General features: G+C 38.0%; 3 protein-coding genes across 6 annotated transcripts in view; 2 read left to right on the top strand and 1 right to left on the bottom strand.

Annotated features, from left to right (window-relative positions):
* Positions 1 to 6273: 6273 nt before the first annotated feature.
* LOC115918906 (serine/threonine-protein phosphatase 6 regulatory subunit 3-like) lies at positions 6274 to 55051 on the top strand. Of its 4 annotated transcripts, XM_030994032.1 has the most exons (24): positions 6274 to 6639; positions 11409 to 11512; positions 20050 to 20134; positions 22843 to 22922; positions 25426 to 25585; positions 26274 to 26525; positions 32481 to 32659; positions 33148 to 33261; positions 33814 to 33964; positions 35159 to 35311; positions 36352 to 36480; positions 38744 to 38924; positions 40534 to 40622; positions 41462 to 41551; positions 43712 to 43809; positions 47156 to 47213; positions 47835 to 47965; positions 48450 to 48625; positions 49587 to 49746; positions 50557 to 50708; positions 51645 to 51735; positions 52342 to 53151; positions 53704 to 53808; positions 54836 to 55051. In XM_030994032.1, exons 2-24 carry the CDS (start codon positions 11508 to 11510, stop codon positions 54897 to 54899), a joined length of 3513 nt encoding a protein of 1170 aa, XP_030849892.1. In that variant the 5' UTR covers positions 6274 to 6639; positions 11409 to 11507; the 3' UTR covers positions 54900 to 55051. The 4 variants fall into 4 exon arrangements, with proteins under 4 accessions (XP_030849892.1, XP_030849896.1, XP_030849903.1 ...); XM_030994036.1 differs by lacking the exon at positions 11409 to 11512; XM_030994043.1 differs by lacking the exons at positions 6274 to 6639; positions 11409 to 11512 and adding an exon at positions 18728 to 18762 and having other exon boundaries at positions 43763 to 43809.
* On the top strand, positions 28348 to 32134 carry LOC115927777. The gene is made up of 2 exons (XM_030994053.1): positions 28348 to 29068; positions 29572 to 32134. The coding sequence occupies exons 1-2, from the start codon at positions 28762 to 28764 to the stop codon at positions 31722 to 31724; spliced, it is 2460 nt and encodes an 819-aa protein (XP_030849913.1). The 5' UTR covers positions 28348 to 28761; the 3' UTR covers positions 31725 to 32134.
* Positions 55052 to 64367: 9316 nt separating the features above from the next.
* LOC583063 (cyclic AMP-responsive element-binding protein 3-like protein 1) overlaps positions 64368 to 65650 on the bottom strand; it is a 10796-nt gene continuing 9513 nt past the window's right edge. Inside the window, exon 8 of the mRNA XM_782990.5 lies at positions 64368 to 65650. This exon is cut by the window's right edge and continues 2250 nt beyond it. The gene's annotated coding sequence lies outside the window, so the exon portion shown is untranslated.

Below are 65650 nucleotides of genomic sequence, written 5' to 3'. Positions count from 1 at the left end.
GAGAGAGAGAGAGAGAGAGAGAGGGGGGGTGAGAGAGAGAGAAGAGAGAAGAGAGAGAGGGAGGGAGGAAGAGAGAGAGAGAGAGAGAGAGAGAGAGAGAGAGAGAAAGAGTGAAAGAGAAGAGAAGAGAAAGAGAGAGATGAAGGGAAAGAGGGAGACAGTGACGTTGGTATGAGCGCGGGTTTTTAAAAGAATCAACATGCAGCTTGTTGGTCATAATTATATTGTTTGAATATTATTCGAATTGATATAATTAGGCAGTACCACGGAATTCAACGGAATTGTAAACTAGCTCTACAAATGTAGGTCAAATGTGTTGCTTTACTAACGCCTACATTTCTTTTGTCTATTTGTCATGTGTTTTTTTCTTCTTCAACTTAATAAGGAAGTGGTATGATTGTTTTGTAATGAAACATCCCTTTCTAATCGCGGAAGCTTTTGTTGAGCAACTTCCGCATTCACTTATTTTGTATTTGTTCAGACAATGAAATTGGATAAAGACGAGTTAATGGCTTAAACAAATGATAGAAATACATTATAAGAACTATTGTCACAATCGTAACTATTTTCGATCGTATACCATGTTGACTTATGTCCCATAATGTCAGGTTCGGATCACGTGATACGTTTAATACGTCATGCTCGCACATTTCAATAGGTCGCACAGGCAGGTCTATATTTAAAATGCCATATAGGTTGATTTTTCGAAAGCTAGTTGCTATCATGTTTATCGTCCAAAACTTTAATTCAGTAAAGTTGCTTTTGATATTTTTTAAATTATTAATTGAAATGTACCATCTTGCTGACAAGCAGCTTTAGCTGATCATTATCTTTTTTTTTTTCTTCTTCTTCTTCTTCTTCTTCTTTTTCCTGTTCTTTCTTCGTCATGTAATTTGTTACGTCTTCTTGTTTACAGTCATTACGTGTTTTGATAAATGTTCTCTGTTGGCCACTATTCTTCTTTGATTGATTAAGTATTCCATATTTTTTTTACACTCATTAAAATTATCTGAGGGGTCCACAATTTACAAGCTCTGCTTTTCAGTGGACCTCTCCATTTCCTCAAAATATAAATGCAGTTAAATTTTAAAATTCATTTTTTGTCTTCCTAAAATGTATAAATTATTATTAAGATTTGTCTATTACAAATGTAACTATGTTTTATATACATTTTACATTGTATTCGTTATTATGTATTGTATTTTGTTGGAAATGAAAAAATAAATATGAATGAATGAAATGAATTATCAGGTTTCGGATCGATAAAATCGACTCCAACTTTGATATTTCAAAGAGCAACCCATGCAATCTTAGTAATAAGTTTAATTTTATGATAGCAGAAAAAAAGAGAAAATGAATGGCGACAGTTTGAAATAAATCAGAACAATGATAAGAGAATTGTGCATGTTTTAAATATTAGCTCTGGGTCCGGGGGGGGGGGGGGGTTCACAGATTTGGTTTGGACGGGGTGTGCCGCTGAAGCCTCGAAACCCCTTTCCCATTTATAAGGGGGAATGTTTAGGGATACTTTTGTTAAAAATGGGACCCATGTTTAGGACCTTTCTGAGAAAAAGTGACCGATTAGAGCGGCACACCCCGTATGTCTTGGTATGTGAGTACCCCCTGGGTGCGTAGTCATGGACAACTCGCCCGTTTGTCGTGTACAAAAACATTATTTATTTGTATTTTAAGTGCATGTTTGTATGTTTTCCCGTGGGGAACTACTTAAAATATAATTTGGATAGCATCTGGCAAAAATTGGATAGCATCTGTCCAAAAATAAAAAGTATGATAATTTTTTTTTGTTCAAGGGGGGGGGGGGGGGTGGATGTTGACGTTCACCCCCCACCCCCCCCCCAAAAAAAAAAAATAGTGCTCCCCCCTCCCCCTTTATTCGCCGGCTGGCTAATTCGGCACTAAATATTTTTTCACGAATCAAAAGTGGGAAAACAAAACATAGTGCGCTCCTAGGACCCATGTTTAGGACCTTTTTGAGAAAAAGTGACCCATTAGAGCGACACCCCCCGTATGTCTTATTATGTGAGTACCCCCTGGGTGAGTAGTCATGGACAACTCGCCCGTTTGTCGTGTGCAAAAACATTATTTATTTGTATTTTCTCATAAGTGCCTTCTCCCGTGGGGAACTACTTAAAATATATTTTTGCGTATCGAGGGGGGGGGGGGGGGTATTTTAGAATATTTAAAGACACCCTCTGGCAAAAAATAAAAAGTTTGATAATTTTTTTGCTCAAGGGAGGTGGGGGTGGATGTTGACGTTGAGCCCCCCCCCCCCAAAAAAAAAAAAAAAAAAAAATTAGTGCTACCCCCCCCCCCCCCCCCCCCTCACTTATTTGCCGCTAAATATTTTCTTACGAATCAAAAGTGGGAAAACAAAAATAGTTCGGTAAAATTTTGTATCACTGTGGTTATGGGTCCATAATTATGAAGATCAAGAATACATGGGGGTGGGGGGGGGGGGGGCGGAGAGCTTTAATTACGTATACGATTATGCCGTATTGAGATGTTGGCAGTTTGCAACGATACTCCCTTCACAAAATCGTGGATACGCCCCTGAATTCATAACTGCTCTTATTAATTTTTGGTGGATGAAATTTAAATAAACAAGGCCACTGATTAGCAGGAGGGGTGTGGTATGGTATAAGTTTGCAGCATGTTCTTTCGTGCACGTTCTTCTTCTCCTTCCTCCTTTCGCCCCCTCTCTCTCTATATCTCTCTTTTCCTCTATCGCTCTGTCTCTCGGGGGGTGGGGGGGGGGTGGGGTATGTAACAGGGTCACCGACGTAGCATATTGCCTTCTCCCGTGGGGAACTACTTAAAATATATTTTTGCGTATCGAGGGGGGGGGGGGGTATTTTAGAATATTTAAAGACACCCTCTGGCAAAAAATAAAAAGTTTGATAATTTTTTTGCTCAAGGGAGGTGGGGGTGGATGTTGACGTTGAGCCCCCCCCCCCCCAAAAAAAAAAAAAAAAAAATTAGTGCTACCCCCCCCCCCCCTCACTTATTTGCCGCTAAATATTTTCTTACGAATCAAAAGTGGGAAAACAAAAATAGTTCGGTAAAATTTTGTATCACTGTGGTTATGGGTCCATAATTATGAAGATCAAGAATACATGGGGGTGGGGGGGGGGGCGGAGAGCTTTAATTACGTATACGATTATGCCGTATTGAGATGTTGGCAGTTTGCAACGATACTCCCTTCACAAAATCGTGGATACGCCCCTGAATTCATAACTGCTCTTATTAATTTTTGGTGGATGAAATTTAAATAAACAAGGCCACTGATTAGCAGGAGGGGTGTGGTATGGTATAAGTTTGCAGCATGTTCTTTCGTGCACGTTCTTCTTCTCCTTCCTCCTTTCGCCCCCTCTCTCTCTATATCTCTCTTTTCCTCTATCGCTCTGTCTCTCGGGGGGTGGGGGGGGGGGGGGGGTGGGGTATGTAACAGGGTCACCGACGTAGCATATTCACGTCCCCGATCTTTCTCTCCCCTCTCTTTCCTGATATATCTCTGAATTCCCCCTTCTCTATCTCTCCGACCCTTTGTATTAGCGCGGGTGCGCCCCCCCCCCCCCCCACCCCGTACCTATACGCCACTTCGTAAAGGTAATGGTGGGGATGTTTCTCCCGTCCCATCGAAATGAATTTATCGTTGTTTCCAAGACGATTTGGTCCTGGCAGGGGCGGCGATTTCTTTTCATGACCGGGGGGGGGGGGGGAGGACGTAATGGGAGGGACGAGGGAGCAGTGGCGTATCATGAGCAAAACGCTTGGGGGGAGGGCAGAAAAAAATCTGCACCACCACCACTCTTACATGTTACATGCAGGTAGAGCAAAGCGAGCGGAGCAAGTAGAGCGTAAATTGGCGAGGGGTCCATGTGCAAAGCCCCGGCGGTGGGTGGGGGGGGGGGGGGGGGGTCAGGAGCGGTGCCCCATGAGGCTCAGGGGTTTAAGGCATTTAATTACGGTCAGATGAGCAACTAGGGGCCGCCTTAGGGCACCTGGTGGGGTCCAGGGAGCAGAGCCCCGGGAAGTTCAGGGGAAGTTTATGCCATTTCAACAACATTTGTAAATCACTGGTATCGAATTAGAAATAAACCACATTTGAATTTTTTTTTTTTTTTTTTTTTTGGGGGGGGGGGGGGGGGGGGGGGGGGAGGGGTGGGGTAACTTTCTCCCAAGCCCCATCCCATCAGAACGCCAGTGCGAGGGACCACAGTGAACGAGAGGGGTAAAGGAGTCGAAAGTCGGAAGTGACTACCCCCTCACGTGTTTGAAGTTTCATGTTGTATGAACAAATTGCATTCCTACGCAAAACTAGTATAAAAACAAGCAATGTAATTTGTACACACTTCACTGTTTTACAATATCTACTTGTACATCTTGAAGGATACGAGGGAGCGTAGCGTAGCTCCCGAGCGAGAAGATTTTTGCATTTTTGTTTGTCTAAACACTGCACCCTTTGAGCCATCCAGAGCCTAAAAGTGTGTTGCAGTCTTTAGTCAGTATTTGCTATACATTTTGTTTGCACTTTTTCAAATTTTTCAGGGGGGGGGGGGGGGGGGGGGGGTGGTGTAGTGAGCACATTTTTTTCTTTTTTTTTGCTCCCGAAAATTAGAAAATCGCGCCTGCCGAAAATTCGCTCAGTTAGGGGAGAGGGGGGAATGGGAGGGGGGGGGGGTATAAGTGAGCACATTTCTTTCTTTTTGGCCCTCGAAAATTTGAAAAATCGCACCCCTTCCCCCTTAAGCGGAAGGGGGGGATCTCCATAAGAAGGTAAAATTAGCGTGTTTTTACACGGTTTTTTTCTCGGGGGAGGGGGGGGGGCGGGGCCCCTCCTTTCATGTCGGACCTCTTTCATGAAATGATTGTGACAGTATGATTTATGTATGATTTATTCTTAAAAAAGTTTAGTTTTCATATCAATCTCTAGACTCTATGACTATTTGCAGTGATAAATAAAATCATGAAAAGATATAAAACCAAACTTTTCTATTGAAACAGTCATTTTATGAAAAGAGGTATAGAAACAAAAATGCGTTCTAGCTTTATGGGCAATAGTGGAGCGGCGTGCCCTTTCACACAAAGGCTGATTGTGTGATTAGGCATCATAATTATGCCTACTTAAAAAGTGGTATCTAGTCAGCCAACTGGCCTGAAATCATCTAAAAATGACAGTTTTCAATGATAAAGCAGAGAGTTAGACTCACAACTCCCTCGATAAAGAAAAACGACATCAAGCGCTCCGACTTTAAATAATTTTGTTCCTCGACAATTATTATTATCGATAATTTATTATAGGGGTATACAAAAAAGACGCAAAAGTAAATCGATAATTCTCAATTTAAAAAAAGTAATGGAACTCTCTAATCCAAACATACATGTAGAAAAAGTAACCGTTTGTGATTTCGGGTTTTGATTAAAAGCACAGGCCTATATTAATATTTGTTCATAAAGGAATATATGTAATTACATGTAGCATAGGTTCGAATGGCTTCATAGGTTTCTTTATGATTTGACTTATTCTTACCCTTTCAAATAATCAAATAGAACATCTTTGAGTTTTATTAAGGCACAATTGGAAAAAGCTGATGACCTATCAGTGTTTTTGTTGTCAGAACAGAGATATTATGGCATGCCTCTCTGGTCACTAGACTCGTCTCTGTTCATCATTATCATCATCATCAAAACCAGTACCATCATTATCATCACCAATACTTTGCACCACAACCATCATTAAAGATAAACTCCAGTACTGGTAAAAAAAAAAAAAAAAAATCTAGCAGCCAGTTTGTAAGTCCTATTTCTTTTGAATTTGTCTTCCTTTTTATTATGTTCTTATTAATTCTTTTGTCTCTGATTTTCTTTCTACCTTTCTCCTATTCATCTACTGGTAAGTAAGTTACTGTCAGGTAAAATATAGGATCACACCCCGAGGCGCCAGGTTGGGTTGACGGCGACTGTCCCTTGGGTCTTTGGTTCACCACAGGACGTGCGAGCTGGTAGTGGTAGTGTCTGTATAATATGTGATGTCTATTTTATACGAAATGCGAAATCAGATTATCTAAACCTGTTAAAATAATCACTGTGAAATTCAAAAACTTTATGATGTTTACAATCTGTACACAGAATATACTCGTAGTATGACGTCATTTTGGGAACGACCTTAGCCTCACACGTGATTGGAGCAGAGTATTATGGGATGCTACATACATTATCTCACCTATTCGCCATTTTGAACTTCGCGATCGTTGCAACTTTTGGCGCTTCACCGGTGCACTAAAATAGTGTCAACACCCATTCAACCTCAATTGATGAAGTCTGAGAGAGCATATTAACCCTGGATAAACTTCAATAATGAAATAATTTTTCTGAGTTAGTATCATATTTGAAATCATATGATAAGGTGTGCATTGTTGCTTCGAAGTGATCACTTCCGAACTGGAAAACTGAATTACCGAGTGTTGTTGCATGCATGCTGTAACGTTCGTAGATGTCCGTAAACGCGAGGATTCAATGGGGGAACCGTAAAAAGACGACGCAACACGCACTCCCTCACGTAAACATTGAGAAATCTTAACTTAGACCCTTCATTGATTCACGTTTTTCTTGTTTATTGTAAGTATAAATAGGCGGAATAAATTATCTTCATGTTATCGATGTTCTCATGTAGGAGTTGAATGCTTTCAAATGATTCCCAGTCTTGTGGGATATGAAATAAACTGTTGGGTCTGTTCTAAAAACATTTTGGCTACCGTTTGTGTTGTGGGTGTCATGTGCTGAGCGGGCGTGTTTGGTCACCGGTGCATGTCGTTCCACGGAGGCGGACCGGCCGAGTAAATATCGGCTGTCGTGTTGCACTGCCTTGACCAAGTTAAAAACGGGTCACTTTACTAGTTGTTACATGCTCTGGGCCGAGTTAAAAGTGTAGGGTTAAATGGGTTTGGATCTTTTGCAGGCATGTAGCGTATTCTTGATGTGGGGAGGAGTGGTTGAGTGCTACAAATTACGATGTAACAATTAGTAGACTACGAAGCGCTTGCGCAAATGATTGTGTGTTTGACTTTGACAAGAATCGAGATGACTTGGACAGTGGGAGGGAGGCACGATGAACTTTGCGCATTGAGCGCTGTACAGTGAGTTTAGGCGCTCTCATTCATTGGTCGATCCGCCCGAGGGGCTTCGAATTTAAGTGAGAGAGGACCTATTTAAGCGCAATTTTAGTTCAATGGCAATGTCAATACGTAATATTATTATTACGTCACACCACAGAGATTTTGACATGTCATGCTTTAAACAGGTGACGCAATTGACACATAACTGACGCAAACACAGCATTGCACACATAAAATAGAAAAATCAATGAACATCTCAGAATAAATTTCCAGTTTTGACCTTAAAAATATGACGAAAATGAGAATTGTTCAAACTTGAAAAATTGTTGCGTAGGCCTACAGTGGTTGCGTAAGACTTAAATTTAAGTAAAAAATCATAACAAATAGTAGAGGGTTGACTGAAATATCATAAGTTTGGTATAGAAAAAAAGAAAAATCACAAGCTTGCTCCTCGCACAAATATCTTATAGCATTGAGTAAATGGAAGACAGCGAAAGCCAAAAAGAAGGGCCCTTATCTGCGCCAGTTTAGTAAAATGAGGCTGTGATTTGCTGAGATCGGATGAACGATTTGCGCATGCGTTAAATGTAAGCTAATGTTCTACATGGGAGATGAAGCAATGTTTGCGCTGGTCTACTAGTAAGTAATATATCCAGAGGTGTGTCCGGACAATTGGTTTAATCATTTAAAATGACAATTTAAAGAAGTTTACAGGCAATATTTCATAAATCTTTTAAGTTATGTTGGACAATATTATTATTCCTGTTGCTATTTGATAAATATTTTCTGTTAAATCCGAAGGCAAATCAGAAGTCTTAGATTTTGTTTGGTAAGTGTCCGGACACCCAACCCACACATAGAACTTTATGCATTGAGCGCTGTACGGTGAGATAAAATCAAATAACGCGCTCTCGTTGGCCGATCGAGCAGTTTCGAATTTAAGCAAGAGAGGGCTCACTTTATAAGTAGAGAGCGCTATGACAGAGCCAATAGACCTCTATGTAATATGACACACTGACAGTGACATGTCGTGCTTTAATTAAACAGGTGACGCACTTCACACATAAGTGACACACTCTTAGCATAGGTACACACATTAAATAGAAAAATCAACAATTGTTTCAGTACAACTTGCCAGTTTGTACCTTAAAGATAAACTTGAGTTCTGGTTAAAAAAAAAGAAAAATCAATTCTCACAGAATCTAACAAAACTTACACTGAATGTTCAAGATTACAAATAAATGTCATGTGCCAAACAATTTTGGAAGAAAATGTATACTGGCTGAGTAATGAGCATACAAAGATAAGGAAATCAAGTAGTAATAGCCCCGACACCATTTGTGTTGTCCCATATACATTTTCTGTGTAGTGTGCTCGTTACTTTACCAAGACTGAGCCAAATTTGTTATGAATTTGATGACTCCAGAACCGTGCAGTACACACCAATACTTACATGCTACATAATCAACTTTTTCTGATGCATTCCACACCTTTTCTTTCACAAGGCAATGCGTTACCAGAACTCGCCTTTATCTTTAAATATGACGAAAATGAGAATTTTTCAAACTTAAGTAAGACTTAAACTTGAGAAAAACCTTAAACTTTAAAGGTACTACATGTATGTCCAATTTGTAGGTAAAAAAACGAAGAAAAGGTTAAATTCCATGGTGAATACATAATCATGTACATGTATAAATATAGGAAACGGTTCACACTCACAGCCTTCAGAAAGATGAAATGTTTAGTTCTTGTTCAATAAATGAAAAAAAGTTACAATAATGGTATCAACATTTCAGTCTATACATCATTTATATGTTGACAAATAGTAGGTTACATGTGATGTGTGTGTATCCTTTTCACTACTTTCATAACTGCTTTAAAAAATAAAAAAAAATGAGAAAATTGCTTTATGCGCCACATCATTCTAAAAGCCTTGATACCTAAATTGCTACCAGTACTGAACGTGTGCCAGCTGATTAAAGGAGGGAGTGGATGGTTTTCATGCATTTCTTTTGAAGTCCAAATTCATGAAAAAATTTTGTTTTAATTTCAAATTTCTGATTCCTTATTATACCCATGCAGATTCATATTGAAGTACAAGTAAAACAATGCTGTGTCCATCGCCCCTATCAAAAGTTTTGCCTTTCCATTCATTACCTACATGTAAGATCCATGCAGTGATTAGAATTACTCTCTACAGCTCCATCTAGTGGCAAGACTGTGTAAGGAACAGGTATAGTCTCATTCAAGGATTACCTCCTTGAATGAATGACTTGGTGTTTTCTTGAGCCAAAACTTAAAAATGTTCAATACCACTCATATTTCATACACACAGTCGTACCTTTCTTTTTTAGGGTGTTTTATATTTGTGGCTTATTTGAAAACCAGAAGTTTTTACAATTAATTACATTCTGTCGGACATTAATCAATATTTGCCACACTTGACCCAGGTTAGGTATATGGGTACCTGGTTAGATTATTCACGGAAATTCACTTGGCGTTGATTAGATTGCTGGGGCGAATACCAGGGTCATTTCAAAAGCTCTTTTGAAGTGCAATTGGATGTCACTGTTACAAATGTGCCGTCCAAGAAGGGATTATCATCATCTGTGATTCTATAGCAGATATTCTGACCTTTTCCCTTGAATTTGGATTTGGGTGCGGTGGTCTGAAAATGTGAGACTACTGAAAGAATGATGTCAAGGGAAGTCGCAAATTGGGCCTTCCCCTTCTGGAATTAAGAGTTGCACTTGCTTCGCAATCTTGGGGAATTTACGGTACAGGAGCCCTGCCAATATAATGGCGGGCTTAATGCAAGGGGGAACAGGTAGATGTAGAAAGTATGAATTACCTATGAACATGTCCATGTACCATTTAGTCGGCTGTATACATGTGCAGTGTAGTCTGTAGAACATCACATACAGTTAAAAGTGATGTGGTAAGGTTTTACAATGATGAAGGTCAATTTATATAGCGCAGCTACTATATGAATACACTACTGCGCTTAATACAAGGTATATTATTGCTGTGGCTGTAGCTGAGCTGCCACAATAAGGCGCTAAAGCATTCAAGGAGTGTGTTCTGACTGGGTAGTGGGTTACTTGACCTGGGTGGAGAGTGGCAAATGTAGATTAATGTCTTGCTAAAGGACAATAGTGTCACGGCGGGACAAGAATCGCAAACCGTGTGATCAACAGTCCGGTGACGTATTCACTATACTACGACACCTCTGAGTAACATGAATGTGAGGTTTAAAGAATGCCTGTTTGAATTATTCCCCTTTTTTCTCTTTGAGTCATAAATTTTTGGTCCGGAAATGGAGAGGGGGGAAAGGTGGAGAGAATTGTGATCGTTACGTGTAATGTGCAATGTAGTTCAGTGAATTCATGTTTTTCGTGTTCTCAAATGTTGCAAGTTACTTCTCATATAATGTATCACCATATACTACTACATTCAAATTTCAATGTTTACTTTTCTTCTGTGCCCCTATCCTGCTCTTAAAGATGTTCATGCGTGGGTATATAGTCATTTGTGAAGTAGGCAACCTGGCGATCACTCCCGATCACTACATAATACTGAGCAAATTAGTATTAATGTTCCTGTGCATATACCGTGTGCTGCCCTCTATATACCCACGCTTGAGCAACTTTAAGCATGTAGTAGATCATTTGGACTCTCCCAAGTATGCAAGCAATCTGTGGTGTTCACAATGGCTCTTTTACTATCCTATCCCTAGCACTAGCACATTCATATATCTTATGGTTGGATTTCCTATAGAGTACTGAAGCTTGTGACATCATAAAAATCTACTTTTAGAATTTCTCAACTTTTTCTTCATTTTCCAAAAAAGCATCAAAATAATGTCCAAATGTTGAAAACCAATTGAAAAAGGTTTCCTATAGGAGTTCAGTGTTATTTTGCTCTGGCTCGTAATGTTATGAACCAGAGCAAAATAACACAGCTATTTATTCAGATGGTAATATCTCAGGCAATACTTACATATTCAATTGGTTTTGGACATTATTTTTGATGCTCTTTCGGAAAATGAAGAAAAAAATTGAGAAATTCTAAAATTAGACTTTTGATGACGTCACACTTCACCCCTCTATTCTCTTTAGCAGTTTGTCTTAAAAAGCCTTGCTAACTGTCATTTCATTAGTGTGCCGTTTCTTTCTCCTTTTCCCGTCATTTTTCTTCTCCATTTCCCAACTCCTGCCTGCCTGCACGCTTACCTATCTGTGGCTTCCTTCATCATCCATTACCCGTCCTTAGGATCTATCCTGTCTGTGTAGCTCGATCTATTTTGGGGGCTCAGTAACTCTGTCAGCCCGGGGGCAGTGAGCGGAAAATAATCGCAGCGAAGCATTTGCAATGATGTGAGTATAGTAATAGTATCATTGTCTTGTCTTGGTACCAACATATGAATGAAATCCATTTGTATCTTGCTTGATATGCTAACTCTTTGTTTTTTGTGATCGATAAGACTTTCCCCCGTCATGTGCAGTTTTTATTTGGGCCTTTTTTCGATAGTCAACCTGAAATCTTTGCGACTTATTATTTGGAAAAGCATATCTTTGTTCAGTTCATTTGCATATTCTTTGGCCATAAGGGCACTTTTCTTTTGAAAGATAAGTTTTGTTTCAGCGATGCCAGTTTTCAGGCTTTTGCCTTTTCAGGTCTTTTCAAGATTTGTATTGTTTGTACAGAACACATGAGTCTGTAGCTTTCTTTTCCGGCATTGTACCGTAAAACCAACCGGTACATGTACCCCTGTTATTCCAAGGGCTCTGTCATTTTCTTTTTATGTAGGTAGCATTTTGATTTTGTATTTGGACCTGGCTCTTGGTCATTTGAACTTTTCTGTTTCATTATTTTCATTTTATCTGTTTGTTACTATCACTATTTGTTGAAGTTTGACAGTTGGATAAGTGGACCCTGGGATGTATACCTTGTGTAATATTTGTTGGAGAAAGGCAGTGTGTTATCGTTATTTCTTTTTTGTTTTTCCTTGCTCCCTCGTGGCTCTTACTCCATCACCGATTAAACCAAAGTGCCAGATTGAGAACTTCTAAGACCCCCTCTTTCTCCAAGTTGCTATTATTTTTTGTTGTTGTTGAATTGATTTGGTTAGTTCACTTGGTTGCTATTTTTATATCCACATTTTTTTTTTTGGGGGGGGGGGATCCCTTTCAAGATGGATAATCAGGACTTGAGATTAATCGGGCCTCTAATTTCTTTTTCCTAAAAATTCTCAATATTCTGATTTTCAAAAATTCTGAAATATTTATATTTTATTTTTGTAAAGCAAAATTTATCTTGTTTTATCATCTGTCGCGATTTGAGAATTTGCATATTGCGTACTTTAAATGGCTGCACAATCAAACAGCGGATTTGTATTCCCTTTTTTGTACAGCTTTACTGCGTATTGCCAGTACACTGCCGCTGCCTACATGTACACGACCATGGTTAGAGTGCAGATTTCTTATTTTCAAATGTTGGCAGGTATGCTTCTGTCTGGTTTGGAATTATTATGGCAGGATTTGGATTGTCTAATTGCATACTACGCGTCCCTTCGCGCTGATGTTTTCTGACAAACCTCAGCGATGGTCAATGCTATAGATACTTTTTCTGTTGTTCATGTATTTTACAGGGTGTCTACAGGGCATTGTCAAGCATCCTTATGGAGTGGGTAGTCGTGTCTGACAGGATATTTTGGAATGTTTTCTTCATCTTTTTTTTTCTTAATCTTTTTTTTTTCTTAATCATTGCTTAAGTCCCCCCTCCCCTTTTTGTAAGTGGGTATCCAGCAGGTCTTATTGATCACGTACATGTAAATGCATATATGCATGATCAGTTGTGCTCCACCATTTGCATGAGTGAATGATTGTGCACTATACCATAAGCATGGAAAAGAAAGTTTTGATAATTGCCTGGCTTGATCACTGGGTCAAGGGTCAAAGGTCATAGTCTCAGTATTGGCCTCTTTACTTTATGAGAGAAAATTTCATTTTGTCAGGTTTCTTCAGTTGTACAATGATTTTAAAGAAATCGATTAGCCTGGAAATTTGCGTATCTTGACATGTCAAAATTAGTGATTCTAACATGCTATTATCCATCCAAAATGTACTTATAGCGGTATCAATATTACAGCGTTATATTATACCAGTATAGCAAATTAGTTTGTATCACTGTATAATCAAAAGTTCAGAAAAACATCGATTTTTGAATTACAGATTTTCCCCCAATGCTGTAGAGTGATCCAATTTCCTCTTCATTTTTTCTCTATCCCTCCACAATGATGATAGTTTTTTGTCTCGTTGTCTCGCCTGCGTAGCAAAAAGCGAGACATAGGCGCCGCTTTTCCGGTGACGGCGGCGGCGACGGCGACGGCGACGGCGTCAACATCAAAAACTTAACCTAAGGTTAAGTTTTTGAATTTTTGGTATAATTTTTAAAGTATAAGTTCTTAGTCAATGAAACTTTGACTATAGGGTAATCAAGTATCCCCAATCATGTGAGTAGAATTTCAGATCACAAAGTCAAGGTAAAAGGTCATTTCAGGTCAACAGACTTGGACTATGTTGTAGCATCATCATCGAAAACTTAACCTAAGGTTAAGTTTTCGAATTTTTGATATAATTTTGAAAGTATAAGTTCTTAGTCAATGAAACTTGGACTATAGGGTTATCGAGTCTCCCCAATCCTGTGAGTAGAATTTCAGGTCACTAAGTTAAGGTCAAAGGCCATTTAAGGTCAACAAACTTAAACTTTGTTGTGGCATCAACATTAAGATTTTCAAAATGCTTCTTCTTCGTTATTTTTCAACCGATTTTGATTCTGATTGTTTCATATGATAGGGCTAGGAGGGGATTTAAAATTTCTACACAGAATCGTGAAATTCATTATCTATGCTAATTTATGCAAATTTATTCGAAATCACAAAAAAGGCTTCTTCTCCTTCATTTCTCGACCGATTTTGATTTGGTTTGCTTTATATCGTAGAGCTAACTTTGGTACACTAAACTTCTACACAGAATTTTGAAATTGTTCTCCATTAATTAATTATGGTAATTTATGCAAATTTATTCCAAAAATAACAAAAATTGCTTCTTTTCCCTCATTTCTTGACCGATTTTGCCTTATCTGGTAGAGCTAAATTTGGAACAATAAACTTCTACACAGAATTGTGAGATTTTGCTCCATTGATTATTTATGGTACTTTATGCAAATGAAATGAAATTATGTCCCTTCCAGGGCATCAAATTTCTATTTTTTGACCAGTTCAAAAGTGTACCACATAAAATTTACGATATTTGTTGTTGTGAGATGCGGATGAGCGCTACGTCATTGACGTTCTGGTTTATCATATTGAATTGCGTTATGCAGGCGAGACCGCCGAGAGCGTTTCCCTTGTTTTAGAATTCAATATCTTGTCATCTGTTTCAGTACATGACAGTGATTTATGAAAGTAAAACACTTATTACCATAGAACAGTTGGCATAGAATATTTCCTGTGTACATACATGAATTTTGTATGTATCGCACGTTTTGCCAACTCATTTTCACAGGTTTCTTGATTTTATTGGTGAGGCAGGAGGGGGGGGGGGGGGGACAATGACCTCCCTCTTGTTGTGAATATTGTTTAATAAGTGCGCAGTGAACTGGGAAATATGCCAGTGTAGAATAAAAAGTACATGAACTTCTTTGTTTGGATCGCATTATTTAAACATTGTCCTATTTTTTTATGGGTAAACCTTTTGTGTTGAATTGTTTGTTTTAGAGCAAAGTTGAGACTTCCCTGTGTGGTTTCCCCAAAAGGTAACCAGGGAGAGAGATATTGTATATTTCTCGTTGCATTGGAGTTTGGACTCCAAACATGATTCACGTGTATGTTAACGTGGGCCCAGCCAGAGTCAATGCGATAGTTGCACAGATTAAGCAACGGAAATAGGCCTTTAGTATGGCGGAAACTATGAGCCAGCAACTCTGTCAGATGCATGAGCGACGTGCACCTCCAACGCTCTCTCTCTCTCCAGTCTTTGATTTGTGGCTGTACCTCTCGAGGAGCCAATAATAGAAACTGGTTCTCACTGTACACGAACATGTAGCTATTCTTTTAGTCTAAAAAAACTGCCATGCGGTGCTACACCAATAGTCCAAAGTGCAGATGATTAAAATACTCAAAGCCTTGGAGTATTTGTGGAGGTGATTTTAAAGCTTGCGGTATACAGGAAATGTATCTTTTGATAATGATTGTTTCTCAAAGATCAATTTGCAAAAGATTTTTTATGTTAACAAAATTCCTGAGGAACTCTGAATTGAGTACAAACAAAGTGTGCTGTAAAGATCACCTACATTTGTACAGTGTATGATATTTTAAATGCGATGAATGTGAAATGGAAAGCTGGTTACAACAAAAAAATAGCATCATGTGATCATTCACATTGCATTGTAGGGAAATCTTTTGGGCAAAATAGAATTTGGTGAGGAAGACAATTCCTAAATCATACATGTATATGGTAAGCCAAAACGTGCCTAATACAAAGAGTAAAACTCATTCACTAGTAAAGACCTGACAATTTGGATGCAAACAGCATCGAAGAGGTTTAACATTTTTGCATGTAACTACATGTATACTGACAGTAGAGTTTTACTGACGAGTGTAAACAAACCATTGTACAGTCAGTGGGTCACATGTGGGTCAACTACCATAACCTTTGTGATGATGATGATGATGATACTTGTAACCTATATTAGCAATGTATACATCAATGCAGCCGAGTTGCTCTTTGGACATGTCCCCGTATTGTCAACGAAGACCCTCTGAATGTCATGTCAACACGACCGATGGGATGGCATGCTAGCCCTGTAGAAAACAACGGGAAGGATTACGTTCTGAAGTCTGAACTGCCCATAGTGAATAGACACGATGCATCAGTGCATGTTATTTTGCTTCCCTTTCTCTTCCTCTTTCCTGGTTGTAAATGACTGTTGTCTGACATTCCATTGCTAAGTTCAAAGTACAAAATTATAGGTATTGTACATGTACATTACTTGCAAATGACTCTTGATATAAACGGGAAGTGAAAAGAAATTCATGATTGGGTGACAGAAGCCAAATTTACAAAATGTAAGTCTCGTTAAAATGCCTGTGCAATTTTACAGACCTCTAATTTCATTCAACATTTTTGTTTGATCCATTAACATATTTGTGCAAGTATACATTATGTGATTGTCTTGTCACTGTACGTTGTAGACTTGTGTATTTTCACATTTATTGTGTTTGTGTAAAAAGCACACAAGTTTTAGGGTTTCAGAAACGGTATACCGGTAGTTGTTTAATACCTTGGACCCTATACTAGAGATAGTCCATCGGCAGCAGTTACTGTGGGACGGATGTCAATGTAGTGCTGGTTGATGGTACTTCTGTTGCAGGGGGGGGGGGGGGGGCTATTTGTGTTGTTTCAAAATTAATATCTACCCATGTATGTTGCATGGTGGTGAAAGAAATACAAATCACTATACAGTCAAACCCGTCTATAGCGACCGCCCAAGGGAAACCCTCGAACTGGTCTTTGTAGGCAGCTTCCTTTAGTACATGTTTAAATGAGAAACCATTTTCGAGGGAAACAAAAAACGTGGTCTTTCTAGACAGGTGGTCTCTAAAGCAGGTTTGACTGTTTATACGATTATACTGTTATTTCAGTCAATTTGTTATTTTGTCAATGTGACAACTGACATACAGTGTATCTTACAATGCCTTTAATTCCCCTAGGGTAAAGACAGTACCGGTAAGCGCCTTGTGGGGATTTGAATCTGTGTCCTCCTCCTTGAGTGGAACATACCTTTCAAGATGACAGGTAGTGGCAACGATGATGTCATCCATCCTTCACGGAAATAGGCCAGGTTAACTCTCTAAATATAAGTGATGAGCCTCACGAGCGAGCGAGGAAAACAAAATTTGATTGCATCACTGATGAATCTCAACACCGCACATTGCCTATGTCTCATTATAAGAACTTGATGCGATGTTTTGCCTGTCGTGTTGCCCTGGCGATTTGACACATGTCTCGCTCTTGAGACCAGCCGTTGCTAACGGCACAGGATTCGACAGGAAGGTGTTGGTTGGATGATGAGGAAGTGGAGTAGAAATTGTGAAATAGGTTTAATGCGTCCCTGTAATTAGATCCTAGATGGACATTTCAGTGCTTCCCAGTTGTATCTACATGTATGGCGACTACATTGTAGTTGTCCTTTTCCAGGGTGTCAGGGCCTGGACCCTGTCTCATAAAAGTTTTATCAATAACAAGTAACAATAGCTGTTATAAGCTACTGAAATCGTGGCATTTGATTGGCTGAAAGCAAATTTGTCATAGAAATTTAGCATTTGCCATTGATAAAGAGTTTTATGAAACGGGCCAGGCCCCCTTATGGGCTTTCAGGCATCATATTGTACAGCACACATTACAGCACACCTGAGACTAGAAGTAACAGTCTATTTTGAAGGCTCTCGGAGTGAAATCAACTTAAGGTCGAGCTCTATGTCTCCTGTGTAGGAGTCCTCGACACGCATGTGAAATGACCCTTTAGGGACATGTTAAGATATGGCCGAGGTGGAACCGCTGCTGCTTAAAGAAAAAGGTGTAATATGCGTCACATTTCTGTATCTCATAACGCAGAGCTGAGTGACTGAATACGCACAATTGCTATTTATTTATGCGTAAAATCCCCAAAGAAACGTGGCAGTGTTTTTTATCTTCTGCGGCGGTTCACCACGGCATATCCGACCGAGCCTTTAAGGCTTTCAAAGAGATGGTCTGCTTGGTCTTCTATGTAATTCCTGATTATTTGTATATTTTTCAAAAAGATACCAGTAAATATTTATTTTGTTTGTACATACATGTATACACAAAATCTACAAGTTAGGTACTTGGGTGTATTATGCAAGACTGAGAATCACATATATGTCTGGAAAATAACTATGGACACTAATTTACTATACAACAAGCACAATTTTACAAATTGTTTATAAAAGTATGCAAAAAAAAGGGTATCAAAGTAAAGACTAGCCTTCAAATTTAACTGCATGACTAATACATGTAGGTAGACTCGGCGAGTGAGCTCGATATGTTTTACACACAGTCATTGTGGTAGTCATACCCATCTATTGAGGTCGCAAGGTTTCGATAATTCCTTGGTAATTCACTCCATCTGGTATTATTGTGAACCGTTTGCGTGGAACCGTCCGATAAGACAGCTATTTTTCTTGAAAGAGGAATAGGGAAGAACCTTGGAAACATGACAGCAAAAAGTGAAAAGGAATCGTCTAGCTCAGTTATTTGGACCAGATTTGTAAGCTACGCTTGAACAACTACCTGTAACCTCGTACATTCACGTACTGTAGTGATGAAGTGCTCGGTTAGTCAATAGTGTAACTTCTCGAGTCCACGATGCTAGCCTAGCCGGATATTTACACATTGGTATATACACGTATTGTACAGGATATACTCGGCTGTGCAGGAAACACACTTGAATTGTGTGTGGATTTTTGGGTGAAGTGACAGACTGATTTATAGACGGTGGATTTTTTTTAGAGGAATATATTCATGTATAGGTCACTAAGGATGTGAGTATTGGATTGTGGTGGTGATGTACCATTATTTCTCTCTTGTGAGATTGTAAGGTGTGTAATGAGAAGGGAGTGCATGCATTGTTTTGTTTTTAGAGGAGTGACTGTCGGGCCTCGTTTACATCTAACATGAATGATGACTTAAATTGTAATGCGTTTCACTTTTTTGTATCTCGTTAACCCAGGGCTCGGTAAATACGCGCAGGACCTTTATTGCGCGCAGTTGCCATTCATGTACACGTGAAACCTGCCGCTTTTATGTTTGTTTTGTTTGTGTCTTGTTTGTCTTAATGTACATGAACATTTACACGTACTGTGTAAGTGTAACTTGTTCAAAGCTGTATGGCATAATTCCTAGATGAGTGTGCAAGGACCGTAAGGGGCACTGTGTGCAGATACTTTCCCCTCCCCCTCTCCCCTCTCCCCTCTCCCCTCTCCCGAACCCCCCACCCATAACATTGCTTCTTTCCATACACGTAGTGGGTTTCCTTCCCTGGGATTTTACCGCTTTCTGGACGAACAGGGGGTTACCGTGAAGGTTTTTATTTTCATTTTTGTCCAGGTTCCGTGATTTTACTAGTACAACTCCTCTGCCTACAGTGTACATTTTTACAGTGCATTCAGCTCAATTTCTGAATCATCGATCATTGCATGCATCTCATATCTTGCCCATATCTTGTCATTTTACTTGCACTGTTTAAAGATGTGGTTTCTTATGTGTATGAAAGTACACATACAATCGATTCGTCCAATATTGTCATAGCTCTGTACATACTGTACATGTCCAGTACCTGTACAAACCAGTGCAAGTATTGAACTTGTTATTTATCGTAAATAAAGCCTGACCTTGGTTCTTGATGCAGCAATTTCAAGCATGTTTTATTTAAGGGATCCTGTGCATTTGAACAGAAATACAGCGGCATGTAAATGTCAATGCCGTGAACCACCATCATTACCCACTTTCTACAGTAATGGATTTACATCCAATATCAGGAAGGGGAATTCCCATAATGTACTAGACATTTCATAATTGCCTATCGTACATGTATTTTTCAATGTGGAACTTCCTTCTGATATTCTGCTCCAATTAATGCTCACAATTGCTTGTGGTTTGAAAAAAAAAAAAAATTGATGCCAGCTTTGAGTGGTTTCACATGTGCTATGTGGTTAAGGACTTGTCTTCAATGTCACTAACCATCATCATTACAGAACACGCACCTTCCATAATGTCTGCAAAATGATTGGAAAATTTAAACGTTCATTCTCTTATTTTTTCTCTAACAGGCATGCTGCCTCGGATACCTTCGCCATGTTTTGGAGGTTTGGAATGCCGACGACGTCACATATTGACACGTTGCTAGAAAAAGAGGTAAGATATATACATATCAGTTTGTGAAGGAGGGAGTCAACAGTCTTAATTGTGAAATTTCATCCTCATGGAAACTTGTAAACCACAACAACAAAAAACTGACAGAGGGCTCATGCATACTGACTGTAAATGCTTGAAGCGCATCTCCTTCCAAAAAACATTGGTGAGCCCTGCATTTTGGGATAAAAATTGTACATACATTAATACAATCCTTCCTACATTTTTTCTGGAAGGGCGCACACGATGAAGAAAATTCTATTGTGAGCTAAGTTGTCATTGTAGTTCACATTTGCAGCATAATATCTATACTAGTATTGCCCGGTGGAGGAGTGGTATGTGGGTTGTCATGCCAGCATGCTTCGTAAGTTCTTGCGTGACAAATGTTTAGAATCATACTTGGTTGAAAAATGCTTCCAGAAACAACAGTAACCTGGATACAGTATGGATAATAAGCCAGGTTCTCATAACAACTTGAAATGGATATATTGATCCATCGTGAAAACTGCACATTGACATGCTGTCCTTGTGATCTTCCTCTTAAATATGTCGGAAACAGTCCTTGTTTGAGCAACCTATTAAAAAAAATTAGTTTCACTAATTTGTGAGTGTTTTGAGTGTTGTCATGGAAACCACAAGTTGTCTAGTGTATTTCATTCACATATGGAAACTGCAACCTTTGGGAAACCTCTGGAAACAGGCCCTTGGACCATCTTTTGTTTTGTTATGGAAGTCAGAGGCTAAGTAGTCTGTCTGTGCAATACTTCCTGCGATGCTTGTATGGGGAAACCCTAGAAACTCTATGTAAACCACTTTTTAAGATCATTTTCATACAATCACCTAACTTTTAAGAGGGGGTCAGGGAATTGAAATTGGTAGGATCTGTATTCATTAGCCCCTTATCAAAACATTTTTTTTTTGGGGGGGGGGGGGTGGTGGTCCTGGACTCAGATTTACTGAAAACGCGGAAGTATTCGCAGTAAATTATTTGTTCATGGATTCAGCGCTAAGATCGGCAAGCACAAATTTTAGAACTTGCGAAAAATATGAGCATGACTTCTTATCAGTGTTTTGAAAGTACTGACCAGTCGCTCAGCGTGAAAATTAATCACTCGAAAATAACAGCGTTTACAGTAGACCCATGTGTCCCGAGTACGTGGTAGTGTTGGGCCTTCAATACAACCTGCCTGACAGTCGGAACGAGGCTGCATCTCGGTAGTTTCAGACTGAGCGGCATACTTTGTGCCAGGTCAAAATGAATCACTTCCTACCCTTTCCCCGCAAATTCACAGAACGTGACTCACGACGGGAGAATTACCTGACACCCTCTCTGAAATTTGTCTTTCTTTATTCATCAGGTTTAAAAATTGAAGTAATCGCCTGAATCGAATCCTGTTTAGAAATGAGCGGTCTGGAGCGAATCCAGACCTGTGTTGAATAATGAGGTTATTAGGCATATACATGTATGTAGGTGAATAAAGAAGAAGTTATATGAAGGGAAAAGAGAGTACTTTGGACTGGTAATATTAGATAAATGCTGCATTTTCATTGAGCTTTAGAAAGGGGTAATGCCCTCTCCCTCTCTCCATCTCACTAAATTTCATGCATGAGACAGCTTGAGTCCTGTATTCCTAGCTTCTTCTAAACACAGCACATGGTTTTATAGTCTGTCCTGTTCTCTCTCTCTCTTCAGAGTATTTCTCTCCAAGGTTATTTGATCCGTTGGGATCTCGTAGAGGGGATATCAGTCTAAGTGTAGTGATTTCCATGCCCGGCTCTGGCAGGGGAAGACATGCATACAGTCATATCCTGGCAGAAAGTGGCTCTGACTGAAACCGGGTTCAGCCCAGTTTCTGGTGGGTGCTAGTCTGTCCCCCAGACCCACCTATCCAGGGGTGCCCCAGGGATTCGTACTTCCTCCTGTGCTTATCGCACAATGTTGTGATCTTGTAGTGACACTTGACACCCTTTCCTTGCGCTTGCTATAAATTTGCTTTCTGTACAATACAATAATATACTGCGATGAACAGCCTTTGTATTAACCCCAGAATCTTATGGGGGGGGGGGGGGGGCAAAATCTACCCCCTGGACATGAGCTGTAATTGCTCAAAGATGATTCCCCCCCCTTTTTATGCAGCGAGCTTTCTTTGCTTTCTGGTCTGAGTCTTCAGTCTTGTATTATCTTTGGAATTAGGAGCTGTCCTATCTGGATGTATGTGCCAGATGTCAGATTATTCTTTCATTCCACGATCAAGAAGCTTGTCTGAGAGGGCACCAAAACAATCTCGCCTGTTTGGGGTTAATCAACATAAGAATTGCTTTTTTCTTCAGTTCAAGAACTTTTGAGTGGATGCATCTCTCATTCTTAATCTTGTGAATGATTTTTATTACAATTTACGAAGAAATTTGCAATTTGTTTACCTGTAACCAGATTGTCAGCGCATATTTAAAGGGACATCAACTGATTCAGTTCATTCTTGTTATCCTTTGGATGGTGGCAACCATCCAAAACAACAAAGTACTTCAATAACACAGACTGGTGGAACTTGATGTAGGAATTCCTACCAAAATCTGTTTGATGAATGCCTTACCAAGACAAATAGAGATGTCAAAAAAGGATTGTTTTAAATTAACACATACATGCAGATTGTTAAACGATGTTATTAACTCAAATGTTTCAATCTTCATTTCCTCTTGTCTTTTTCTTCTAGGATATCACATTATCAGAAGTACTAGAAGAAGACGATGTATTACAAGAATGCAAAGGACAGAACAGGAAACTGATAGACTTGTAAGTACATTCCAAGGCAATGGTTAAAGATACACATGCACAAGCATAAACCACTTTAGGTCCGAGAAGCTCAAGTAGTGTTCTGAAACCATAATTGAATCGGGGGCCGGTTCCTTCCGATTTTACAAAAATCGGACAAGAGATTTTGATCGCCTATCAATGATAAATTATCGGAAGATCGAATGACAATGGGAAGATATAAAGTGCTTAAATTTGACAAAATGTGGGCAATCAAACACTTAAAAATACTCAAAAACATGCATACATGGGATTATTTTGATATTCAGAGTTGTTGTGACAACTTAGAGAGGAAAATAGAGGGATTTCCCCTTTTTTTTGTGAAAATCAGAGTAGAGTTCTAGCCTCTTGAAACACTTTTGCCTCAATAGCAATGAAAATGAAAATATGCTTATGGGCAAGCTAATGGAAATAAGGCACTACTTTTGAACAATGTGGTGACACGACATGACATGACAGCTGACAAATCATTAGTGAATGCTCACAATAAGCTCCGTCCCGTTATACCATTTTCGTACGATACTATTCCAGATTAGAGTGGGGCCCTCATGATGCTCAAACAGGCATTTCGCTGAATGACATTCGGACTAGGAAAAAAGTACTTAAACTGTATGATATAACTATACAAGACTCGTTTAGCTATTCGAAAAATGCTGGTAGTCTGAATGTAGGGTTACTGTGTCTTTTGAAATGACTCAGAGCTATATAATGTTTTTTTAATGAGACTTGAGTCATGAGTTATTGCATAATAATTCTCAAGTTATTGCGTAATAATTCTCGAGTTGTTCCTCGTGAATGCAATTGAGGTGCTTTCGTGGAATTACCTGTGGTTAGAGACTGTTGCGCAATGCTAATTATTATGTTTGGTTATGCTGTTGGCTTATGAGCTTAGGTTGTGTAACAAATGTTTGGGATGTAACGCAGTGCATTCAAATACTAGTTTTTTTTTATGTAGGATTAATAATATCCCTAATTAATGGGTTAATGATTTGTTTTGTAGAAATTAGGTCAGGAAACAGAACTTCAATTGTTCTGACTATTTCATGATATAAACAAGGAAGTTATGTCAATTGTGACAAGTGATGACGTTTCCTTCTTCAAGTGTGTGTATACATTACAGTTTATGTATCATGTATCTACTAATCGAAATGATGTAGGTTTTATGGGTGGTATTCTCATAAGTTAAAGAGAAGGTTGAGTTCTGGGAAGAGGTGAAAAAATAATTTGTGAGCGTTATCATTCTTATAATGCAAGTGTGGAAGAACATCAGATAAGACATGTTCCCTGAAAAGCATGGCTCTTCAAATGCCTTCATATTCTAAATATGTCATGTAACATCGTAAAAATCGGGGGGTAGGATTTTTACGCCACGTGTTCGTGTAGTCCCGTATACATCTTTCTGTGTACAGTGTTTGTAACTTTACCAAGACTTGGCCAAATTTCTTATCATTTTGATGATTCCAGAACCTTGCAATACACACAAATTCTTATATGCTAGATGATCAACCTTTTCTGGTTGATTTCACACCGTTTCTTTCACAATGCAATCGCATGACCAGAACTCAACTTAATCTTTAAGCTGGGACTAAGTCCAGACAAAACAAGAATTTTAGTTCACACTTCTATGGAATGCTAGGTTTCATCTTCCTCGTTCAATATTCATGACAAAGATAATCTACAAAATGTACCAAAGACTTTGTTGAAATTCAGTTCATACTCATATTATCTTTTTCTTCTCATTTCATTGCAAAATTAATTTTTGGACACTTTTCAATCAAGGATTAAAATAATCCGTACAGGGTAAATGAGTTTGCAACAGGCACTCCATAAAAGTGTGGACTAACTTTAATAGTACACGCTAACTTAGTACGCGCTACCGGAATACAGGATTTTAAAGGAACAGTTTGAGCACACTGGATACAAGGTTTAATGTTGTTGTTGTTGTTGTTGCCTGACCAGAATTTGATGATCTTTTTAAGGGCATCATTTAACTATGTTAAATCGGAGATGCACAGCTTTACGTGTTATCAGTGTCTGTGATATGGTGTAATATTGGAGCCCTAAAAAATTGCACTTCAAAATGATCATGAAGTGCCTCAAATAAGTAAAAAATCTTTGAGTGATTGGTTTTACCATACTCATTTTACCCAATAGACTGAAGCGTTGTAAAAACTGTTAGGAAAACGAAAAATTAAATTTTAATTTCCAATTATAAATATCTTTATAATCAGACAGGCGATCGGCTTGTAAAAGTCATGGGATTCCTGACTGACCTGAAGGTTTATAAGTATGATTGCAGCATGAGCTAAAATCCAGGATTTTGTTTCAGAAGCTGAGGAAATGTTACAGAGTCACTTTAAACTGAACCTACCGACCACTACAGCAGTTCCCATTGATCATGCCATCTCATTAATTCTCTGTTCTATTTAAACTGAACCTACCGATTACATCATGCCATCTCATTAATTCTCTATTCTATTTGCAGCCTGGTGAGGACAGATGTGATAGAGGAGTTAGTGAACTTGATAACGAGCGAGCCGTCCCAAGACCTCCATGAGTCTGTACAGTACAAGAACCCCAACATGGCCTGCGAGCTCCTCACGTCCGACGTGGCCGCTATATGCGACAAGCTAGCAGACACAGAAGTGAGTCATCCCGTCATGTTAACCCTTTCGACACCATCAATGTGTCTTACTAAATGGAGACCCAAAAAGAAACGTGTTAAAATAAAACCATGTATTGGTCATTAGTTATAATGTACATGTAGTCCCCCATGGTTTCTTGAACTAGTTGCATTGGTAAGATAATGTCATTGTATGGGTTGAACCGTCGAGACTATAATGCTATGTTTTCTTTTGAATGAAACTTGAAGGAACAGGAACAGAGAGTCGAGTTGAAGTCCTCCAAATGAAGTTTATCTAAGTTGTCCTACAGCAGATTCTATAATGCAGTTAATTTGAATGCATGAGCATTGGTACATAATTGTAAGCTAATTGTATTTGGATCCATGGTAATGAGTCAATTCCATTGTTCATACATTTTAAGAAATTAAACATTTAGAGTCAAAATATGGACTAAACAAACAACATCACAACCATTCTTGATATTGCCTGTTGATAAATGTTAATAGCTATGACACTTTATTGACATGGCTGTGTTTTTGAACACTTTTCTGTTTGTTTTAATGTTTACTTCTTGTAAAAGCAAGTTTTCGGACTTCGACCTTGCAATTATATATACAAATGACATCCATAACATGGCACTACTTTTATTCACCCAATGGGCCAATACATTTCGAAACATAACGTGCAATGTCTCTTTATTTCCCAACAGACGGCTTTCACCAGTCTATGGAAGTTCCTAGACAGGCCGGCCCCCCTCAACCCCCTCCTAGCCAGTTTCTTCAGCAAGACGATAGGGTCGTTGCTATCGAGGAGACCCGAGGTCGTCGTCGAGTTCATCAAGGGCAGGGAGGACTGCATAGGCCTACTCCTCTCCCATCTAGAAGTCTCCGCTATCATGGACCTCATCCTTAGGCTAATCACATGCATCGAGTCCCCAGAAATTAGGATAGCATTCCTCAATGTAAGTTTTTGCGTCCTTGCGATTCATTCGTGTCTATTCCTTTCACTGCAAATTGTAGATGTTACAGTCAAACCTGCTTTAGCGATCACCTGTATTGAAAGACCACCCGACTGACCTGAAAACAACTTGTATCAATTTTTATAAGGATTCCCTGTGTTACTATTTCATCAAAAATTGCCACCAAAATGAATCTTTTTTAAAGAACTCAAGACCACAAACTTTGTTGGTATGTTGCAATTCTTATACACATTGCAATATTAGATAACAGAAAACACTGATATGAAGGTCTAATACATATTGAATCGCTTTTGCAAGTTGTCAGATTTAATCCAATCAATCAGTAGGGCTTTGGGGGAAGTCCCCCATTTAGCAGCAAGGACCGTCTAGTAATCAAAGGCACTATCATCTTGACGTCTCTACACTGTGACGTAATAGTTTTATATTTAGTCTTGACCTCTACCTCCCAGTCATTTTGATTTTGGGTGGGGCTGCCTTCAGGAGTGACAATATGATCTAGGTCGACAAGGTTCTTGATCCGAAACTGAAGAATTTGCAACTGGAATGTAAACTGTTCAACAAGAAAGCAGTGCTTGGAGTGTTCTAGTTACTGTGGACTCTGAAGAGATGTTTTTGTGATAAGATAAAAGCGATACATTACAGAACAAACCTATATAATAGATTCATTGAGCAACATGTTTCTGCTACAAAAGTCTTGTTTCTTGCATACTTGTGTGTCTTATTGTAGCCTAAAGGCTTCGTTCGTTCGTGTCTCCTTAGATCAAGATTAATGTAATCTTGATCTTCGGAGTAGTTGCTACAACCGGCCGTGTCAGACACGTTGCCCCGGGGTGCGAGATAGGACTCTTGTAGCGTGCCCCCATTTAAAACAATTATACAATAACAGTTAACATTACATTTAATTAATAGTATGAAACTATCAAAATTACTCTCATGTTACGGGAAAAAATATTGCATATATATTATGAATCAATTGATTTGGTCGATCCAGTTCGATGGCACAAACACGTACGGCACTACTGGACAGAGATCCTAATAATTACAGAGCTTGGTCTTGTTGCTCTGTTCGCCAGATAGCTTGGACAGTATATCATGATTCAAAATGTTTAACAATGATATAGATTCTAATAAATGCTGTCTATTGTGTCTCCAAATAATATTATTAAAGATCCTGAGAAATCCTACAAATGTTGCTTGACATTTGTAGGATTGCATTACTCAATTTGTAGGGCTTGTGCTCCAGCGACAATTGCTCCGTGTTTGTTTGCCTACTCTGATCAAATTTGTAACTGACCCATAGACCCAACACTATTCTTGAAGATAAAGACCAGTTATGGTCATGCGATTGCATTGTGAAAGAAACGTGGAATCGATCAGAAAAGGTTGATCATCTAGCATATAAGTATTGGTGTGTACTGCAAGGTTCTGGAATCATCAAAATTATAAGAAATTTGTCTCGGTCTTCGTAAAGTTACAAGCATTGTACACGGAAAGATGTATATGGGACTACGGCGTGACACGTGCGTTTATCTCTCACACATCAATAGATAATCTAATTTACCAAATATATCAATTAGTAGGCGGTTTCCCGGCAAAATTTTTATCATCATGTATTAGTCAAAACATATTCTTTCACGTGATTGGTAATAAGAGCTTCCATTTCATTTTTTGAAATTGGGGTGTTTCCAATACTGGTTTTTACCTTTAATCCTAATGCTAACCTAATACCTAGGCAGGACCCTTACTCTTAAATGTGTTTGACAAAATATAGTTCAGAGCAAATGTTGCCATGGCAAACATCAAATAACCATTATTCAGGGATGTGAGAGTTCCGCGTTTCCGCGAATTTCCGCGTTTTTAGATCGCCCCGTCGCGTTTTTATTTTCTCCATTGAAAAAATCCGCGTTTTGCCCCAAGACAACTTATTACTTTAAGGGTCTGCGAATGCGAGACTAATACAAAAGCAAAAGCGCGCGCGCGCGCCTGCTTCAAAGATAGTACAGCGCCTGCATCGAGTATTGCTAGCTCAGCGCGCCGCGTGCGCCGGGCGTACCGTGCATTTCGATCGCTATACTATCTACGGTACGGTGTTTGCATTGATTCACATGTCTTCGTGCAGTGTGCTATTGATTTTTGTTACGATATTTCAATCAGAATCGGCGTTCTCTTTTGGAAATATGTATTACTTTCAAAGAAAATCTGTGAAATATGAGACAACATGGCAACTCGAGATCGGAATTTTATTGAGCGAGGAACGAAATTGGACTCGGAATCATTGGAGGAAGATAAGCGGGATCCACTGGTTAAAAATCCATGGAAATGGTCTTGGATGGACTTCACGCACAAAGATCAAAAACTTTCTCACTCTTTCCGTCTTGTAAAAAAAGCTGGCTACGCCGTGTGCGTAGTGTGTGATAAGGAGTGCAAATATGGTTCTCGTGGACGAGTTTCATTGACTGATCATTTGGACTCTGTTGCACACCAAAAAGTTTTGAAACTGAGAGCAGCAAATACTTTACTTCCAGGTGAGTTTACAATTGTATTTTAGAAATTAGAATCGCGGACCCCTCAAAATCCTTTAACTGATCAAATTGTTTTCTTGTGTGTGTGTGTGTTTTTTGTTGTTGTTTGTTTGTGCTGTAGGCCTATGCATTTTTATAATTATACTGGAAAGTTTTATTAATAAGACTGGTACATTCAAGTTACATGTGTCAAATCATGTCATTTGAATGGCATCAGTGATTTTGCTGGCCAGTGCCTAGGGGGGTGTTATGCTGCCCAAATTTTCATGTGATGGGTGTGTGTGTGTGTGTGTGGGCAGGAATTTGATTTGTTCATTTCTACATATAAATGTTGGCATATATTGTCATGCATTATTTCGTACAGAACATACTTATTTTCAAAGAATTTGGGGTGAGTACAGTGATACTTGGGCAGGTGCATGTATATGAATGTAACCTTGTTCATGAGTTTGCCTTTTTTGTATTTATTCATTTATTTATATATTTTTTTTTTGTTTGTCTTGTAGGTCAAAAACAACCAATGACTACTACATCAACATATGGAATTCACCCCATGTTCAAAAAACAATTGGATAAGCATGAACAACAGTTGAAAGGTGGACTCTCTGAGCCAAATGTGTCATTGCCCGACAGACAGGCATATGCAGAAGCAACCATACTTGCGTTTACAGCTGAACATTCCCTGCCATTTTCAATCGTGAATGATCTTATTCATCTTAACCAAGAACTTGCCAAAGATAAACAAGTGCTCGAAAATTTATCAATGGACAGAACTACAGCTTCGTATAAGATGACCCATGGATTATCAAAAACATTTCATGAAGAACTCATTGAGGATTTGAAATCCTCTCACTTCTCACTGAATATTGATGAATGCACAAGTGAGACAAATCAACGCGTTGTAACTGTCCTAGTCAGTTATTTTTCAGAGAAGGAGAACAAAGTAGTCACAAAACATCTGTCATCTTTTAAAGTAGTGACCGTAAACAGCGAGACTCTGTACAATCATTTAGTAGCTCTATTTGATAAGTATTCCCTTAAATGGGAGAACTTGGTTTCTATTTTGATGGACTCTTGTGCCGTCATGCGCGGTTCAAAAAGTGGACTTGAAACACGCATTAGAAGTAAGAAAGCTCCTCAGTTGCTTGACATAGATGGAGACTCATGCCACCACGCACATAATGCTGCAAAAGCCTTCTGCCATGGATTTGATAACTACATCGAGGGACTTCTCAATGACATCTATACTGATTTCAAGTGGTCCAGTGACCAAAAAGAGGTCTTGCGTTTCATCTGTGATGCACTGGGCATCAAAGCAACAATTCCAGAGCGATATGTGCCCCATAGGTGGCTTTCTGTATACGATGTTTGTGTAGATACATCTCGATTGCTAGATGCTCTGATACTTTTTTACTATCCCTTTTTGTCTGGATCAGACAGTTCAACTTATCTCCCAGTTGTTGATAGCATGTATCAAAAACATTCAATCAGTGAATCAGTAAAGAAGGAAATCTGTAAACATCAGTCTAAAATGTCAAATAAGACAAAAACAATGACCCAGGCTGGAAAAGACCGTAAGAAGAGGATTGTGAAGAAGCTGTTCCATACCCCGAGTAAAACCAAAGTACTTCTCCACATTTACACCTCCATTCTTCCTATGCTCAAGAAGTATGTCCTGTATTTTCAGTCTGTGACACCACTTGTCCACAAACTCAATGACAAACAGCAGGATTTACTGAAGGACTTTCTTGTATGTTTCATTAAACCTGAAATCTTGAACACACAAGCCTTGCATAAAGTAAATGTGAGTGAGGAGAACATACTACCTGACAATGCGGTGTTCCTCGTCAGGTACATCAAGGAGAATTTACAGGGACCTGCTGCAAGTGAACTAGTGAACAAGCTAAAGACTGCATATCTGAAATGTGGTCAAACCTTACAGAGAAAGATGCCAGTGAACAACAAACTGCTGAGGTGTGCTTCAGCTATTGATCCAGCATGTAGAGGCCACACAATCACACTCCAGCGCTTACTCCAGCTACCACAATTAGTGGCATTTGCTCTGAAAGATGTGCAAACTCATGAATATGAGAAGGAAGCAAGGCAGTATAATACAGACAAAGAAATTGTTAATACAGAAGAGAGAATAGACATATTCTGGAGTTCATTACGAGAGAAATATCCAGTTATGACAAGAGTGGCACTGGCACTGGTTAGTTGCTTTCATGGACCACAGGTGGAGTCATCTTTCAGTATAATGGGGAATGTTCTAAACACTGAAAGGCCCAACTTGCACATTGAAACATTTTCATCCATACAAACAGTGAAGTATGAGTTAACAGCAAGTGGAAAATCAGGAATCAGATATTTCAGAAGAAAAAATTACCTGAAAGATCAGGTAAATCCCAAACTCTGCAAGAATATGAGATCAGCATACAAGTCATATGTACAGGAAAAGGAACACAAGTCTGGAATGTCACAAACTGTACCCAGAAAGTCTGCTTGTCCTTCAAAGAAACAAACTAAGGAGAAAGCAATTGAAGATGCTGACAAGGCACGGGTGGAGCACACACATAAACTGATGAAGAAAGTGGAGAAAAGGAAATCTGAAATGCATGAACTACCTTCTAGTAGCAAAAAAGTACTGAAAAAAAAATGACTGGAGTAAAGAACTAGCAAATGAGAAATACTTAGAGCATCAAATACTTAACTTTAGGTACGTTAATCATTTTTTATTGTAGACCATAATAGAAGATGTTTCTGGATTTGGTATCATATGGAATGGTGAAGAAATTTAGTAAATGATGCTCTATGTACTCTATTATGTATATTGTAAATAATATGGAAAATTAAATGTTTAAAACATTGTAAAATTATAATCTTACCCCTATGAAATAGTGTTTTCTCTACATTTTAAAATGCAAAAACCTCTGGTTTCGGGGGGCTTTGCCCCCTCGACCCCCATTAGGGGCTTTGTTCCTGGACCCCCAGCCATTGGGTATGAGTCTGCTCGCTACGCTTTGCAAATCTCCTCTTTTTTTAGTTTGCTGCACTCACATCCCTGATTATTACATAGCTCTCACAGCAACCATACCCCATACCTGCCAACCCTTCTGAATAATCCAGAATATTCAGATTTTCCGGATTTTTAGAACCTGAAAAAGAATATTCTGATTTTTCACGATTTGAGAGTTCACGTAGTGCGTGCGTTGAAAGGCTGCATGATCGATCAGCGAATTTGTATTCGCTACAGATTTACCCGTTTTGCCAGTTACACTGCTGCTGCAAGTGCAATTTCTTAATTTTGAAGGCATACCATGCTAAAACTTCCTAATTCTTATTTTTAAATGTTGGCAGGTATGCAATACCTAAATATTCCTTTTTTTCTCTTTCTCATTATTTTTTGTCATCACAGTGGTTAAATGATCAAAGGTTCATCCAAAGACTAGTAGACCTCATAGACACCGAGCAGTCAGAGGACACACATAGCAACGCAGCACAGACCTTGTGCGATATCGTCAGGCTCACTAGGGAACACATGTCACAATTACAAGAATGTGCCGATAACGATCCTTTACTCACAACAATAGAAATGTAAGTAGTCCTTCATATTACCCACTTCCAAGTGGTGGTGAGCAATTATTGTTCCCTGCAGCTTCGAGTGAATCTGATAACTTTATCATAGTTACTGTTGAGTTTTTAACTTGAAAACCCTTACATATAGCGTCATTATCACCTAGTTTCATTATCTTTACAAATCTTTCTTTATTGTTCAAATTTTTGGTTTGTTATCTTGCAAGGAAGAAACGGTATCAGAGTTACTAGATCACATGTTCAACGGTACAATGTGTCCTTCTCTTATTCTAATTGAGAGGCCTTTTCTACTCAAATGAGTTGGTATTTTGCACATTGTCATTGTATCTATTACTATTGTTTTATTGGTTCGTTATCTTGCAGGGAAGAAACGGTGTCAGAGTTACTAGACCACATGTTCAAGGGTAACGAAATAACAAAATGATTTGTTATTTTGCATATCTTCATCGTAGTCATAACTATTGTTTTATTGGTTCGTTATCTTGCAGGGAAGAAACAGTATCAGAGTTACTAGATCACATGTTCAAGGGTACGATAACAGAGTCAGCAATAGTCAACGGTATTTCAATTTTACTTTCATTATTGGAGTTCAGGAAACAAGGGTGAGTACTTCTCAGTTAATCTTCATGTAGAGAATAACTGTTACAGTGAAACCTGCTTCAGCGACCACCTGTTCTATAAAGACCACAAGTTTTATTTCCCTTCAATAGACTTTGCCACTGATACATGTGTTACAGAAACTTGTACATAAAGACCATCGCCCATTTAGACCACTTTTATTGTCTCCCTTGAGAGGTCTTTATAGACAGGTTTCTCTGTATTTTAAGCTACTTACCATTCTAATCAAATACCCAACAAGATACTCACAAACAAAGCTCAAGAATATTTATTGTACGGTAGTATAATAGGTTGCGTGCGTGGTAAAGTTTGATTACAATTATTTGGCTGGCACTAAGTGTACATGCATATTTAATTTACTTATGGGTCCAAAATGACTAACCATCGAATACTGCCCTATGGATAGTTGTCTAATTTAAAAGCAATTTTGTATGTTTATTATTATTTTTTGTTTTGTGAGCTGCCTTGGTATCAACTTTTTAGATAATTCAAATGTCCTCTGAAGTTCATATGTATTTTCTCTTTGATTCTACCAGGGCTGCATGGGCGCTGTCCTTTGGTCCAGACGGTCAAGAACAGATGACCCAGCTGGACGCGGAGAGGTTAGCTAGGGGGGTCAGCGGTACACTCAAAGCAGTCGTCAGTAGATTAGCAGATATGCAGCAGTTATTAGAAGACCCGCCTGGGGTAAGAGATTCAACGTGGTCTCAGAAATAAAACAATTTAAGACGGGTTTAAACAAACAAAATGGTAAATGTCTCGTATGGTCCAGATTTCTGAAAGATTTATGCCTTGAAAGTTCAATCATGGATGCTGAAGACGTTTAAGATCCACAATTTAAGACAACAAAATAGTAAATGTTGCGTATGGTCCATATTTCCGAAAGGGTTTATGCCTTGAAAATTCATGAATCGTAGATGGGGAAGAGGTTAGCTAGGGGGTTCAGCAGTATACTGAAAGCAGTCGTTGGTTGGCAGATATGTATCAGTTAGACGACCCTCCTTGGGGAGACAACTCAACAAATTAAGACAACAAAATAGTAAATGATGTGTATGGTCCAGATTCTTGAAAGGTATATGCCTGAAAAAAAGAAAGATTTATAGATAGGGAAGAGGTGAGCTAAGGGGGTCAGTGGTACATTCAAAGTAGTCGTCAGTAGGTTACGAGATATGCAACAGTTTTGAGATATTTCTGCTGGGGTAACTTAGCTATACTTCATCGCTGTCGGAGAGATTCTGGGAATGTTATCGTACTGTTAGGGATCTGTTTTATGGTTCAGTGAAATACTGTAAAACAAGAACTTGCACAAAACTTTTTTGAATCTTGTTTGTGGTCCAGGGCCCTGTTTCATAAAACTTATTATCAATATCAAATGCCATGATTTCAGTAGCTTATAACATTTATTGTAACTTGTTAATTGAAAACGAGTTTTAATGAAACAGGGCCCTGATTTGCATAAGTTTTATTCCTAAAACAACTCCCACCACTTATTTGTGAACAGCTTCATTTGGTGAAAATGCCCGATGTTTCCATATTGTTAAACATTTCATGTCAAAATTGTTTTGGCTTTAGTGTAAGAAAAATAATAAAAACGGTGCTTATAAAGCGCTTTCCGCTGAAGTCTCTAAGTGCTAAGGTCCATTATGTTACAGGCAGCTAGATGACTTAAGTTCTTATAAGTTTTAATTGTGATTGCCAAATGAACAGAGAACATTAGCACTCTACTGAATGTTTAGCTCAAATTTTGCATTTTTTTATAATTTTAAAAATATTTTTGAACAATCAACTCCAGAAAGAGGTTGTTAATAATTTGCATATCTGTTATTATTGTTGCTGTCATTGTTGAATCTCATATTAACATTTTCCTTTTTGTTCTTACAGAGAAAAGAAATGTCAACGACAGTAGGCAAACTGGAGCCACCCCTTGGTAATGTTAGGTTACAAATCAGCAAATTAGTCTCATCGCTACTCATCACTAATACAGCTGCTATCAATGCTGAACTGGCAAGACTAGGCACCATCAAGAAATTAGTCGTAAGTTCAGTTTTTTTCTCCGTATACATTTACTTTGGGGAATGTCCAAGGTATTTGGCTATTCGGTGTCCAAATAAATTACCAAGCTTGTAGGAGTTTATAAACATAAGTTGTATTTAAATTTGTCACTTTGTTTTACATTTGGTCTGGGACCTGTTTCACAAAGCCCTTTTTCAATGACAAATGACAAAAATCGGTGACAAATCTGCTGATAACCAATCAGAAGCAATCACTTTTTTATAACAAAACTGTCATTTGTCACTGATGACAAGTTTTGTGAAATGGGGCCCTGATGTACTTGTAGACTTATGTGCTACATGATCACAGGTTTCTTTCACAACGCAATCCCATGAGCAGAACTCAACTTTCATCTTTAAAGCTAATCTTGAGCTCTGGTATGGGCATAGTATGTCAAGAAAACATGGCTATAATTCATTCTGGATCGTTTATCCTGCAGTAGATTGATTGTTTGAACCAGTAAAATAAAACAACCTCACAAACACTTGCTCAAAATCATCTTTAATAAAAACCACAGCTCTCACCTGCACTTATTGACCTGTGTTAATTACATGGTGTAGGACCGACTTACCCAGATCTCCTTATTTTTCTATGCTCATTACTCAGCCCCTATACATCTTCTACAGAAATCGTTTGGGAATTGTCATTCATTTTCAATCTTGAACATTCGGTGTAAGTTTTGTTGGATTCTGTGAGAATAATTTTCTATCACTACCAGAACTCAAAGCTTATCTTTAAACAGCCAAAACAAAATACAGTATTAAAGCCACACTGTACTACTTGTAGCTACTTGCTCCCTCTATATAGAAACAATGCCTTATCGGTGACCATTGGTCCCCTATGATCCTCTTTTTCTTATGTTAATTGAGAGCTGAGTTGATGAGATAACCACCTGTCCAGTGACCTTGCAGGGTGGTCTAATCCCTCCTATAAGCTAGTACAGATGAGCTGTAAACAGCCTCAAAAATAAAGTATTAATGTATCTCTCAATCTCTCTCCCCTCTCTCTCTTTTCCTCCCCAGGATCTCTTCTTAACGTATGCATGGAATAACTTTTTACACTTAGAGGTGGAGAAGTCAATTAGTACAATTCTTTCCAACAACCCCACAGAGTCAGAAGAAGGCAAGACGCAACATCCGCTCCTAGTACATGTGAGTAGTCTCCTCGGCAGCCTTTCACAAAACCTTCTCAAGTATAAGTTCGCCAACAACTCATGGAAACATGTATATTAAACCTAACACGCTAGTGCACCTGAGTAGTCTCCTGGGCAGGGTTTCACAAAACCTTCTCAAGTACAAGTTTGCCGACAACTCATTGAAACATGTATATTAAACCTAACACGCTAGTGCACCTGAGTAGTCTCCTGGGCAGGGTTTCACAAAACCTTCTCAAGTACAAGTTTGCCGACAACTCATTGAAACATGTGTTTTGAAGTACAAGTTCGCCAACAACTCATTGAAACATGTATATTGAACCTAACACGTGTCTGAATGGGATGTCAGTGAACTTGTACTTATGACGGTTTCGTGAAACAGATCCCTGGTTCAATACCACTTTTTTAGTAATGCCCCAAGCACTCTACAAATCTGTGACTGATTTGTAGAGTGCTTGGGGCATTACTATGAAAGTGGTACTGAGCATGCATCCTGTGCAAGTTCACGTCTCTTTTATTTGTGTACCATCGCACAAGCATCAGCAAAACTCGTTATCAAAAACAACTGCCACGGATCTATGTCAAATCTGCTCACATCCAATCCAATAGCAGTAGTTTATGACAGTTATCGTAACTTGTTATTGATCAATAGTTCCGTGAAACAGGGCCCTGGTTTTCTTTCAAATTAGCCTTACATTGTATTTGACCTTAGCTGCACTATAGGCCTGCCTGCCTGCCTGCCTGCCTGCCTGTCTTCATCAGCTCGAGTTTGGCTGGTTTAACTATCCTGATCGCAAATTGCAATTGGCAGGATGTTTGGTTGAGAAAAAATATCCCAAGAAACGTTTGTCTTCAGGGAATAATTTTCCTGGTATCGCATCGCAATTTGCTATGCATTTTTGCATGACTGCTATACAAAATATTGTTTGTGTAGCAGTTTTCTTCCATAGATATGTACAGAATTTCATTTGAAATATTTATCCATCAGCTGTAATTGCTAATCAAAATATTTGAGGAAAATTATTCCCTGGTCTTGTTTCCAAAATATCCAGCTATTTTGGAAATGGCGGGGCTAATTTGCGCCCGTCTGAGCTAGTTTGTGATGGGCGTATCAGTCTGGTAAAGATGCATTTTTATACGCTTCAAGATTATATCCCTGGTCTGAAAATACCGGGTTATTTGGCAAACTTGAGCTGATGAAGACGGGCCTAATGAGTGATCTAGCAGTACTTCTATGATGATTTGACAGATGAGTGGATTATCTTTCCAAGGATTAATGACTCTTTAGCGCTAACCAATTTCACTTTCAGTTTCGACAAACAACTGTAATAACATTGGAAATGTATAGAGGGGGAAGTGCTTCGTGCTAAAATCTGTTGTGTTATTGTTTTTTTTTCTTGGAAATGTTATGCTATATAACAAATACAATTGTGATAGATAGGTTTTTAAGAGTAGGTTTTGTAAAGCTCGATCCATTGCTATGCTAAAATTAGATTGTTGAAGAGAATAGAGAAGTTTATTAGTGTCGACCATAGCTTGAAATATATAATGCTGCAAATGGTAATTGTTGTGATAATATTTTTATTCTTGGAAATGTGATGCATTATTAAGGTATGATAGATGGGCTTTTAAGTAGCTAGGTTTTGTACAGTCCAATCAATTCCTGTGCAAATATTAGATTGTTCAAATGAATACAGAAGTATATTAGTGTAGACCAGACCTTCTCAACTAGTTTATTAGAAGTGTCAAAACAAAAATTTATTGAGGTTGAAGTGCCAACCGTATGTTTGGTGACTGTGCTGCGAGAGAGCTTGGCGACCGAGACGATATCGGGTGGGGTCCAGGGGGCGAAGCCCCTGGACGCTAGGGGATTTTAGGGCTTTTTTAAGGCCCAGATGTGGCATTTTTAACACCTTTTTCTTCCATAAAACATCAATCATAATTTCATATTGTGATGAAATAATTAGTACAATTCCTGGCTAAAATCTACACTGGAAGATTTTATGTGCTTTTGCAAATTTCACTCGTGGTCCCGCTTTGCTGAAGTTTCCTGCCACCAAAAAAAGTACACCTGGGCCTTATAAGTGTTGCACTTGGTTAGGACCAATAGCAATGTCATATTAAGTTGTATTGATCCCAACTATTTATATGACTGGACCCAGATTTTGCTTTTTGAAGATGTTAATAACCTACACAAGAATTTGATCTATTTTGAGGTAAGGTGATATGTTAACAGCCCCACACGGTTCCCTCATCCACAGCTGTTCACAGAAAGCAAGCTAATTCCCAAAGTGATGGAGGCGTGGGAGGAGAACGACATTCATCAGAAGCAGGGCAGGTCACGGAGAGGTTACATGGGTCACATGACCAGGATAGCCAACGTCCTCACCCAGGAGATGGAGAAAGGTTGCAATAATGAACAGATCAAATCTCTCTATCAAGGTAATAACACTCAGCAAATCTTTTTTAGTCAGGGCCCCGTTTTATAAAGAGTTGCGATTGATCTAAATCAATCGTAAGTCCCCTAATCAATCGCAAGTTTGCAGGCCCCTATCTCTTATGTACATGGTTGTGATTGATATCGATCGCAAATAAGTTGTAATTGATATCAACTCTTTATGAGATGGGCCCAAGGGCATCATAAATACAAGTTCACCGCCATCCCATTGAAACATGTGTCAAACAATTAACACATTGGATAGGACGTCGGTGAACTTGTACTTATGATGGTTTCGTGAAACGATGCCCTGGGCCCTGTCTTACAAAGGTTTGATATCAATCGTAACTTATTTGCGAAACTATGTCCATAAGAGACAGGAGGCTGCAAACTTGCGATTGATTAGAGGACTTGCGATTGATTTGGATCAATCGCAACTCTTTGTAAGACGGGGCCCAGGTCTTAACAAAGTCTGTTAAAGTCTGTTAAAGTCCCAATTACACTGTGCTATGTTGGAATAGTTGGACCTTCAGTTAGCTCGATTATAGTTTTAGAGAACTTTTGAACAAAATTTATTAAGCTAGGTTTGGCTCACAATGTAAGTCATACTGAATATCAAACTTCAAGTATTTCTTCTTTCTTCAAAGTCTTTTGTCTTATAGTTTGAGAGCGAACACATATATTTCACTACTCTCAGTGAAGCATGAGAGAGGCTCTATACTTGATACATTTAATGCGCAAAGATAAACAAGTTTGATTGAGATGTTATATTAGAGTTCAGGTTATGATACTTTATACAACACCTACGTGGATCCTTGTGATTTGATTGGAGGATTGTTGGTCACATGATATTCAATAGATGGTATATTGCACGGTCGTGCATTTTTGGTTATATGCGCCGTGCATTTTTGGTTATATGCAGACTGCGTACCTCTCAGTCGTGCGCGCGCGTATCCCTGCGTGTATCTGACGCGAAGGCAATCTCAATGTAATCGAGAAGGCTTGACTCCAACTTTAATTTATCTTTAATATAAGGAGTAAAGCATAATTTGTTGATTAACGTTCTATTAGATCTTCTTCGATGTTGTATAAAACAAATAATGAATGTTTTTCATTCGTTCAATAGTGCAAATATTTTCATTCGTTGAAAGATTAACGTTAATTCTATTCAACTCGGCTGACGCCTCGTTGAATAGAATGTTAATCTTTCAACTCATGAAAATATTCGCACTATTGAACTCATAACCATTCATTATTTGTATATTATTTGTAGAAAATAATGAGAGAAAGCATGTCAAAGGAATATTCCCTTTCAAAGGGAATATTCAAGCCCAGGCTATTGTACAGAGAGAAAGAACAAAGACGGGATAAACATACAATTGAAAATTACAACGAACGGAGAGGAAAATAACACAATTTATATAGTATCATATTCTGTAGCAATATGGAAGTATCAGTTCATTTTTAATAGTGGTAGCATAATTATTCAATTCCCTCAAATTTTTAAAGATATTATAAATATATTGGAATTTCCATAATTTTTTTATGAGATTGTTTGAAATGATTTGTTTCTCCAAGATTTGTAAAGCACTCTATTTGTTCTGTTCTTTGCAGAATATATCCCTGAAGATGTAAGAGAGAAATGGAGTTCATTTCTAGCTGGCAGTCTAGCAGAAACCAACAAGAGAAATCTAGTTGAATTGGTAAGTCATTGAGCATCAGCTGTTGCTAGAAGAGACCAGTTTACTACGCATTCAAATTGAATGATGAACATTTGTAATGTGTTGCGTCTGTCGAAAGAGACACCCCAGATGCCCCAGACGCTAGAAGCATGCATGAGCGTCTAGCGCACCTAGCGCACCATTCATAGTGGATATATGCGTTATATAGATATCAAATATTATTATTAAAATTAAGTACATTTATTTAAATTCCACCTTGTACAAAGCGTACAAACAAAAAGCTTCGGCAACTGTACAAATTGACCCTGAAATTCACTGTCTTTGTCAATTACCAAAGAACCCTATAGGTACAAGACCGTCTTGATTTGGTGACCTGACGTTGTCTCCGGCGGCAATTGCTCTAGGCATTATTTTGTCAAAGCAATAGGATTAGGACAGGGCCTGACACTTGCGGGTGCCTGGGACACATGTGCACCCAAAATCAAAGTCCAGACCCCCCAAATATAAAATAATACTATTGGGATTATATCTGAAATGCTGGTTTGGAGCTCAGGGACCCTTTTCACAAAGCCTTTTTACAATGAGAAATGACAAAATTCAGTGACAAATCTGCTGAGAGCCCATCAGAAGCAAAGATTCCACTAGCTTATAACAAAAACTGTCATTTGTCACTGATGAAAGTTTTGTGAAATGGGGCCCTGGACTAGGCTTATCAGGAATTTGAGTATAGTGTTTGGCCTTTGTTGAAGTTATGAATTTGGTTTATGTAGGAAACTTATGGTCGGAGCAATATTTGCTAGAGCATGTAATCCTAGACCATTCTATCGTTTTATCACATTCTGTTTGTTCCCCACTTCCAGGTCGGTACCCATCCGCTGCATTCGTCAAGTGAAGACGATGATTCCGACTTCAAGGACATCGACTTTGGCAAAGACACCGCTCTTCAACAGGTGAGTCATCAATCCTTCTCTTTAGTACTCACAGACCGTTTAATAAATACTGGAATGAAATAGAGGTTACAATTGTCCGATTATATCTTCTGAAGGACTCCTTAAAGACGGCCAAAGTCTGATGCGAGATCAAAATGCCCTCTGAGCTTTGTCTCTTTCTATAGATAGACTTTTAAATTAAATTTTAAATTTAAATTTTATTATTAGAATAGTCATTTCTTCGAAAATGTTAGTCGTAGATAAATTGGAGATTCATCACTATTGATTAGTACTTGTAGAAGTTTACAGTTTTTTGTATGATTTTGTATTTCTTAGCCAGTTACAATTATAAAATGAAGCTAAGTATTTTATGTAAGTCCTTATAGTTTTTCAATAAGATAAGAGTTTTGTAGGACGTAAGACACTTTAATTCAAGAAAGAAATCTGATTGTGCTATGGATGAAAATATTATCAGTTTAGTTACTCTTGAAATTGCATCTATTAGAAATGCTTTATATTGTTCTTGGATGCCATGATGTGTGTTAGGGTAGTTATGTTAGGTAGAGGTGACGACCCAATCCTGGGACCTGTTTCACAAAGCCTTTTTTCAATGACAAATGACAAAAATCAGTGACAAATCTGCTGATAACCAATCAGAAGCAAGGATTTCACTAGCTTATATCAAAGACTGTTATTTATCACTGATGACAAGTTTTGTGAAGCGGGCCCCCTGTAGATTATAATGTAGAGTTTGAAATGGCCACGAGGTGCCATGGACAATGCATGCCTGACATGTCACATTCAAAACTCAGCCATGCCCCGTCCGTCCCATCCACCCATCCATCCATCACAACTCAATCAATCACCTCATTCCCGATGCAAACCATTGATATGAATTGATGACTTGTATATTGCTACATCATGTATATACATGTACATCGTTGCTTGCACTCTTTCAATGGGCAATGGACTCCGAATCCACTCATACAAGGGTATTCCCCCCTCCCCCCTCATACAAGGGTATCCCCCTCCTCCCCCTACCCCATCTCCCCTTATAAAGAAGGTTCTTTCCATGCCTTTTTATATGCTGTTGTTCAAGGAAAGATGAGGAATCTAAATTAATGGTCAATTCACACATCCCTAAACATCTTACTTCAATCTTACATTAATCTGCCCCACACCTGTTTTCAGCATCTATTAAAATATATTTATTGAGATAATTGACAGTATGGAAAGGATGTATTTAACCCACTTTCCCAGTGTAACCTTACATGTTTGAGGGGCTAGCAAATTGAATACTGCTTATCGGATGAAGTGATTCCATCCCTTTTCCTGCATTGGCCCCGTTGTTAACACATTGACTGCTGAATTCATTCATTGCCATAGGTTTAATACAGGGGCTGCCTGGTTCCAATAGGGAATGGGTTAATGATATCACAGAGATAGAAACATGTTCATTGCATTAGCTTCAAAGATGAAGATCATGTGCACATCCTAGCTGAACAGTATAGTCATGTCTACTCTTATAAGTATCAGAAAGTATCATTTCAATAGCTTCATTCAAATTAAGAATTCATCGCTAGCTTTTCAATAATCAAACCATCAATACCAATTCATATTACGTTTGACCACCGTTTTGAGAACGAGCCGGTCTTATAGATCGTTCATCACTATTCCTTAGGTGAAAAGTCACTGTCTTGCATCTATTATGTCAGAAGCTATGCTCTATATTCAAGATTTCATCATCATAAAGGGCTTTGGGGAGGGGGGAGAGTAGACCACACTCATAAACAACCTCATTCTCATAATGGGTTGGGGCTGGGGGGGGGGGGGGGGGGGGGGGACGGACGGGGGGCTGGAGGGGGAATGGGGACCATTTGACCACGCCCACATCTCAGAAACTCATTATCATACTGGAATGGGGGAGGGTAAATCATTAGACCATGTCCATATATATAAGACCCATCCTCCATAATTGGGCGGAGAAACCAGTAGACCACGCCCCCTTCGAAGTCATCCCCCTTACCCTCATTTCATCAACTAAAAACACACCCCAACCCCACCCCATATCAAATCCACCACCACCACCACACCCACACCACCACCCATGTGCTAAGAACGATGTAAGCAACACACATGGCATTTCGAACCCTCTCTTTGGCCGCGCTGTATGAACGGCAGGCCTTCTCCGATTATCAGATGCAACAAATGACGTCCCATTTTATTGACCAGTTCGGCTTCAACGACGAAGAGTTTGCAGAGCAAGAGGAGAATGTCAAGTAAGTCCGGACATTTTCCTTGATTCTATTTACATATTCATCTGTTAGTTATTTCGTTGTTTTCTCATGTTGTATTAAACAAATTGCACCTTTGCCTCTCCTCCTGTGCCTTTGCAGTGTCCAGTTAATATGTTTGCGCTTGACGTATTTATTAACCTCTATTGTATTTTAGTGTCATGTTTTTCTGAGCTCCATTTCATAAAGCTTGTTATCAATAAGAAGATACATTGTTACAAGCAACTGACATCCTTACATTTCATTGGTTGTGGGCAGACTGTGCCATATATCTGTGGCAGCTGTTATTGATAACAAGTTTTTATGAAATTGTGCCATTCCCATTTGTGCAAAATATTTATCTTTGATAGGAATGCTGTTTTCAGTCATTTTTTTTAAATTGATTTATTATTATTACTCGTTTATTGTTTTTTTTGGGAAAAAAAATCTGAAGAGCTTGGTTATTAAGTTGACTTTTTTCTTCTAAACTCTGTTAATCTACCTCTGCAATCTCATATTTGCCATAGTTGAATTGTATACATCAGTTTCATCAAACTGCTTTTATATACTTTCCATAACGTCACTTCTGACGTTAAATAACAAAATTCTTCAGAAACGTATGCAAACATAAATTAAGAAATTCTCATTTACAAAACGCAGAGGCAGACGGAAGTGTGTATGAATGGCTTTATTTGCCCTGTTAAAACGTGTTTGCATAATCTTTCAAATTCCTCCAACGTGAACCATTCAATATTTCCATTATTTGTTGCATAACCACTTTTTAAATGTTGAGAAAATATTTTTTGCTTTATTCATATATCTATATTCTGCCCCGTTAAAAAAAAAAATCCTTGTTTTTGTTATATACACGGCCTATGTTTATACTCTTTATAACATTAAAATTATTTTCTACCACTCCTCATGTATTCTCTCGTTTGTGTGTTTGGTGAAAGTAACACTGTCATTTAGTTTCTTTTTTAAAAGAACTCTTCATTTTTTCACTCATTGTATTCTTCTATGTTTCACATGTAACATATTTATCCATGCTTCATTTTGTTCCATCTCCTGCGCTTACAGCCCAGTGTGCAAGGCTTCACATTAACATTGTTATAAAGCTTATCTTCTAAAAGATCGCCTTTTCCTGCTCAAATTGTCTCATACTTTCCTCGTCAATTCTATGCTTTGATAAATTGTAAATTTTCGGAACAAAAAACAATAGTGGAACATAATCTGTTGTCAGCTCCCTATCCTTTTTTTTTAATCACTAGCAGATTTAAAAAAAGTACAAAAATAACATTTTGTATCTTTGTATAAACTACTTTAGGAGGGAGAAGATAAAAACCATTCAATTTTGACGTTTATCAATTGTTATCTGTCATTTATGGTTGATCACATGGCAAATAAAAAGAAAGCCCCCCCCCCCTCCCCCTCATAATTCTCTTAGTTTCGGTTTCTTATGGTCTTGTGAGGGTTTGCCATTCTCATCTTCACTTTAATACAGCTAACTTTTGCAAAATTTATCACATAACCTTCCCCTGCATGATTTTATGTTTGTCAATTCAATGGCTTTAGTTTTGGGAGCGCAATTCTTCATATATTCACTGTTACATGTGTGTTTAATGTTCTGTTTTTGTGCATATAAATTTCTTAAGAAGGATTCTCCAGTAGAAATTTGCATATTTTTAATTGTTATTCTTCAAATACACATCAGGGCTCCTGTTTTGCAGGGAATGCCCAGATTAAAAAAGTTAGGTCTGTGCTAATGGAGCCCATTTTGAAATCTTTTTTTTTTTATTGGGGGGGGGGGGATGGGAGGGGGCCCTTGTCTTAAAACTTAGGGTGTCTTGTTTTGAAAGTTGGGACACCCTTGTTTTAAAATTTAGGGGGTCTTGTTTTGAAATTTGGAGAGCCCTTGTTTTAAAATTGAGAGGGTCTTGTTTTGAAATTTGGGGAGCCTTGTTTTTTAAATTTGGGGGACCCTTGTTTTAAAATTTGGCGGGCCCTTGTGCACCCTGTCAATGTGTGGGTTACGGTAGTCGTTAATGTCGATCTGTGAGTAGAGAATATTACTGACAGTTGACAAGAAAAATCTCAATGTGGGTGGACATACATATTGGTTATTTTGGTTAATCTATCCATATCTGAAACATCCCTTTCAATACAAATCACATGAGCATGACAAGTCCCGTACAATGATTTTAACTGTTTGAGCAATTCCTTCACATTTCACCTTATGCTCTTGAAAAAACTTTAGAGAAAATACGTGAAGATGCTGTATGGAGGTGCCTTTTTGTAAAATAATGAAAGAAACACTAAGACCCCGTTTCATCTTGTGTTTGGTGTTCATACATGTTTTGGTGTTCATGAGTTGCTGTATTTATTCAAACCTTTTTATCTAATTTTCCTGTTGCCAACACCGTGTTTCTTCTTCACCTTCTCAACTTTTTAAACTTGTGTTACTTGTTATCCTGTTACATAGTTCTTGACTGTTGACAGTTGTGAAATCAATTGTTAAAATGCATTGTATTTCTGTACAAAATTGTTTTAAAAAAAACCACCCTCCTCAATGCATGAGGATATCCATTCGTGATGCAGAATGTGCCAAGAGCTAAGAAGACGACGACAAAACAAAACACAAAAAAGCAGGAAAAGGGGGGCAAAGAATGGAAAAGTTTCAGAAGTATTTCTTGCAGTGTCTTTGAGCTTGTAGTTGATTTTATTTATGGGAGGAAGAAAAGTGTCGAAAAGCCTTGAGATGCAATGTTTTGTACAAAGTTATTGTGTATCTCACATTATGAGGTCATCTCTCTTTTCATTGCATTTCATGTTACATTTTCTACAGGTGCAAAATTAGCCTGTTGCAGTTGAAGAAAAGTTCAATATTTTTAAGATGTTACCGATGTTGATTAGGATCGTCAGTATGTCTTGAATTCTGTAGAACTTTGGGGGAGGGATGCGACAAAAAGAAAACATCTACTTATTTTCACTTTTGACCTACTTTTAAGCACTTTCACGATGGCCAAAATACTTGATTATCATGTCAAATTTGTTCCGTTTCAGAGGAGAAAATTATTGAAATTGAAAAAGAATTAAAAAAAAAATCTCTTCCCGTACATCTTGACTTATGTTGAACATTTGGAGAGCTAAGTGACACAAAGTATCTGAATCTACATTTTGTGTCTTCCTTTTAATGTGCAATTTCAAGACTTCAAATTCACTCACAGTTTGATGAGTAGCCAAAAGCATGATAGGCATTCATTGTGTTGAAACCTCTATCTTTTTTTATGTTTAGCGACACAGTTTTATCTCGTTATGCTATTAAACATTTCTTTTTCTCTCTTTCTCCCCTTAGCAATCCATTCGACAGGATATCAGACATCAACTTCTCAATCTCTGCAAATGAAGACAACGTAAGTACTTCAAGATTATTTCCATTTTGGGGAATTTCCCTTCTACTCCCAAGCGTGTATGACGGAACCTGAAGGCTGATGTATCTTTAGCGAGGCTTGGATTTGTGACACAATGATCTAGGCGATTTGTGCTTGTAAACTAAGAGTTTGGGGAAATTCCCTTTCAAGGAAATTGATGCATGAATCGAAATTCATTTAATGACAGGCTCCTGAATTGAAGCTTGGAATTGAACTAGAGTATTAAATTATTCATAGAGCATTAGGCCATACTTTTAATGTTATCAAATTTAGTGCTCCAAATTCTGTAAGTGCCTCGTTAAATGGTTTATGCAATGGTGAGAATGCAATTGCATACATTACGTGTTGTTTGGTAGGACAAGTCTTGAGGTTTTTCCTACCTAGCAACAATTAATGAATGCCTTTTGCATTCTGACTATTGAAATACAATTATTCAAATAAGGTGAATGAAATAATTGGTATTGAGGTGCTTCACGGAGACGTGTGCATCAAATTTGTTTAAATTACGAAAATGGATTAATGAAGCTTAGAATGTAACTAGTGTAATGAATTAATCAATGGAGCATGTGTACTTAATCTCTATTTGATCTTTAATCCCAACAGCCTAACTCAGCCCTATTTGAAGCCTGCTGCAATGAGAGAGTACAACCCTTCAACGACAGTAATAGTGATGAGGAAGATATCTGGGAAGAGAAAGAACTCACGTATACAGCCAACAATGACCTCAGGTCAAGGTAGGTCAACTGGGGTCAACTCTGATCTGTATTGTAAATCATAGGAGTGAGGGAAGTACAACTTTTTGCCAATGTTCATCCAGATTTTTTTCAAAAACATTTGAACTTTCATTTACTTTCTTTATATTCATGTTAAAGTATTGGGTTATATGTGTTATATGTTCATTTTATTTTTGCTCAATTTATTTTGATAGCTTAAATTTATATAAACATGATTTCTTGGAGTTTTGAAATGATAAAGTGATATGCTTTTAATAATTTGGGGTATTTTACCAGTTTTGCGGTTATTTGCGGTGACTGATGATAAAATAGTACAGCATTTAAAGCATTTAGGTGGCATATGTCTTTGAAATTTTGTCAGATCTGTTGGAGCTATTTTTTAAATCATGAGAAATCAAAAACTACCTTTTGATGTGTGATAGCCAAGTCCATTAAGACTTGATAGACAACCTTGAAAATTGGATTTACTGTTCCCTTCTGACAGTGATGTATCATCCAAGAATGAAGGAGGTAGTGACCAGGCCAACCATAGTAGTAGCGACGAGGATGAGGATGGAGATAACACAGTAGAAGAGTTCCCTCCCCTGGAGAGGGCGGCACAGAGCCCTCTAGCGGGTCAGAACGGAGAGGACACCAAGATGGATGTAGACTCAGAAAACAGTGAGATATAGCTTCCATTTGTGTGCATTGGATAATATAAACAAACCGAAACTTTTGTTGCTTTCGCATTCTTAAAAGGATCTCAAGTTTTCTGAGTGGTTCAGATTAGCAAATGTTTTTTAATGTCACAAAGTGATATCACAATTGACACAACACCAATCTAAAAACTTGTTTCTTTCTGTGAAAATCGCTGTACTTAATTTGCGATAGTTTGATGTTGCAAAGTTTGGTTTTACAGTAATACCTTCTTCAGAACTGCAAGGTATTAATTGTTTTCAGTATTTGAACTTGAAGCGTAGAGGAGAATACTGAATGATACAAGATACAACCTTTTAGATATTTGGTTACTCTGTCCTATGGTATTGATTTGAGTAATAATCCTCAACCAATGGAAGTTTTATTTGTATTATGAAAGTCGGCAGCTGTGCAGTTTCTTTGTATATTCAGGACTTAATATTTTGAATACACAAAATTATCATATCACACTTGTGTGAGTATAACTTAAGTACTTTAACTTTGCTTTTATTTTTTGCATATATTACGTAATTCTTTATATGCAAAGTGCCCTATACATTGAGGTAATCACTCTAAAAAAGCAAGCAATTTGGACTTTTGCAAGCACAATGACAATACCCTTTTGATCACAAAGCAGTTTTGTTCATCCTGAGGGTGAACCTACACAAGACTCAATAGCTACTCATTGTGGGCAGGGACAAAATTATTTAAAACATTTTGGGGGCTACTTTCAAGCTTGCTAGCATGAAGATGGCACTCTTTAATTTGTTTTGCATTGAACTCTATGCAACTTGGGGGCTCTTTTATGAATTTCGGGGGCTAATTTTCCCCGATCCCCGTGTATTATTTTCCCTGATTGTGGGTAATTAAAAAAAAAAATGAAAACGATAACAAAAATGATAAACATCGTTTACCAAATTTTTTGTTTTTGTTCGTCACTCCACAGCATGGCAAGCCAACTTTGAGCAAGCTCCTGTTGCCATGGATACGACCCCAAGCGGCTGGGAGCAACCTTCATCGTCGACGGCAACGGCGGGAGGAGGAGACGAGGATACAGGATGGGCCAACTTCAATGAATTCAATGCTAACTTTACACCCGAAGACGGGTAAGCATATCATTTACTGTTACTTGAAGACTAACATTTAATAAAGACATGATGCACTTAACTTGAGGTTTTTACTCTTAAAGGGATCCGGTAACTTTCTCTCAGATTCTGAAAACATATTCTGGATTTAGCTCATTATGCAATGATAATTGTAAACCTTTAGGTCAGTCAGGAACCCCGTGACTTTTACAAGCCGATCGCCGTTCTGATTATCAAGATATTTATGATTGGAATTACAAATTTTGAAAACCGTTCGCCTGACGGTTTTCATAACACTACAGTCTATTGGGGAAAACGAGTATGGTAAAACCGGTCACTCAAAGATTTTTACTTTTTTGAGGCACTTCTTGATCATTTTGAAGCGCAATTTTTTTAGGGCTTCAATATTACATCATATCTCAGACACTGATAACACGTAGGGCCGTGTATCTCAGATTTAACATTGTTAAACGATCCCTTTAAAGTATGCAAAAAAGGTCCTATTTCAAACAGTACATCTTTATTTCTCAAGTTACCAAAAACACAAACACCATTACATTTACAAGTGGTCTAAATAATCCAGTTAACTGTGTACACATGTTGATTGTATTTTTTGTTTTTAACCTAATGTGGAAATAAACTGGAATTGAACTTGAATTGAACATGAATTGATCTTGAATTGAACTTGAATTGAATTTGAATTGAACTTGAATTGAACATGAATAGAACTTGAATTGAACTTGAATTAAACTTTAATTGAACATGAATTGAACTCGAATTGAACATGAATTGAACTTGAATTGAACATAAATGTTAAATTTGACTCCCTAGTTCACATGGACCAAGGAGTAGCTCCCCTGTGGCGATGGAAAGCGAGCCTTCATCACAAGACCTCAAGGAGACAAGCGAAGCAATGGCATCGTCATCTAGTCCCAGCTCAGATGTTCAAAGTTCAACAGATACTGTTAGAAGTTCAGCATATGGTAAGAATGAAATATGAAACATCCATTCGAGCTGGCCGGTAATATTCTAGGATGCCAGTTTTCAGGCTGTTGCCCAATTTTTAGACTCTGCAATTCTCTATCAGGCTTTTTTTCAAGTTTTATGCTGTACAAAGTCAACACATACAAAGCTCCATAATGTTAAGGGCCCCGTCTCATAAAGAGTTCCAATTGATCCAAATCAATCGCGAATTTGCTGTCTCCTATCTCTTATGTACATAGTTGAGATTGATATCAAACGCAATTAAGTTGCGATTAATATCAACTCTTTTTAAGGCAGGTCCCAGATATCTTTCCAGGCTTATCGGGTAAAAGCAAGCAAGTATCTCTGAATAGTTTTGTGCCTCTGGCTGCCAGCGTTGGTACCGATGGAATTATCAGTTTGCATTGAACTAGAAACAGGGTCTGAAGTCTGAACCCCTACCCTTGAAATCAAGATTCAGTCATTTGCATGGTTTAGTTCATCAAATTAGCACAAAGGCTGGGCAAAAAGAATGGATGAATAAATGCTAATTCCAAGTGAATAGATGTCATAAAAATGAAAGAGCTTTCGTGATTATCGCAAAACAAATTCTCTGCTTTGTAAATTTTATGTACAATTGCCGGAGCATAGTTAAGATAACTAAGAGCAATATGTGAACAGTAAAATTTTCATTTTTTAAAAATTATTACTGTTGGAATCGTATTTGTATTTATTTGAAAGACTTCTTTCACATTGTACATGAATATTGTTTTTTTTTTACAGTACATAGGTATAATAATTATTACAAATGTGAAGAAAAAAAAATCATTTGAAAGATGCATGGAAACGATATAAATAGTTGTACAAGTATGTATAATTATACATTACTACAAATTAGATTGAATTTTTTAAAATAAACCTCATCTAAATCTTTATTTTGTCCATTATCCAACCAGTTGTGTCAAGTAGTTCTTCAGATCAGGCACCGGTTGGTGAAGGATCACCCAACACCTCAACAGAAGCTGTTCAAGATCAGTCAGAAGAGAAGTGAGTATATCTGTATATTTATCGTGCCCCATTCAGACAAGGTGGAATAAACCATCTCCCAAAAACAAAACAACAAAACTTATATTGTTGGCTTGCACCCAGTAGAAAAAGATCACATGCTCGATCTTGTAATTGAAAACAAGGCTGAAAAGATCTTGGAACCTGGGGTCCATAGTAAAATGAAATAAATTGTGCTAGTGCATATAGGCCAAAGGCAAAAACACAAGTAGTTTTCCTAAGTCTTCCAATTCCCCTGAAACTGTCAAAATGAAAAACAGAAGGGGGTGGTGTAAGATGCAATCCTCTGTACTTTAGTGCAATGTTTTTGTTTGTTAGTTTGATTATATAGTTCATTGATACAGTCAAACCTGTCTATAGCGACCCCCAAGGGAAACACAAAAAGTGGTCTCTGTAGACAGGTTCCTTCAGTACATGTTTCAATGAGAAACCATTTTCAAAAGAAACAAAAAATGTGGTCATTGTAGACAGGTGGTCTTTGAAGACTTTGTAGACAGGTGGTCACTAAAGCAGGTTTGACTGTATATCCTAAATGGAGAAACGTGCATGACAGTAATCCCCTTCAAACCATTTCTCACCTCCTTACAGAGCCATGGTAGTGGAACCAGCAACGTCATCTCCTGTCGACAACAGAATATCACAAGAGGCCAACGTCCCAACTAGCCATCAGTCCAACGACCAAACTCTAAACAATGCAGTTAGTAGTTCATCTGACCCTAAGGGAACATTAACAAATGCAGCTCCTGTCGAGCCGCAAGTTCCTATGGACTTACCCGTTAGTAATCCTGTTCAAAGCAAGCCAGACACGGCAGCTATAGTTCAAAATGACTGTAAATCCCCTGTTAGTAGTAATCAAGTATCGGTGAACAGTAGCCTTGTGTCGTCGGTCATTTCTAGTCAAGATTCAACGTCTTTGAATATACCTCTCTCCAATTCGAATCCCAACTCGCACGCGGACAACTCTCCCAGCCCCAGTTCGGTCAGCCCGAGCTTGACCAGCGCGGACTTGCCTAGCAGCGAGAAATGCGGCATGAGCAACACGGCGCTTCACACGAACCCCGGACAGTGTATACCCACCATGGGTTGTAACGCCGCCGATCCCAATAACTTATCTCCCGTCGAGAACTCGAGTAATCACACCATGGTCAACGATGTCGGGAACACGGACATCGGCATCAACATCAAGGCGGATTTGAAGATGGAGCTGAGCGAGGAAGTGCCGTCGCCGACGACGCCGACGACGCCGACGACGTCGCCCGTCGATGGGGATAGCAGTCCGGAAGCTGCTGTGACGATCTCGCCGGTGGCCGTTCAGGAGGAGAGCAATAATGTTCATTCAGATCTAGTCAACAATGATGCTAACCTTTCACCTGAGGGGGATACAGCAGATAAGCTTAGGTAATGACAGTATTCAGTTTAGCATGGCAGAAACAAGGCAGAAAATCCCAGGATATTCTTGGTGTTGCAAGGATGATTGCAAGTTCATGAAAAAATACCTCGACTTATGAATTTCCCATTCATACTACCTTTATGTATGTGGTTCTGCCGCAAATCGAATTGATGTAGAAAGGTAGTCACTGTGAGTCACAAATCTGTCACAAAATTAATTTAGTCATGTTATGGCCTATTTTTTCTCTCAAGCAAACCATGTTAAAGTTGCGTTAAATTTGGCCACTGTTATATGGATCACCAAGTGTAAACCTTTGCTTAAGTCTACTAGGGAGCTGACTTAAATTTAGGGTAAATAACTTAGCCAGAAGCATCAACTGAATACCAAAGTTGGCTAAGTATTATATCTAAGCTGAAAACTGAGTAAAATACTCAAATTTCTGACAATACAGTATGGAATTCAATACCAGCCCAGCTTTTGAGTTCAGCCACAGTCCTGACACTATTGTTTTTATGGAACGCCGATGCTCATGTGTGTTTTTTTCCTTGTTTGTTGTTTAGTTTCATTGCCAAGTCTGAGTTCATGAAGTCTGGAGCTAGTTCTCAATCTCCCAGTTCCCCAAGCCCCAATGGACCTCTGGATCTCCAAGACTCTCAACATAATAGGTCAGTTTGGTTTTGACAAATCTTAAAGTTACTATTTGCTTTTTAACGATACAGACCGGTAGTGGTAAAAGGGTTTTGGGTGCAAAATATCCATTCAATATTGTTTAAATATTGCCTTCAGACGTTTAGACGGCAATACTTCAACCTAAATTTATAAAAAGCAGAAATATATGCCCAAATGCTCAATGTTGAAGTGCATTCGCGATATTTATCCAGGCTGGACCGATATGATAATTTACCAAATGTATTATTTAGTAGGCACTTTCCTGGCAAAATTTGTATCATCACGTATTGGTAAAAACATATTTTTTCATATGATTGGTAATTAGAGCTTCCATTTCATTTTTTTGAGAGGGGGGCGTTTCCAAAACTGGTCTATATCTTTAAGGCCTCATTCTGATGTGCCGTCAAAACAACGATAACAACAAAAGGCACCATTTTGAAATGGAAATATTTTGTATCCGGGTAAAGGATCACCATGGCACTTGAGTAGTCTTTGAGTGAGCGGATGTATTAAATGATCAATTTATCCATGTAAACTCCAATAAGAAATCACTATGGATGTACAGTATGATAAGGGTTGTCAAAGTCTGTATTCCAGCTTGAAACTAGAGAGGGAGGGCTAAGGGCAATTGTCCTATGAACTCTTCAGAAATACAACCGTAAACCTATGATAAAGACCACTGTTAATTCAAATTTCTGTTCATGGATTGCAATGCTCAAATTTCTAAACGCGATCATCGAGATATAGTTTGTCTTAAAGCCCCACTGTCCTACTTGTAGCTACTTGCTCCTTCTATATAGAAAACTTCCCCAATCGGTCCCTATTGGTCCCCCATGATCCTCTATTTTTTATGTTATTTGAGAGCTGAGTTGATGAGATAGCCACCTGTCAGTGACCTCGCTGTGTGGTCTAATCCCTCCTAGCCACACTAGTGTTGATAATCTTTAAAAACAAGAGCTGTTGCAAGAAGAGTTTAGATTTTTACCCCGTTGTTTTGATTGACCTCTTTCCCTATCTCTACAGGAATGATTCCTCAGATAATATTGACATTCAGGTTACTGCAGTAACTCAGAATGGACCCGTCTGACACAACTCCCCACCCCCGCAATGCACGTAGAACAGTCCATGCTGCCATCCACCCAACAGTGCCGTCGGGTGCAGTCCACTCCGCGCGAGGGAGGAGAGGAGCGTCTCAATCGGAGGGAAGAAATCGATCCCCACAGCACTCACGATAAGCAAGATATATTCTCTATATTCATACATCATCTACGTCTCGCCACATTTTTTCGAATATTTAGCCCCGATTGCGAGAGATGACAAGGTGAAATTTAAGGAGTGTTGTGTCGATGAGTTTCTTCTGCGCCTGATTTCGCACTGGTCACTTTCGAAGCAGTATTTTGTCTTGTGTCAGGTTTCTTTGCGAGAAAACTCCCCCCTGTGTAGTTATAAAATCCTTTATAGTTAACCAGTAGGTATTTCCATTCAAATTTAACCAGCAGGTGTGAAAATAATCCAGATCTATTTTTGCTAATATCATTTTCTTGTTTCTTGAATGCTTTCACGATTTGTTCATTTGTTCATCTGTTCATTTGTCTTTGCGAGACCTTTGCCTGTGTATTACTTGTATCCTTTTATTGTGTTTGAAACTGAAATGCATATACCTCAATGGAGTCTGGTGTCTATGAAGCAAAAGTCTTTGATATGTTCTTTGTCGCGTGGTAGGAGCAGCCACCCTTCCCGCAAGTAGGTCAATGTGACATCAACATTCTTTGTACACTTTCTCCGTGGAAATGTGTCGGTTACGAAGCTCTCATCGCCATAATTGTTCCACATTTTAGACTACCTCCAGAGTTGCCATTGCAGCCAGTGTACTAGACATCAAGACACAAATTATATCCTGTGGAATTTAAGATAAATATAAAAGACATTTGGAGTATTGACAAATCATTTATTGAAACGGTAATTCCACATCTTCATTCTGATGAAATTCAAGAGGAAATTCCTGTTTCGTCTCAATTTCTTTCAGAATTAATGATTCGACACCTGTAGTTCATACATTTTCATATAATTTGAGCCCAATTAAACCGTGGCCTGCAAACTCGAAGCAAATGATAGGTCTACTTACTTTGGGATACAGAGCACCAAAGCATTACTTGACACTGTAAATCTAGCTTGTAATGTATACCTTTAAGCACATTGCATAACTGGTTTCTAAAGGTAGTACAAGTCCGGTGTTCAGTTTTATCGGTGTCGGTGTCTCTGAAATGAATTCAGGTATGTATGTTTTGTGTACACCACTTAACACCTAACTCTGAAGTTGAACTTTTACAAGTGTTAATTAATTAATTAATTGATAAGATGTTGGAATGCTCGCTTATAAGGCTCATTCTCATACACGATGCAAAACGTTATGTAGAGGAATTATAGCGTTTTTGTCCAGCGCGAAGGTTGCAACAGTCTTCTGTTACTAAGCATATATAACAAGATGCAACAGCTTATTTAAGAGCACCTAAATTGAGTTGGTACAGCACATTTTTGTTGAGTCTTAAAACCAAAGTTTGCTTCAAGGGGATGCAAACAATTTAATCACATTTGCTTTGCTCCCAGTAAGTTATGATCATTGAGAATTGGACGCGCTATACCCAAGAGTAATGATGATCCAGATCCAACATTTTTGCTTCTCTATTGAATTACGGTAGCAACAAATCTGAATCTGGCCAATAAGCGACACTTCGTTTAAATTTGTTATACTTCAAAAAATATCATTCAAAACTTATATACTCCAAGAAAATGTGGCATTGTGACAAATACACTTTCGTTCTTCCACTAAATATTCATCTCATACCAAAGCTGTTAATCACATCAAATTTGAATACAAATGTTATGCACGACTCTAAATGCATTTATCACGTTGGCAAGGTTTGTCATGAATAAACACGTTACGGTTTCTTTTCATCCATTCGATATTAGGATGCTAGTTTGAACATTTGTTGCATCGATATGTTGGCTAGTTGATGGGACAGTTTGACATTTGGCATATTGTAGAGACGTATTTGACCTATTTACACAGTGCGGGACATCAAATAATATTCTTTTTAATTTTCAAAGGTTTCTGAAACTTTCAGTTATTTCTGCAAGGATACGTAAATTAAAGGGCATATATTATATACATTGGTATTTATTATGGGTTAACATTAAACCTGAAGAAAAATCAAAGGGGAAACGCTGCTACATTCCTAGATTTTTCCAAATTTGAAAGTCTGGTGTGTATGATTAGATTGCTACTAATTTTATTTTCATTCTCACAGATTAAAGCTACTATAATCTACAAAATGAAGGCTATGTGAAAAAAGCATTTTTTTAAAATTTGCGTGAAAAGATGTAATGTTTACCTCAAATAATCGGCGATCATTCATCCTAGTGTCGATAGTAAGAAATGAATTCTAGCAAGCAATTTCTTAAACAAGGGTATTGCATCTCTGTACAAGGGAGTTTAATCAATTTTAAAACGCATGGGTTTGGAATATGTGAACTAATTTGTCGGACAGATAACAAAATGTGTTTTATGCTGAATTATCGTCAATGTTATGTGTCGAACATCAAGGGGCTATGCTGTAATGAAAGCAGACTAGATTCTTCTGTGAATGGGATTTTGTTGAGTTTTTTTTAAGAGTGATTGATATGTAATATTCTCTTATGTTTCGATTCAATGCAATTTATCATTTTTTTTTTAAAGAAATCACTGTATCTCTGAGCAGCTGCGATTTGATTTATGCAGTTTGAAACTATGAATGACATACGGTAGCTGTTTGGTGTTGGATATCTCGACACATGCTGTCCCCATACTGATTACATGTGAACACACACCCTGAAACATTAGTTCATTAACAGGATAACATGGATGTGTTCACATGGTTATTTAATATAGGCTGGTATTGGAACACTAACCCACTGTGCTGAGCTAAATCCGGATTTAGTTCAGACTTAAAAAAGGGAATCTGAACAAATCTTCTGGCATTTTAAGTTTTGCATCACCATATATTTGAAGTGCACCTTCCCCCACCAAACAAAACTTATTTCTTATATGACCTGACTTTCAGAACAAGAAGGGTATCTTTTTTACTTTGCCTATTTAAATGAAAATATCTTCTTCACTTCACTGCCTGACATACACATGCATGTCAATCTAGTCCTTGTATAAACATTACAGAACTGTGAACAATGTCTCGTGTCTTACATTGAGAGTGGGGACAGTTCAAGTGTTAAACACACTCAAATTAGGGAGAATTTAGTATGATTTCTACATTCAGTATGGGGACAGTTCAAGTGTTAAACACTCTAATTGGGGATAATTTAGTGTGAGTTTCTACATTCAGTGTGGGGACAGTTCATGTGTTAAACATTCAAATTAGGGAGAATTCAGTGTGATTTTCTACATTCAGTATGGGGACAGCTGTGTTCTCTAGAGGTGGTTAGTAGTCTAACTTCATGTTGAAGATTAAGAAAAGATAAATACGTTTTTATGGCAGGGATGTCTTTAATAGTCACTAGAATATACATATGGCATGAATGAATGAGAGAAGAATATTTTTATGTCATGAGGTAACAACATATTAAATGTCACATATTTATGTGCCAGTTAAAAAGTAAAGAAATGAAAAAAGAGCATATGTATATTTGTTATTCAATTTACTGAGAACATTTGTAAGATATTTTTCAAAGATTGTCTGTCCTTTTCTTTTTAAATACAGTGAATATGCTGAGGATGATTTTCCTTCTCTCTATTATATATTTCTCGTAACAGGAGGAAAAATGCAAATATTTGAATGAAGGCATGTTGTATTGCATTGTTTTTATTTTGTTGTGTGGTTAGTAGTTAATAGATAGTGAATTTCCTTTAATATTTTCAATTTGATGATAATTTATCTTTAACGAGAGGAGAAAAAAATGCAAAAGATGTTCTACGATGTACTTCCAGTTTTCATTTTGTTTTTACCCACAGGAGGGTGGATTGAAATATTGTCGTTTAGAGCCCTAAAGGCGCTATTGTATTTGACTGGTATGCAGTGCGTAACGCCTTTATGTCTCTGAAAAGACCACTGTTTGTAAATATTAGATATTATAATACACCGTCCTCGCTTGGGACACACACATTATTCAGTGGGAGACAAACATTTTTTTGTATATTGTGAGCGGTAATTAATGTCCAGTCTTTTATGAAATGGTGAAATTGTTGACCACGGTTGCTGTTCTCTCAAGAAAAAACGGAACAAAGTTTGCAAATGCTATCGGAGACGTAGGTAACCTCTTAATGCCGTAAGCTGAAGATGACACAACTTGTCGGCTGACTGCGAGAAGGCCATAATAGCTTTGTATTGTTCATTGTCAGTAACGGCCATCTTGCATTAGTTGAGATACAGAAGGGTATTAACTCATACACTGCATTTTACTTGATTTAATGCCCCTCTGGCTCTCAACATACTATATGTCATGAGACTTTTCCATACGGCACTAACGGGGTAAGAAGCACGAGTGGAATGCTAAAAAGAAGCTTGATTCTGTGGGTATTTATATCTCGGTATGTCGCAATGTGGGGTAAAGCTGCTGCAATGGAAAGATGGCAGCAGCTGAAAGCAAACTGGCAACGAACGCTCGATGTTGAATGTTCCCTTTTGGATCTGTCTTCACCCTTTTTTAATGATACATGTTTAACTAGCAACACATTTGAATGAAGAGAGGTCAACCAAGGTGAAAGGTCGACCAAGGTTCACCCCGATGTTTAGAAATGTCATAATGGTTACTAAGTGTCTCATCAAACCCTTTCAATCCTAGATCCACATTTTACGATCAAGACTGTCGCAAACATTCCCCAAAACTCTACTCAAGGCAATTCATAAAAAAATGGGCATATCATGTAGAAATTATGTTCCGAGTATTTGAGATGCCATTGTAATGTCCGCACATTTAAAGAATCTGTTTGCTTGGAGCCAAAAGGTCATTGACCTGTGTTAAAGCATATGAGTTAACGCCCTCCTGGCTCCAAACAGATGAGCTGTCGGGTCATCGCAGTGTTAGAAATTGAGTTTCGGGAAATGTTTGCGATGGTTTCTTTTACCGCGTCTCCACGAATAGATGATAGCATTTAAAGACTGGTGATTCACCCTCTCTTTCCTTCTTTCAGTCATGACGATAATAATGTTATATTTCTAAGAATGTGTGAACAGTCTTTACGATACTGTCTGCCTGATAACTATTATCGGAGAACATTTTTCTTTCTCCACCCCTGTGAGTGACCTTGTGGATGACTTGTTTGTATATGATAATAAATAATAATAGAGGACTTGATTTCAATATTTCATGGACACATGTTTTATCTTGATTCAATTGTTATGGTGACAAAAAAAAAAAAAAGGAAAGGAAAAATGCTTATCACAAAGTATGTATATGATTTTACTAAACAGATCTTGTATTTCTTGAGGTCTGTCGGAGGATCGGAGGAAAACTAAATCATAGTGTAGTATTGTTGATGAAAACTTGTACCAGAAGAAGGTTATAAATAATAAATAGTTATTTCCATCTTCCCATTACAAAGCGGAGTGTCTTGTCTTAATTTTGTTATGTCATTTGTGTGCTTTTTCATGTGTATTGAGCGAGGTTAAAGGCATTGTTGAACAATGTTTCCAGTTTTACAAATCTGAGATGCATGGCCCTACGTGTTATCAGTATCTGTGATATGGTGTAACATTGGAGCCCTAAATAAAATTGCGCTTCAAAATGATCATAAAATGCTTCAAAAAAGTAAAAAATCTTTGAGTAACCGGTTTTACCATACTCATTTTCCCTAATAGACTGTAGTGTTTGGCATACAAGTTTTTGACATTTCTAATTCCAATCATAAATATCTTGATAATCAGACCGGCGATCGGCTTGTAAAAGTTATGGGGTTCCTGACTGACCTAAAGGTTTATAATTATCATCGCAGCATGAGCTAAAGCCAGGATTTTGTTTCAGAATCTGAGACAAAGATACCCAATCCCTTGAAAGGGGAAGTCCACCCTAATATTGAGTTGGTTTTAATTGGAGCAGAAAAATGAGAGGGACACATCAGTGAAAGTGTGAGCAAAATCCGAAGAAAAATAAGAAAGTTAAATTTTTTTGATGCTGCGTTAAATAAAACACAAATTGGCTACTATGACGTATCTTTCGAGCTCCTCTCCAATTTTCCATTAGGCCATTGACGTAATTTAATAAAGTTTGCTGTATATGTCTTTGTGAAGTGCCAAGATATGAATTATTTCACTCGCCCGTTGTGATTAAATCTCGATCGATGTTATGCTAAATGCATACATTAATTGTTGCTAGGTTGGGCAAAAATGGCTAACAACATGCAGGCAATTTCCATTCTGACTATTCATATTGGGAGTACGATTATTCGTAACGGGTGAATACACTACTTTGGAAAAGGCACTTCACAAAGATGTAAGCATTATAATGTGGTTACATTCTTTAAAAGACCCATTGCTGTAGCATTGAAAAGTGGAGCATGCAATTGTTTCCTGAATAAATATTCCAGTTTGGGGGCTATAGCACAAAATAGATTGTGACAGCATTCGTAGTAGGTCCATGGTGACAGGGAGGTAATCAAGGATAAATAAAATGAAGAAGGACTTTGAAGAATTTGGAAAGGGGTCAATCTAAAGTCAAGGGGTCAATCTTTGGCCAAACATTTAGTACAGGGTTTATTGTCGCCTTCTCTGAAACCTCGGTTATGTTTTCTTTTATTTTCTTCATGATGGAGGTGTCTTGACAGCTCATAATTGCTATGAATTTAATGGATCCATAGGCTATTTCTCATAAAACTTGTTAAATAACAATTGCCGCGATTCCGCAACGCCATTCAACGGCATCAATTTTTGTAGCTTGTATCAATTACTGTGATGTTTTCTTGCTAACAAGTGATTTGTTAAAGTTACTAGCACCACCATACCAAGAAATCTTGAATAAGTTCTTATTTTCTTTTAAATCTACTGGTATACCTATAAATTAAATTATTCTTTGAATTGAGATATCCCAAGCATGAAATCAGATGATCAAGATGTCTTGATAGCTCATAAGTTGCTATGAATTTCTCTAAAAACTTGTTAAATAACATCTGCCACAATTGGCAAAATGCCACTCCAGCAAAGCACAGAGTGATTGCTAATGCGTATTGAACTCTAGCGCCGTACTACGTGCTGAGGGGCAGCAATTACACACAATACACACACTACACACAATTGCACACTAACGCACACAATGAATATGATGTGGCTGATTGGCAAGTTTGACAGTAGACTCGCGATTTGAATTTTCAAAATATTCTTTCTAACATTGGTAAGTTGAAAAGATTGTAATTTACTGCTAGTTAGGTGTCATCAATTGTCACTAAAATACTGATTTTTAGTGAAATCAGTTGAGTTTTGTACATGCAGTGGTGTTTGAAATGTTCAGAATCAATAAAACAGTTTTTAATACACAGCCAGGATAGTAATGCAGCTATGTGTGCAACATGCTTCCTCACAGCCAGTCAAAGGCATCAATTTTAGTAGCTTGTATCAATTACTATAATGTTTTATTGCTAACAAGTTATATGAAACAAGACAGCAAGTGATTTGTTAAAGTTACTAGCACCCACCATACCGTGCAATGTTGCATAATTTCTTTTGAAAACGTGCTACCGGTATCTTTAAAAATTAATTATTCTTTGAGTTGAGATATCGCGAGCGTGAAACTAGATAAACGTACCTGGGTAAATCGCAGACATCGTTGTCGGGGGTAGACAAAAGGATATCACTTTACCTTTTCAAGCAAAAAAGGAGATGGGTTGTTTCACTGTGCATATGCATTCTCTATCTACAGTGCTGTACATGTCCATATTTTGTCAATACATGTATAATTATGTTTCTATGTTATCTAGGAAGCTAGATGAATATATCTTCATGTACGTGTTTCTCTGTCTTTTTACTCATTAAAGCCCCTCTAAAGTGTTGGGAGCCCAAACAATCTGTTATGTGAAAAAGGATGTCATTTAAGACGCATTTCTGCAATGATTTTTCAAACAAATGTGTTTAAAGTCGAATATTGATGAAAGAATACAAAATTTAGGTTTTCTGCGAACAGATAACCTAGATTATGTATTCTTTTCTCAATATTTGTCTTCAAACACATTTTTGGGAGAAACCTTTGCAGAAATGTGTTTTAAATGACATCCTCTTTCACATTATGATACAGTTTAAGTGAAACACTTTAGAGGGGCTTTAAGCCTATCTCTATATCTTGCATCTGTAGTTCTGTTTATATATTCAGTTAACAACTAAATTATTCATGTTTGATGTTTTTTGTATTTTTCGTAACTCAAGAATGAAACGTAGATACTTTTAGATGTAAGTTTTGATATGTTGTATTCTTTAAGAAACTTAAATGAGGACAAATCAATTATCACATACTTCAAAAATTCAAATCTTGGAAAGGGTATGAATATTTTAGTTGTTGACTGTATCTGTATCTCTCCATCTCTATACAACCATGGAGGGGGGGGGGGGGGGGGGTCTCTTTGTACTCATCCCTGCAAGTCTGTCTCTCTCACTCATTCCCCTGCCCTTCTCTCACTCATTCCCCTTCCCTTCTCTCTCTCACACACACTCTCCCCTGCCCTTCTCTTTCTCACACATTCCCCCTTCCCTTCTCTCTCTCTCTCTCTCACTCATTCCATTTATCCCCCTCTCCTCTCTATTTCTCTCTCTCTCTCTGTCTCTCTGTCTATCATCCTTCCCTCCCCCTCTTTCTGTCTCTCACTCATCCCCCTTTCCTTCTCTTCTCTCTCTCTCACTCATTTCCCCCTCTATCTACCAGTCTCTCTTTCTCTCACACATCCCCTTTCCCTTCTCTCTTTCTGTCCCTCACTCATTCCCCCTTCCCTTCTTTCTCTTTCTATCCCTCCCTCCCCCTCTCTTTCTCTCACACATCCCCTTTCCCTTTTCTCTTTCTGTCCCTCACTCATTCCCCCTTCCCTTCTTTCTCTTTCTATCCCTCCCTCCCCCCTCTCTTACGCACCCCCTTCCCTTCTCTCTTTCTGTCCCTCAATCATTCCCCTTTCCCTTCTCTCCCTTTCTATCATCCCTCCCTTCCCCCTCTCTTACGCATCCCCCTTCCCTTCTCTCTCTCTCTGTCTCTCATTCATTTTTCTTTCCCTTCTCTCTTTCTATCCCTCCCTCCTGTCTCTCTTACGCACCCCCTCCCCTTCTCTTTTTCTGTCCCTCAATCATTCCCCTTTCCCTTCTCTCCCTTTCTATCATCCCCCTCAATCTCTCTCTTTCTCTCACTCATTCCCCTCCCCTTCTTTCTCTTTCTATCCCTCCCTCCCCCTCTCTTTCTCTCACTCATTCCCCTTCCCTTCTTTCTCTTTCTATCTCTCACTCATTCCCCCTTCCCTTCTCTCTCTTACCTATCTGACAAAAATGCTCATTCATCCTACGTACAACTCATTTTCTATAAAAAACACAACATTGACAATGGCTTTTTTTATACTGATGGAAAATACATTTTATTTACAATTTAATGCAATGTAATCCCACAGTACAATATCTCATTTTGTAGATTTTTTGTAGTAATTTATATTGGGCAAAAGTTTAAAAAATATACTTTTGAACAAAGAGGAAATATCTGGAAGCCTTTTCAGCAAATGATTCTGTTTTTCGCCTTATTCCTAAAGGTATACAATCCGTGTGTAAGCCTTCAAAGAAAACTACAATGATAATATGCAACATATATTAGTACAGTCTGAAAATGAGACATTCATAATTGTGATATAAGTATATCACGAGAAAAAAAAGGAGAATTTACAAGTGAAACGATACCTTCAAGGCTTTAGTAATGAGGATTTATTAATTAAGAGATGTATGTACAACTTTGAGAAACAAAGCTCAGAAATAAACAAATAATTTGTTCGCTCAATGCCGCTGAAAAATTGTCTTTAGCTAGAACCGAACATAATTCGAAATGAAATATTCATATATGATTTTTATGTACAATTATCTACAGAAGTTATCAGAAATTGAGAAAGATTTGAGCAAGAGTTCTAGGAAAAGGAAATTAGGAAAGAAAGAAGAGAGGGAGGAAAAATGAGGGAAAAATGAGGGGAAAAAGGAGAGAAACTAAAAGGCAAAATTGTTTCTGTTTCACAGGCTTAAAACTTTCCACTTGAACAAGACACAATAAGGCACTTTATCTTCCAAAAATTAAAAGTAATACTGCACATAATTTTAAGAAAGAGATACTATAATCAATTCATCCTGAAATTCATTCTCTTTTGATTTAAAGTTCAATAAAACCTTAATAAAATTGAAAAAAGTAGGTTTTTCTAAATTCAGCTCTCTAAATAGACTTTTGAAAACAAAAACGAAAAAACAAATAAATTCCAACCATCATGGGAACTTAAAGGGGGAAAATATTTGTACTGGAAAATAAATAGTTTTTTTGTTCAGGGGTACTACATACTGAATAAATGATACTTTCAATTTAATGGATCATGATTATAAATATCAAAATATTTAAAAACTCACACCGGGGATGGAATATGCGAGTCATCAAAAAATGTTTTTGTTCGAACAAAAATAATTTAGAAATAAGGCCTCAGTGCCTGCACATGCCTTTTTACTTACATTAAGGAAAACATTTTCTGAAATAATAAAACTTTGCCTAAGGACTACCCACCCTATCACTAGGGCAACACAGGGACACACAAAGATTTATCTTTTCTTAATTACGAGACAAAATAGGCAGTTTACTGTTTTTTGGCAA

Source organism: Strongylocentrotus purpuratus, unplaced genomic scaffold, assembly GCF_000002235.5.
Source record: "Strongylocentrotus purpuratus isolate Spur 01 unplaced genomic scaffold, Spur_5.0 spur5_contig_850, whole genome shotgun sequence".
Taxonomy (NCBI): Eukaryota; Metazoa; Echinodermata; class Echinoidea; order Camarodonta; family Strongylocentrotidae; genus Strongylocentrotus; species Strongylocentrotus purpuratus.
This window is presented reverse-complemented; position numbering and strand designations above follow the sequence as displayed.

What these genes read in the sequence shown, in the direction of transcription:
- LOC115927777 (XM_030994053.1), top strand. Translation starts at nt 28,762, where the DNA reads ATGGCAACTCGAGATCGGAATTTTATTGAGCGAGGAACGAAATTGGAC. An exon ending in AGCAAATACTTTACTTCCAG is followed by an intron (nt 29,069 to 29,571) that starts GTGAGTTTACAA and finishes TTTGTCTTGTAG; the next exon opens with GTCAAAAACAACCAATGACT.
- LOC115918906 (XM_030994027.1), top strand. Translation starts at nt 18,743, where the DNA reads ATGTATAGGTCACTAAGGAT. An exon ending in GATCAAATCTCTCTATCAAG is followed by an intron (nt 38,925 to 40,533) that starts GTAATAACACTC and finishes TGTTCTTTGCAG; the next exon opens with AATATATCCCTGAAGATGTA. An exon ending in AACAATGACCTCAGGTCAAG is followed by an intron (nt 47,966 to 48,449) that starts GTAGGTCAACTG and finishes CCCTTCTGACAG; the next exon opens with TGATGTATCATCCAAGAATG.